This window comes from Stegodyphus dumicola, chromosome X2, assembly GCF_044657685.1.
Source record: "Stegodyphus dumicola isolate Sdum_Otavi_A_Nest chromosome X2, ASM4465768v1".
NCBI classification, from domain to species: Eukaryota; Metazoa; Arthropoda; class Arachnida; order Araneae; family Eresidae; genus Stegodyphus; species Stegodyphus dumicola.
In genome coordinates this window covers 23,373,037-23,445,125 of record NC_140781.1, presented here as the reverse complement: position 1 = coordinate 23,445,125, position 72,089 = coordinate 23,373,037, and the positions used below count along the sequence as shown (strand labels likewise).

Below are 72,089 nucleotides of genomic sequence, written 5' to 3'. Positions count from 1 at the left end.
CCGTCCAAAGTGTTCGGGCCCAGCGTATATTGATCTCCAAGAAAAGTTTACGTGGCCGAACAGAGGCAGTAATACATTCGTTTGATATCATTATGCATAAGTGCCACTAAAAAATGCATAATAATAATAATAATAATTAAATATATATATATATATATATAATAAAAAAAATCAAAAAATTAACATATATTTAAAAAAAAACCTAAATGCATGAATACCTGAGAACTTATTGCGTGTGCATTTGAGTACTGAGTACAACGTTACCTGGATACTGAATACATTAATTTTAGCATACTTTTGTAACATGTTCATTCGTAAACACCGACCTAATTAACCACATAAATACGCACTTAAATACACACATAAATACACTTAAGGACATAATAAATAAATACCTAAATACATAAAAACCTGAGAACTGGTTACGTGTGCACATGAGTGACGTAACAACAACGTAACCTGGAGACTGAATGCATAAATATTTGCATACATTTGCGACATGTTCTTTCGTACAAATCGACCTAATTAAAACACATATATACATAAATTCATATATACATATATACATAAATTCACAAATGCCGGTTAAATACATAATAAATAAACACCTATATGGCTGAGACCAATTACGTGCGCACATGCGTACTAAATGCGATGTTACCTTGAATCTGAACACATAATTAATAGCAATCTAGTAACTTTACATATTATGCATACCCCTGTTGTATATATATCAGCATGTTGCCAATATTTACTTTACCCATTTTTACTTATTGGTACTTATATCTTTGCATAATTATCATTACATAATTTATATATATTGTAACTTGACTAGTTTTAATCGTGCCAAAGCGTGTGTCTCTTCAGGCTGCTTTATGCTACTATCACTAGGCACTTTGACATAAATCAACACCTAATGCCGAGAGTTTTGACATTATGTTGCAGACTTTTCGTACCAAATGTTTTTGTTTTATTAGGTACTTGCAATATGCCTGAGTGTTTGTCGAGGGAATAGTCAGGTGTTGCCCAGCAGTAAGTTGGCAAGTAGTCACATAATGTTCCAGCGTTCCTTGTGAGACGCAAACGCATAATCAGTGTTACTGATTCCAAAGCGTTCGAAGTAAACTGGGAATGGACCATGGCAGCTGATATACCGGATTAGTTGTGGGTTCCCGATGTTCCTTTCCGGGTCGACATATGCAATGTGGTATGCGGTACGTCGCCCGGTGGTGCTTGAGTCCTACTTCTGTTGCCATTTAGAGAGAACTTGCAACCTGATAGATCTTTTGGAGATGTGAGAGTGTCCATGGAAGGTGGATAAACTGGCCTTTGAGTTGGTGGCAGCCTATTTGGCCTGTTGGTCTGCTATTTCATTCCCTGTGTGGCCAACGTGAGCCTTAATCCATTTAAGGTAGATTTCTTTATGTGGGTGTGTCTTTACCACTTGTAGTGTACTTGTAATACCACAAGTGTCTTTACCACTTGTAGATTCGTTAGGTTAATTGGAAGCAAAAAAGATGAAAAATATGCTACCGCCTTCGCCGGGAATCGAACCAAGGACCTCCGGAATACTGGCTCAGCGTGCTATAGTTACACCACTAAGGCACGCTATGGAATGGGAACAAATACCTTATATACTCACCATTTTAAAGGGCGACTAGAGTTTTAGGGGACCTAGTCGCCAAATTATGGTTGCGGAGAATCATCATCCACAACCCTTTTAGTTGGGGCACCACTTGTATACTCGTTACGTATATTGGAAGCGGAAAAGATGAAAAATAAGCAACCGCCTTCGCTGGGAATTGAACCAAGGACCTCTGGAGTACTGCCTCAGCGTGCTACTGTTACAAAAAGAAGGCACGCTAGGTAATTGGGACAAATAACTTATAAACTCACCGTTTTAAAGGGCGACTAGAGTTTAGGGGACCTAGTCGCCAAATCCTGGGTGCGGAGAATCATCATCCACAATCCTTTTAGTTCGGGCCCCACTTGTAGACTCGTTAGGTTAATTGGAAACAGAAAAGATGAAAAATATGCAACCGCCTTCCCCGGAAATCGAACCAAGGACCTCTGGAATACTGGCTCAGCGTGCTACCATTACACCACGAAGGCACGCTATGGAAGTGGGACAAATACCTTATATACTCACCTTTTTAAAGGGCGACTAGTGTTTTAGGGGAACTAGTCGCCAATTCCTGGGTGCGGAGAATCATCATCCACAACCCTTTTAGTTCGATCACCACTTGTAGACACGTTAGGTTAATTGGAAGCAGAAAAGTTGAAAAATATGCAACCGCCTTCCCCGGAAATCAAACCAAGGTCCTCTGGAATACTGGCTCAGCGTGCTACCGTTACACCACGAAAGCACGCTATGGATGTGGGACAAATAATTTATATACTCACGTTTTTAAAGGGGGGACCTAGTCGACAAATCCTGGGTGAGGAGAATCATCATCCACAACAGTTTTAGTTCGGGCACCACTTGTAGACTCGTTAGGTTAATTGGAAGCAGAAAAGATGAAAAATATGCAACCGCCTTCCCAGGGAATCGAACCACGGACCTCTGGAATACAGGCTCAGCGTGCTACCATTACAACAAGAAGGCACGCTAGGTAACTGGAACAAATACCTTATATCCTCACCGTTTTAAAGGGCGACTAGGGTTTTAGAGGACCTAGTCGCCGAAGCCTGGGTGCGGAAAATCATCATCCACAACCTTTTTAGTTCGGGCACTACCTGTAGACTCGTTAGGTTAATTGGAAGCAGAAAAGATGAAAAACATGCAAACGCCATCGCCGGGAATCGAACCACGGACCTCTGGAATACTATCTCAGCGTGCTAACGTTACACCAAGAAGGCACGCTAGGAAAGTGGGACAAATACCTTATATACTTACCTTTTTAAAGGGCGAATATGGTTTTAGCGGACCTAGTCGACCAATCCTAGGTGCGGAAAATCATCATCCACAACCCTTTTAGTTCGGGCACCACTCGTAGACTCTTTAGGTTAATTGGAAGCAGAAAAGATGAAAAATATGCAACCGCCTTTGCCCGGAATCGAACCACCTATCTCTGGAATACTGGCTCAGCGTGCTACCGTTACAGCAAGAAAGCACGCTAGGAAAGTGTGACATATAACTTATATACTCACCTTGCGCAAAATCATCATCCACAACCCTTTCAGTTCGGGCACCACTTGTAGGTTCCTTAGGTTAAATGGAAGGAGAAAAGATGAAAAATATGCAACCGCCTTCGCTGGGAATCGAACCACCTATCTCTGGAATACTGGCTCAGCGTGCTACTTTTACACCAAGAAAGGACGCTAGGAAAGTGAGACAAATAACTTATATACTCACCTTGCGCAAAATCATCATCCACAACCCTTTTAGTTCGGGCACCACTTGTAGGTTCCTTAGGTTAATTGGAAGAAGAAAAGATAAAAATATGCAACCGCCTTCCCAGGGAATCGAACCACGGACCTCTGGAATACAGTCTCAGCGTGCTACCGTTACAACAAGAAGGCACGCTAGGTAACTGGAACAAATACCTTATATACTCACCGTTTTAAAGGGCAACCGCCTTTGCCGGGATTCGAACCACGGACCTCTGGAATACTGGCTCAGCGTGCTACCGTTACACCAAGAAGGCACGCTAGGAAAGTGGGACAAATACCTTATATACTTACCTTTTTAAAGGGCGACTATGGTTTTAACGGACCTAGTCGACCAATCCTAGGTGCGGAAAATCATCATCCACAACCTTTTTAGTTCGGGCACTACCTGTAGACTCGTTAGGTTAATTGGAAGCAGAACAGATGAAAAACATGCAAACGCCTTCGCCGGGAATCGAACCATGGACCTCTGTAATACAGGCTCAGCGTGCTGCCGTTACATCAAGAAGGCACGCTAGGGATGTGGGACAAATGCCTTATATACTCACCTTTTTAAAGAGCGACTAGCGTTTTAGGTGACCTAGTCGTTAAATCCTGGGTGAAGAGAAACATCATCCACAACAGTTTTAGTTCGGGCACCAGTTGTAGACTCGTTAGGTTAATTGGAAGCAGAAAATATGAAAAATATGCAACCGCCTTTGCCCGGAATCGAACCACGGAACTCTGGAATACTAGCTCAGCGTGCTACCGTTACTCCATGAAGGCACGCTAGGGAAGTGCGACAGATACGTTATATACTCACCTTTTTAAAGGGCGACTATGGTTTTAGCGGACCTAGTCGACCAATCCTAGGTGCGGAAAATCATCATCCACAACCTTTTTAGTTCGGGCACTACCTGTAGACTCGTTAGGTTAATTGGAAGCAGAAAAGATGAAAAATATGCAACCGCCTTCCTCGGGAATCGAACCAAGGACATCTGGAATACTGGCTCAGCGTGCTACCGTTACACCAAGAAGGCACGCTATGGAAGTGGGACAAATACCTTATATACTCACCTTTTTAAAGGGCGACTAGGGTTTTAGGGTACCTAGTCGCCAAATCCTGGATGCGGAAAATCATCATCCACAACACTTTTAGTTCCAGCACCACTTGTAGATAAGTGATAAGTGACGGAGGGCCTGGGCACCATCCCTCTACCATGATGGCCAATTGGTATAGCGCCACGTCCTCCCTTATCTAGAGTCCGGCTTGAGGGGCTACGCGCGAGCCTCCCACAGGACGCTCTGTCCCAACGCCCGGACCGTACCATCAGCGGTCATGCCGACCAAATGCCAACGGGGTAGACTCCCGTCCAAAGTGTTCGGGCCCAGCGTATATTGATCTCCAAGAAAAGTTTACGTGGCCGAACAGAGGCAGTAATACATTCGTTTGATATCATTATGCATAAGTGCCACTAAAAAATGCATAATAATAATAATAATAATAATTAAATATATATATATAATAAAAAAATTAAAAAATTAACATATATTTAAAAAAAAACCTAAATGCATGAATACCTGAGAACTTATTGCGTGTGCATTTGAGTACTGAGTACAACGTGTGCACATGAGTGACGTAACAACAACGTAACCTGGAGACTGAATGCATAAATATTTGCATACATTTGCGACATGTTCTTTCGTGCAAATCGACCTAATTAAAAATCATATATACATAAATTCATATATACATATATACATAAATTCACAAATGCCGGTTAAATACATAATAAATAAACACCTATATGGCTGAGACCAATTACGTGCGCACATGCGTACTAAATGCGATGTTACCTTGAATCTGAACACATAATTAATAGCAATCTAGTAACTTTACATATTATGCATACCCCTGTTGTATATATATCAGCATGTTGCCAATATTTACTTTACGCATTTTTACTTATTGGTACTTATATCTTTGCATAGTTATCATTACATAATTTATATATATTGTAACTTGACTAGTTTTAATCGTGCCAAAGCGTGTGTCTCTTCAGGCTGCTTTATGCTACTATCACAAGGCACTTTGACATAAATCAACACCTAATGCCGAGAGTTTTGACATTATGTTGCAGACTTTTCGTACCAAATGTTTTTGTTTTATTAGGTACTTGCAATATGCCTGAGTGTTTGTCGAGGGAATAGTCAGGTGTTGCCCAGCAGTAAGTTGGCAAGTAGTCACATAATGTTCCAGCGTTCCTTGTGAGACGCAAACGCATAATCAGTGTTACTGATTCCAAAGCGTTCGAAGTAAACTGGGAATGGACCATGGCAGCTGATATACCGGATTAGTTGTGGGTTCCCGATGTTCCTTTCCGAGTCGACATATGCAATGTGGTATGCGGTACGTCGCCCGGTGGTGCTTGAGTCCCACTTCTGTTGCCATTTAGAGAGAACTTGCAACCTGATAGATCTTTTGGAGATGTGAGAGTGTCCATGGAAGGTGGATAAACTGGCCTTTGCAGTTGGTGGCAGCCTATTTGGCCTGTTGGTCTGCTATTTCATTCCCTGTGTGGCCAACGTGAGCCTTAATCCATTTAAGGTAGATCTCTTTATGTGGGTGTGTCTTTACCACTTGTAGTGTACTTGTAATACCACAAGTGTCTTTACCACTTGTAGATCCGTTAGGTTAATTGGAAACAAAAAAGATGAAAAATATGCTACCGCCTTCGCCGGGAATCGAACCAAGGACCTCCGGAATATTGGCTCAGCGTGCTATAGTTACACCACTAAGGCACGCTATGGAATGGGAACAAATACCTTATATACTCACCATTTTAAAGGGCGACTAGAGTTTTAGGGGACCTAGTCGCCAAATTATGGGTGCGGAGAATCATAATCCACAACCCTTTAAGTTCGGGCATCACTTGTAGACTCGTTAGGTTAATTGGAAACAGAAAAGATGAAAAATATGCAACCGCCGTCGCCGGGAATCGAACCACGCGCCTCTGGAATACTGGCTCCGCGTGCTACCATTACACCAAGAAGGCATGCTAGGAAAGTGGAACATATACCTTATATACTCACCTTTTTAAAGGGCGACTAGGGTTTCAGGGGATCTAGTCGCCAAATCCTGGGTGCGGAGAATCATCATTCACAACCCTTTTAGTTGGGGCACCACTTGAATACTCGTTACGTTTATTGGAAGCGGAAAAGATGAAAAATAAGCAACCGCCTTCGCTGGGAATCGAACCAAGGACCTCTGGAGTACTGGCTCAGCGTGCTACTGTTACAAAAAGAAGGCACGCTAGGTAAGTGGGACAAATAACTTATAAACTCACCGTTTTAAAGGGCGACTAGGGTTTTAGGGGAACTAGTCGCCAAATCCTGGGTGCGGAGAATCATCATCCACAATCCTTTTAGTTCGGGCCCCACTTGTAGACTCGTTAGGTTAATTGGAAACAGAAAAGATGAAAAATATGCAACCGCCTTCCCCGGAAATCGAACCAAGGACCTCTGGAATACTGGCTCAGCGTGCTACCATTACACCACGAAGGCACGCTATGGAAGTAGGACAAATATTTTATATACTCACCTTTTAAAATGGCGACTAGCGTTTTAGGTGACCTAGTCGCCAAATCCTGGGTGAGGAGAAACATCATCCACAACAGATTTAGTACAGTTTTAGTTCGGGCACCACTTGTAGACTCGTTAGTTTAATTGGAAGCAGAAAAGATGAAAAATATGCAACCGCCTTCGCCCGGAATCGAACCACGGACCTCTGAAATACTGGCTCAGCGTGCTACCGTTACACCATGAAGGCACGCTAGGGAAGTGCGACAAATACGGTATATACTCACCTTTTTAAAGGGCGACTATGTTTTAGGGGGACCTAGTCGACAAATCCTGGGTGCGCAAAATCATCATCCACAACCTTTTTAGTTCGGGCACCACTTGTAGGTTCCTTAGGTTAATTGGAAGCAGAAAAGATGAAAAATATGCAACCGCTTTCGCTGGGAATCGAACCACGGACCTCTGGAATACTGGCTCAGCGTGCTACCGTTACACCACGAAAGCACGCTATGGAAGTAGGACAAATATTTTATATACTCACGTTTTTAAAGGGCGACGAGGGTTTTAGGTGACCTAGTCGCCAAATCCTGGGTGAGGAGAAACATCATCCACAATATTTTTAGTTCGGGGACCACTTGTAGACTCGTCAGGTTAATTGGAAGCAGAAAAGATGAAAAATATGCAACCGTCTTCGCCGGGATTCGAACCACAGACCTCTGGAATACTTTCTCAGCGTGCTACCGTTACACCAAGAAGGCACGCTAGGGAAGTGGGACAAATAACTTATATACTCACCTTTTTAAAGGGCGACTAGGGTTTTAGCGGACCTAGTCGACCAATCCTAGGTGCGGAAAATCATCATCCACAACCTTTTTAGTTGGGGCACTACCTGTAGACTCGTTAGGTTAATTGGAAGCAGAAAAGATGAAAAACATGCAAACGCCTTTGCCGGAAATCGAACCATGGACCTCTGTAATACAGGCTCAGCGTGCTCCCGTTACATCAAGAAGGCACGCTAGGGATGTGGGACAAATACCTTATATACTCACCTTTTTAAAGGGCGACTAGGGTTTTAGGGGACCTAGTCGCCAAATCCTGGATGCGGAAAATCATCATCCACAACCCTTTTAGTTCGAGCACCACTTGTAGATAAGTGATAAGTGACGGAGGGCCTGGGCACCATCCCTCTACCATGATGGCCAATTGGTATAGCGCCACCTCCTCCCTTATCTAGAGTCCGGCTTGAGGGGCCACGCGCGAGCCTCCCACAGGACGCTCTGTCCCAACGCCCGGACCGTACCATCAGCGGTCATGCCGACCAAATGCCAACGGGGTGGACTCCCGTCCAAAGTGTTCGGGCCCAGCGTATATTGATCTCCAAGAAAAGTTTACGTGGCCGAACAGAGGCAGTAATACATTCGTTTGATATCATTATGCATAAGTGCCACTAAAAAATGCATAATAATAATAATAATAATTAAATATATATATATATATATAAAATAAAAAAAAATTAAAAAATTAACATATATTTAAAAAAAAACCTAAATGCATGAATACCTGAGAACTTATTGCGTGTGCATTTGAGTACTGAGTACAACGTTACCTGGATACTGAATGCATTAATTTTAGCATACTTTTGTAACATGTTCATTCGTACACACCGACCTAATTAACGATATAAATACGCACATAAATACACACATAAATACACTTATGGACATAATAAATAAATACCTAAATACATGAAAACCTGAGAACTGGTTACGTGTGCACATGAGTGACGTAACAACAACGTAACCTGGAGACTGAATGCATAAATATTTGCATACATTTGCGACATGTTCTTTCGTGCAAATCGACCTAATTAAAAATCATATATACATAAATTCATATATACATATATACATAAATTCACAAATGCCGGTTAAATACATAATAAATAAACACCTATATGGCTGAGACCAATTACGTGCGCACATGCGTACTAAATGCGATGTTACCTTGAATCTGAACACATAATTAATAGCAATCTAGTAACTTTACATATTATGCATACCCCTGTTGTATATATATCAGCATGTTGCCAATATTTACTTTACGCATTTTTACTTATTGGTACTTATATCTTTGCATAGTTATCATTACATAATTTATATATATTGTAACTTGACTAGTTTTAATCGTGCCAAAGCGTGTGTCTCTTCAGGCTGCTTTATGCTACTATCACAAGGCACTTTGACATAAATCAACACCTAATGCCGAGAGTTTTGACATTATGTTGCAGACTTTTCGTACCAAATGTTTTTGTTTTATTAGGTACTTGCAATATGCCTGAGTGTTTGTCGAGGGAATAGTCAGGTGTTGCCCAGCAGTAAGTTGGCAAGTAGTCACATAATGTTCCAGCGTTCCTTGTGAGACGCAAACGCATAATCAGTGTTACTGATTCCAAAGCGTTCGAAGTAAACTGGGAATGGACCATGGCAGCTGATATACCGGATTAGTTGTGGGTTCCCGATGTTCCTTTCCGAGTCGACATATGCAATGTGGTATGCGGTACGTCGCCCGGTGGTGCTTGAGTCCCACTTCTGTTGCCATTTAGAGAGAACTTGCAACCTGATAGATCTTTTGGAGATGTGAGAGTGTCCATGGAAGGTGGATAAACTGGCCTTTGCAGTTGGTGGCAGCCTATTTGGCCTGTTGGTCTGCTATTTCATTCCCTGTGTGGCCAACGTGAGCCTTAATCCATTTAAGGTAGATCTCTTTATGTGGGTGTGTCTTTACCACTTGTAGTGTACTTGTAATACCACAAGTGTCTTTACCACTTGTAGATCCGTTAGGTTAATTGGAAACAAAAAAGATGAAAAATATGCTACCGCCTTCGCCGGGAATCGAACCAAGGACCTCCGGAATATTGGCTCAGCGTGCTATAGTTACACCACTAAGGCACGCTATGGAATGGGAACAAATACCTTATATACTCACCATTTTAAAGGGCGACTAGAGTTTTAGGGGACCTAGTCGCCAAATTATGGGTGCGGAGAATCATAATCCACAACCCTTTAAGTTCGGGCATCACTTGTAGACTCGTTAGGTTAATTGGAAACAGAAAAGATGAAAAATATGCAACCGCCGTCGCCGGGAATCGAACCACGCGCCTCTGGAATACTGGCTCCGCGTGCTACCATTACACCAAGAAGGCATGCTAGGAAAGTGGAACATATACCTTATATACTCACCTTTTTAAAGGGCGACTAGGGTTTCAGGGGATCTAGTCGCCAAATCCTGGGTGCGGAGAATCATCATTCACAACCCTTTTAGTTGGGGCACCACTTGAATACTCGTTACGTTTATTGGAAGCGGAAAAGATGAAAAATAAGCAACCGCCTTCGCTGGGAATCGAACCAAGGACCTCTGGAGTACTGGCTCAGCGTGCTACTGTTACAAAAAGAAGGCACGCTAGGTAAGTGGGACAAATAACTTATAAACTCACCGTTTTAAAGGGCGACTAGGGTTTTAGGGGAACTAGTCGCCAAATCCTGGGTGCGGAGAATCATCATCCACAATCCTTTTAGTTCGGGCCCCACTTGTAGACTCGTTAGGTTAATTGGAAACAGAAAAGATGAAAAATATGCAACCGCCTTCCCCGGAAATCGAACCAAGGACCTCTGGAATACTGGCTCAGCGTGCTACCATTACACCACGAAGGCACGCTATGGAAGTAGGACAAATATTTTATATACTCACCTTTTAAAATGGCGACTAGCGTTTTAGGTGACCTAGTCGCCAAATCCTGGGTGAGGAGAAACATCATCCACAACAGATTTAGTACAGTTTTAGTTCGGGCACCACTTGTAGACTCGTTAGTTTAATTGGAAGCAGAAAAGATGAAAAATATGCAACCGCCTTCGCCCGGAATCGAACCACGGACCTCTGAAATACTGGCTCAGCGTGCTACCGTTACACCATGAAGGCACGCTAGGGAAGTGCGACAAATACGGTATATACTCACCTTTTTAAAGGGCGACTATGTTTTAGGGGGACCTAGTCGACAAATCCTGGGTGCGCAAAATCATCATCCACAACCTTTTTAGTTCGGGCACCACTTGTAGGTTCCTTAGGTTAATTGGAAGCAGAAAAGATGAAAAATATGCAACCGCTTTCGCTGGGAATCGAACCACGGACCTCTGGAATACTGGCTCAGCGTGCTACCGTTACACCACGAAAGCACGCTATGGAAGTGGGACAAATATTTTATATACTCACGTTTTTAAAGGGCGACGAGGGTTTTAGGTGACCTAGTCGCCAAATCCTGGGTGAGGAGAAACATCATCCACAATATTTTTAGTTCGGGGACCACTTGTAGACTCGTCAGGTTAATTGGAAGCAGAAAAGATGAAAAATATGCAACCGTCTTCGCCGGGATTCGAACCACAGACCTCTGGAATACTTTCTCAGCGTGCTACCGTTACACCAAGAAGGCACGCTAGGGAAGTGGGACAAATAACTTATATACTCACCTTTTTAAAGGGCGACTAGGGTTTTAGCGGACCTAGTCGACCAATCCTAGGTGCGGAAAATCATCATCCACAACCTTTTTAGTTGGGGCACTACCTGTAGACTCGTTAGGTTAATTGGAAGCAGAAAAGATGAAAAACATGCAAACGCCTTTGCCGGAAATCGAACCATGGACCTCTGTAATACAGGCTCAGCGTGCTCCCGTTACATCAAGAAGGCACGCTAGGGATGTGGGACAAATACCTTATATACTCACCTTTTTAAAGGGCGACTAGGGTTTTAGGGGACCTAGTCGCCAAATCCTGGATGCGGAAAATCATCATCCACAACCCTTTTAGTTCGAGCACCACTTGTAGATAAGTGATAAGTGACGGAGGGCCTGGGCACCATCCCTCTACCATGATGGCCAATTGGTATAGCGCCACCTCCTCCCTTATCTAGAGTCCGGCTTGAGGGGCCACGCGCGAGCCTCCCACAGGACGCTCTGTCCCAACGCCCGGACCGTACCATCAGCGGTCATGCCGACCAAATGCCAACGGGGTGGACTCCCGTCCAAAGTGTTCGGGCCCAGCGTATATTGATCTCCAAGAAAAGTTTACGTGGCCGAACAGAGGCAGTAATACATTCGTTTGATATCATTATGCATAAGTGCCACTAAAAAATGCATAATAATAATAATAATAATTAAATATATATATATATATATAAAATAAAAAAAAATTAAAAAATTAACATATATTTAAAAAAAAACCTAAATGCATGAATACCTGAGAACTTATTGCGTGTGCATTTGAGTACTGAGTACAACGTTACCTGGATACTGAATGCATTAATTTTAGCATACTTTTGTAACATGTTCATTCGTACACACCGACCTAATTAACGATATAAATACGCACATAAATACACACATAAATACACTTATGGACATAATAAATAAATACCTAAATACATGAAAACCTGAGAACTGGTTACGTGTGCACATGAGTGACGTAACAACAACGTAACCTGGAGACTGAATGCATAAATATTTGCATACATTTGCGACATGTTCTTTCGTACAAATCGACCTAATTAAAACACATATATACATAAATTCATATATACATATATACATAAATTCACAAATGCCGGTTAAATACATAATAAATAAACACCTATATGGCTGAGACCAATTACGTGCGCACATGCGTACTAAATGCGATGTTACCTTGAATCTGAACACATAATTAATAGCAATCTAGTAACTTTACATATTATGCATACCCCTGTTGTATATATATCAGCATGTTGCCAATATTTACTTTACGCATTTTTACTTATTGGTACTTATATCTTTGCATAATTATCATTACATAATTTATATATATTGTAACTTGACTAGTTTTAATCGTGCCAAAGCGTGTGTCTCTTCAGGCTGCTTTATGCTACTATCACTAGGCACTTTGACATAAATCAACACCTAATGCCGAGAGTTTTGACATTATGTTGCAGACTTTTCGTACCAAATGTTTTTGTTTTATTAGGTACTTGCAATATGCCTGAGTGTTTGTCGAGGGAATAGTCAGGTGTTGCCCAGCAGTAAGTTGGCAAGTAGTCACATAATGTTCCAGCGTTCCTTGTGAGACGCAAACGCATAATCAGTGTTACTGATTCCAAAGCGTTCGAAGTAAACTGGGAATGGACCATGGCAGCTGATATACCGGATTAGTTGTGGGTTCCCGATGTTCCTTTCCGGGTCGACATATGCAATGTGGTATGCGGTACGTCGCCCGGTGGTGCTTGAGTCCCACTTCTGTTGCCATTTAGAGAAAACTTGCAACCTGATAGATCTTTTGGAGATGTGAGAGTGTCCATGGAAGGTGGATAAACTGGCCTTTGCAGTTGGTGGCAGCCTATTTGGCCTGTTGGTCTGCTATTTCATTCCCTGTGTGGCCAACGTGAGCCTTAATCCATTTAAGGTAGATCTCTTTATGCGGGTGTGTCTTTACCACTTGTAGTGTACTTGTAATACCACAAGTGTCTTTACCACTTGTAGATTCGTTAGGTTAATTGGAAGCAAAAAAGATGAAAAATATGCTACCGCCTTCGCCGGGAATCGAACCAAGGACCTCCGGAATACTGGCTCAGCGTGCTATAGTTACACCACTAAGGCACGCTATGGAATGGGAACAAATACCTTATATACTCACTATTTTAAAGGGCGACTAGAGTTTTAGGGGACCTAGTCGCCAAATCCTGGGTGCGGAGAATCATCATTCACAACCCTTTTAGTTGGGGCACCACTTCTATACTCGTTACGTTTATTGGAAGCGGAAAAGATGAAAAATAAGCAACCGCCTTCGCTGGGAATCGAACCAAGGACCTCTGGAGTACTGGCTCAGCGTGCTACCATTACACCACGAAGGCACGCTATGGAAGTGGGACAAATACCTTATATACTCACATTTTTAAAGGGCGACTAGTGTTTTAGGGGAACTAGTCACCAATTCCTGGGTGCGGAGAATCATCATTCACGACCCTTTTAGTTCTGCCACCACTTGTAGACTCGTTAGGTTAATTGGAAACAGAAAAGATGAAAAATATGCAACCGCCTTCCCCGGAAATCGAACCAAGGACCTCTGGAATACTGGCTCAGCGTGCTACCATTACACCACGAAGGCACGCTAGGGAAGTGGGACAAATAACTTATATACTCACCTTTTTAAAGGGCGATTAGTGTTTTAGGGGAACTAGTCACCAATTCCTGGGTGCGGAGAATCATCATTCACGACCCTTTTAGTTCTGCCACCACTTGTAGACTCGTTAGGTTAATTGGAAGCAGAAAAGATGAAAAATATGCAACCGTCTTCGCCGGGATTCGAACCACAGACCTCTGGAATACTTTCTCAGCGTGCTACCGTTACATCAAGAAGGCACGCTAGGGAAGCGGGACAAATAACTTATATACTCACCTTTTTAAAGGGCGACTAGGGTTTTAGCGGACCTAGTCGACCAATCCTAGGTGCGGAAAATCATCATCCACAACCTTTTTAGTTGGGGCACTACCTGTAGACTCGTTAGGTTAATTGGAAGCAGAAAAGATGAAAAACATGCAAACGCCTTTGCCGGAAATCGAACCATGGACCTCTGTAATACAATCTCAGCGTGCTCCCGTTACATCAAGAAGGCACGCTAGGGATGTGGGACAAATACCTTATATACTCACCTTTTAAAAGGGCGACTAGCGTTTTAGGTGACCTAGTCGCCAAATCCTGGGTGAGGAGAAACATCATCCACAACAGATTTAGTACAGTTTTAGTTCGGGCACCACTTGTAGACTCGTTAGTTTAATTGGAAGCAGAAAAGATGAAAAATATGCAACCGCCTTTGCCCGGAATCGAACCACGGACCTCTGAAATACTGGCTCAGCGTGCTACCGTTACACCATGAAGGCACGCTAGGGAAGTGCGACAAATACGTTATATACTCACCTTTTTAAAGTGCGACTATGTTTTAGGGGACCTAGTCGTCAAATCCTGGGTGCGCAAAATCATCATCCACAACCTTTTTAGTTCGGGCACCACTTGTAGGTTCCTTAGGTTAATTGGAAGCAGAAAAGATGAAAAATATGCAACCGCTTTCGCTGGGAATCGAACCACCTACCTCTGGAATACTGGCTCAGCGTGCTCCCGTTACACCAAAAAGCACGCTAGGAAAGTGGGACAAATACCTTATATACTCACCTTTTTAAAGGGCGACTAGGGTTTTAGGGGACCTAGTCGCCAAATCCTGGATGCGGAAAATCATCATCCGCAACCCTTTTAGTTCGAGCACCACTTGTAGATAAGTGATAAGTGAGGGAGGGCCTGGGCACCATCCCTCTACCATGATGGCCAATTGGTATAGCGCCACGTCCTCCCTTATCTAGAGTCCGGCTTGAGGGGCCACGCGCGAGCCTCCCACAGGACGCTCTGTCCCAACGCCCGGACCGTACCATCAGCGGTCATGCCGACCAAAAGCCAACGGGGTGGACTCCCGTCCAAAGTGTTCGGGCCCAGCGTATATTGATCTCCAAGAAAAGTTTACGTGGCCGAACAGAGGCAGTAATACATTCGTTTGATATCATTATGCATAAGTGCCACTAAAAAATGCATAATAATAATAATAATAATTAAATATATATATATATATATATATATAATAAAAAAAATTAAAAAATTAACATATATTTAAAAAAAAACCTAAATAGCTGAGAACTTATTGCGTGTGCATTTGAGTACTGAGTACAACGTTACCTGGATACTGAATACATTAATTTTAGCATACTTTTGTAACATGTTCATTTGTACACACCGACCTAATTAACCACATAAATACGCACATAAATACACACATAAATACACTTAAGGACATAATAAATAAATACCTAAATACATAAAAACCTGAGAACTGGTTACGTGTGCACATGAGTGACGTAACAACAACGTAACCTGGAGACTGAATGCATAAATATTTGCATACATTTGCGACATGTTCTTTCGTACAAATCGACCTAATTAAAACACATATATACATAAATTCATATATACATATATACATAAATTCACAAATGCCGGTTAAATACATAATAAATAAACACCTATATGGCTGAGACCAATTACGTGCGCACATGCGTACTAAATGCGATGTTACCTTGAATCTGAACATATAATTAATAGCAATCTAGTAACTTTACATATTATGCATACCCCTGTTGTATATATATCAGCATGTTGCCAATATTTACTTTACGCATTTTTACTTATTGGTACTTATATCTTTGCATAATTATCATTACATAATTTATATATATTGTAACTTGACTAGTTTTAATTGTGCCAAAGCGTGTGTCTCTTCAGGCTGCTTTATGCTACTATCACTAGGCACTTTGACATAAATCAACACCTAATGCCGAGAGTTTTGACATTATGTTGCAGACTTTTCGTACCAAATGTTTTTGTTTTATTAGGTACTTGCAATATGCCTGAGTGTTTGTCGAGGGAATAGTCAGGTGTTGCCCAGCAGTAAGTTGGCAAGTAGTCACATAATGTTCCAGCGTTCCTTGTGAGACGCAAACGCATAATCAGTGTTACTGATTCCAAAGCGTTCGAAGTAAACTGGGAATGGACCATGGCAGCTGATATACCGGATTAGTTGTGGGTTCCCGATGTTCCTTTCCGGGTCGACATATGCAATGTGGTATGCGGTACGTCGCCCGGTGGTGCTTGAGTCCCACTTCTGTTGCCATTTAGAGAGAACTTGCAACCTGATAGATCTTTTGGAGATGTGAGAGTGTCCATGGAAGGTGGATAAACTGGCCTTTGCAGTTGGTGGCAGCCTATTTGGCCTGTTGGTCTGCTATTTCATTCCCTGTGTGGCCAACGTGAGCCTTAATCCATTTAAGGTAGATCTCTTTATGTGGGTGTGTCTTTACCACTTGTAGTGTACTTGTAATACCACAAGTGTCTTTACCACTTGTAGATTCGTTAGGTTAATTGGAAGCAAAAAAGATGAAAAATATGCTACCGCCTTCGCCGGGAATCGAACCAAGGACCTCCGGAATACTGGCTCAGCGTGCTATAGTTACACCACTAAGGCACGCTATGGAATGGGAACAAATACCTTATATACTCACCATTTTAAAGGGCGACTAGAGTTTTAGGGGACCTAGTCGCCAAATTATGGGTGCGGAGAATCATAATCCACAACCCTTTTAGTTCGGGCATTACTTGTAGACTCGTTAGGTTAATTGGAAACAGAAAAGATGAAAAATATGCAACCGCCGTCGCCGGGAATCGAACCACGGACATCTGGAATACTGGCTCCGCGTGCTACCATTACACCAAGAAGGCATGCTAGGAAAGTAGAACAAATACCTTATATACTCACCTTTTTAAAGGGCGACTAGGGTTTCAGGGGACATAGTCGCCAAATCCTGGGTGCGGAGAATCATCATCCACAATCCTTTTAGTTCAGGCCCCACTTGTAGACTCGTTAGGTTAATTGGAAACAGAAAAGATGAAAAATATGCAACCGCCGACGCCGGAAATCGAACCAAGGACCTCTGGAATACTGGCTCAGCGTGCTACCATTACACCAAGAAGGCATGCTGGGAAAGTAGAACAAATACCTTATATACTCACCTTTTTAAAGGGCGACTAGGGTTTCAGGGGACCTAGTCGCCAAATCCTGGGTGCGGAGTATCATCATCCACAACCCTTTTAGTTCGGGCACCACTTGTAGACGTGTTAGCTTAATTGGAAGCAGAAAAGATGAAAAATATGCAACCGTCTTCGCCGGGATTCGAACCACGGACCTCTGGAATACTTTCTCAGCGTGCTACCGTTACATCAAGAAGGCACGCTAGGGAAGTGGGACAAATAACTTATATACTCACCTTTTTAAAGGGCGACTAGGGTTTTAGCGGACCTAGTCGACCAATCCTAGGTGCGGAAAATCATCATCCACAACCTTTTTAGTTGGGGCACTACCTGTAGACTCGTTAGGTTAATTGGAAGCAGAAAAGATGAAAAACATGCAAACGACTTTGCCGGAAATCGAACCATGGACCTCTGTAATACAGGCTCAGGGTGCTGCCGTTACATCAAGAAGGCACGCTAGGGATGTGGGACAAATACCTTATATACTCACCTTTTTAAAGGGCAACTATGTTTTAGGGGACCTAGTCGTCAAATCCTGGGTGCGCAAAATCATCATCCACAACCCTTTTAGTTCGGGCACCACTTGTAGGTTCCTTAGGTTAATTGGAAGCAGAAAAGATGAAAAATATGCAACCGCCTTCGCTGGGAATCGAACCACGGACCTCTGGAATACTGGCTCAGCGTGCTACCGTTACACCACGAAAGCACGCTATGGAAGTAGGACAAATATTTTATATACTCACGTTTTTAAAGGGCGACTAGGGTTTTAGGTGACCTAGTCGCCAAATCCTGGGTGAGGAGAAACATCATCCACAACATTTTTAGTTCGGGCACCACTTGTAGACTCGTTAGGTTAATTGGAAGCAGAAAAGATGAAAAATATGCAACCGCTTTTGCCCGGAATCGAACCACGGAACTCTGGAATACTGGCTCAGCGTGCTACCGTTACACCACGAAAGCACGCTATGGAAGTAGGACAAATATTTTATATACTCACGTTTTTAAAGGGCGACTAGGGTTTTAGGTGACCTAGTCGCCAAATCCTGGGTGCGGAGAATCATCATCCACAACATTTTTAGTTCGGGCACCACTTGTAGACTCGTTAGGTTAATTGGAAGCAGAAAAGATGAAAAATATGCAACCGCCTTCGCTGGGAATCGAACCACGGACCTCTGGAATACTGGCTCAGCGTGCTACCGTTACACCACGAAAGCACGCTATGGAAGTAGGACAAATATTTTATATACTCACGTTTTTAAAGGGCGACTAGGGTTTTAGGTGACCTAGTCGCCAAATCCTGGGTGAGGAGAAACATCATCCACAACATTTTTAGTTCGGGCACCACTTGTAGACTCGTTAGGTTAATTGGAAGCAGAAAAGATGAAAAATATGCAACCGCTTTTGCCCGGAATCGAACCACGGACCTCTGGAATACTGGCTCAGCGTGCTACCGTTACACCACGAAAGCACGCTATGGAAGTAGGACAAATATTTTATATACTCACGTTTTTAAAGGGCGACTAGGGTTTTAGGTGACCTAGTCGCCAAATCCTGGGTGCGGAGAATCATCATCCACAACCCTTTTAGTTCGTTCACCACTTGTAGACTCGTTAGGTTAATTGGAAGCAGAAAAGATGAAAAATATGCAACCGCCTTTGCCCGGAATTGAACCACCTACCTCTGGAGTACTGGCTCAGCGTGCTACCGTTACACCAAAAAGCACGCTAGGGAAGTGGGACAAATAACTTATATACTCACATTTTTAAAGGGCGACTAGGGTTTTAGCGGACCTAGTCGACCAATCCTAGGTGCGGAAAATCATCATCCACAACCTTTTTAGTTGGGGCACTACCTGTAGACTCGTTAGGTTAATTGGAAGCAGAAAAGATGAAAAACATGCAAACGCCTTTGCCGGAAATCGAACCATGGACCTCTGTAATACAGGCTCAGGTTGCTGCCGTTACATCAAGAAGGCACGCTAGGGATGTGGGACAAATACCTTATATACTCACCTTTTAAAAGGGCGACTAGCGTTTTAGGTGACCTAGTCGCCAAATCCTGGGTGAGGAGAAACATCATCCACAACAGATTTAGTACAGTTTTAGTTCGGGCACCACTTGTAGACGCGTTAGTTTAATTGGAAGCAGAAAAGATGAAAAATATGCAACCGCCTTTGCCCGGAATCGAACCACGGACCTCTGAAATACTGGCTCAGGGTGCTACCGTTACACCATGAAGGCACGCTAGGGCTTAGTGCGACAAATACGTTATATACTCACCTTTTTAAAGGGCGACGATGTTTTAGGGGACCTAGTCGTCAAATCCTGGGTGCGCAAAATCATCATCCACAACCCTTTTAGTTCGGGCACCACTTGTAGGTTCCTTAGGTTAATTGGAAGCAGAAAAGATGAAAAATATGCAACCGCCTTCGCTGGGAATCGAACCACGGACCTCTGGAATACTGGCTCAGCGTGCTACCGTTACACCACGAAAGCACGCTATGGAAGTAGGACAAATATTTTATATACTCACGTTTTTAAAGGGCGACGAGGGTTTTAGGTGACCTAGTCGCCAAATCCTGGGTGAGGAGAAACATCATCCACAACATTTTTAGTTCGGGCACCACTTGTAGGCTCGTTAGGTTAATTGGAAGCAGAAAAGATGAAAAATATGCAACCGCTTTTGCCCGGAATCGAACCACGGAACTCTGGAATACTGGCTCAGCGTGCTACCGTTATAACAAGAAGGCAGGCTAGGTAACTGGGACAAATACCATATATACTCACCGTTTTAAAGTGCGACTAGGGATTTAGGGGACCTAGTCGCCAAATCCTGGGTGCGGAGAATCATCATCCACAACCCTTTTAGTTCGTTCACCACTTGTAGACTCGTTAGGTTAATTGGAAGCAGAAAAGATGAAAAATATGCAACCGCCTTTGCCCGGAATTGAACCACCTACCTCTGGAGTACTGGCTCAGCGTGCTACCGTTACACCAAAAAGCACGCTAGGAAAGTGGGACAAATACCTTATATACTCACCTTTTTAAAGGTCGACTATGTTTTAGGGGACCTTGTCGCCAAATCCTGGGTGCGCAAAATCATCATCCACAACCCTTTAATTCGGGCACCACTTGTAGGTTCCTTAGGTTAATTGGAAGCAGAAAAGATGAAAAATATGCAACCGCCTTCCTCGGGAATCGAACCAAGGACATCTGGAATACAGGCTCAGCGTGCTACCGTTACACCAAGAAGCCACGCTATGGAAGTGGGACAAATACCTTATATACTCACCTTTTTAAAGGGCGACTAGGGTTTTAGGGGACCTAGTCGCCAAATCCTGGGTGCGCAAAATCATCATCCACAACCCTTTAATTCGGGCACCACTTGTAGGTTCCTTAGGTTAATTGGAAGGAGAAAAGATGAAAAATATGCAACCGCCTTCGCTGGGAATCGAACCACGGACATCTGGAATACTTGCTCAGCGTGCTACCGTTACACCAAGAAGGCACGCTATGGAAGTGGGACAAATACCTTATATACTCACCTTTTTAAAGGGCGACTAGGGTTTTAGGGGACCTAGTCGCCAAATCCTGGATGCGGAAAATCATCATCCACAACCCTTTTAGTTCGAGCACCACTTGTAGATAAGTGATAAGTGACGGAGGGCCTGGGCACCATCCCTCTACCATGATGGCCAATTGGTATGGCGCCACGTCCTCCCTTATCTATGTCCGGCTTGAGGGGCCACGCGCGAGCCTCCCACAGGACGCTCTGTCCCAACGCCCGGACCGTACCATCAGCGGTCATGCCGACCAAATGCCAACGGGGTGGACTCCCGTCCAAAGTGTTCGGGCCCAGCGTATATTGATCTCCAAGAAAAGTTTACGTGGCCGAACAGAGGCAGTAATACATTCGTTTGATATCATTATGCATAAGTGCCACTAAAAAATGCATAATAATAATAATAATTATATATATATATATATATATATATATATATATAATAAAAAAAATTAAAAAATTAACATATATTTAAAAAAAACCTAAATGCATGAATACCTGAGAACTTATTGCGTGTGCATTTGAGTACTGAGTACAACGTTACCTGGATACTGAATACATTAATTTTAGCATACTTTTGTAACATGTTCATTCGTACACACCGACCTAATTAACCACATAAATACGCACATAAATACACACATAAATACACTTAAGGACATAATAAATAAATACCTAAATACATAAAAACCTGAGAACTGGTTACGTGTGCACATGAGTGACGTAACAACAACGTAACCTGGAGACTGAATGCATAAATATTTGCATACATTTGCAACATGTTCTTTCGTACAAATCGACCTAATTAAAACACATATATACATAAATTAATATATACATATATACATAAATTCATATATACATATATACATAAATTCACAAATGCCGGTTAAATACATAATAAATAAACACCTATATGGCTGAGACCAATTACCTGCGCACATGCGTACTAAATGCGATGTTACCTTGAATCTGAACACATAATTAATAGCAATCTAGTAACTTTACATATTATGCATACCCCTGTTGTATATATATCAGCATGTTGCCAATATTTACTTTACGCATTTTTACTTATTGGTACTTATATCTTTGCATAATTATCATTACATAATTTATATATATTGTAACTTGACTAGTTTTAATCGTGCGAAAGCGTGTGTCTCTTCAGGCTGCTTTATGCTACTATCACTAGGCACTTTGACATAAATCAACACCTAATGCCGAGAGTTTTGACATTATGTTGCAGACTTTTCGTACCAAATGTTTTTGTTTTATTAGGTACTTGCAATATGCCTGAGTGTTTGTCGAGGGAATAGTCAGGTGTTGCCCAGCAGTAAGTTGGCAAGTAGTCACATAATGTTCCAGCGTTCCTTGTGAGACGCAAACGCATAATCAGTGTTACTGATTCCAAAGCGTTCGAAATAAACTGGGAATGGACCATGGCAGCTGATATACCGGATTAGTTGTGGGTTCCCGATGTTCCTTTCCGGGTCGACATATGCAATGTGGTATGCGGTACGTCGCCCGGTGGTGCTTGAGTCCCACTTCTGTTGCCATTTAGAGAGAACTTGCAACCTGATAGATCTTTTGGAGATGTGAGAGTGTCCATGGAAGGTGGATAAACTGGCCTTTGCAGTTGGTGGCAGCTTGTTTGGCCTGTTGGTCTGCTATTTCATTCCCTGTGTGGCCAACGTGAGCCTTAATCCATTTAAGGTAGATCTGTTTATGTCGGTGTGTCTTTACCACTTGTAGTGTACTTGTAGTACTACAAGTGTCTTTACCACTTGTAGATTCGTTAGGTTAATTGGAAGCAAAAAAGATGAAAAATATGCTACCGCCTTCGCCGGGAATCGAACCAAGGACCTCCGGAATACTGGCTCAGCGTGCTATAGTTACACCACTAAGGCATGCTATGGAAGGGGAACAAATACCTTATATACTCACCTTTTTAAAGGGCGACTAGAGTTTTAGGGGACCTAGTCGCCAAATCGTGGATGCGGAAAATCATCATCCACAACCCTTTTAGTTCGAGCACCACTTGTAGATAAGTGATAAGTGACGGAGGGCCTGGGCACCATCCCTCTACCATGATGGCCAATTGGTATAGCGCCACGTCCTCCCTTATCTATGTCCGGCTTGAGGGGCCACGCGCGAGCCTCCCACAGGACGTTCTGTCCCAACGCCCGGACCGTACCATCAGCGGTCATGCCGACCAAATGCCAACGGGGTGGACTCCCGTCCAAAGTGTTCGGGCCCAGCGTATATTGATCTCCAAGAAAAGTTTACGTGGCCGAACAGAGGCAGTAATACATTCGTTTGATATCATTATGCATAAGTGCCACAAAAAATGCATAATAATAATAATAATAATTAAATATATATATATATATATATAATAAAAAAAAATTAAAAAATTAACATATATTTAAAAAAAAACCTAAATGCATGAATACCTGAGAACTTATTGCGTGTGCATTTGAGTACTGAGTACAACGTTACCTGGATACTGAATGCATTAATTTTAGCATACTTTTGTAACATGTTCATTCGTACACACCGACCTAATTAACCACATAAATACGCACATAAATACACACATAAATACACTTAAGGACATAATAAATAAATACCTAAATACATAAAAACCTGAGAACTGGTTACGTGTGCACATGAGTGACGTAACAACAACGTAACCTGGAGACTGAATGCATAAATATTTGTATACATTTGCGACATGTTCTTTCGTACAAATCGACCTAATTAAAACACATATATACATAAATTCATATATACATATATACATAAATTCACAAATGCCGGTTAAATACATAATAAATAAACACCTATATGGCTGAGACCAATTACGTGCGCACATGCGTACTAAATGCGATGTTACCTTGAATCTGAACACATAATTAATAGCAATCTAGTAACTTTACATATTATGCATACCCCTGTTGTATATATATCAGCATGTTGCCAATATTTACTTTACGCATTTTTACTTATTGGTACTTATATCTTTGCATAATTATCATTACATAATTTATATATATTGTAACTTGACTAGTTTTAATCGTGCCAAAGCGTGTGTCTCTTCAGGCTGCTTTATGCTACTATCACTAGGCACTTTGACATAAATCAACACCTAATGCCGAGAGTTTTGACATTATGTTGCAGACTTTTCGTACCAAATGTTTTTGTTTTATTAGGTACTTGCAATATGCCTGAGTGTTTGTCGAGGGAATAGTCAGGTGTTGCCCAGCAGTAAGTTGGCAAGTAGTCACATAATGTTCCAGCGTTCCTTGTGAGACGCAAACGCATAATCAGTGTTACTGATTCCAAAGCGTTCGAAGTAAACTGGGAATGGACCATGGCAGCTGATATACCGGATTAGTTGTGGGTTCCCGATGTTCCTTTCCGGGTCGACATATGCAATGTGGTATGCGGTACGTCGCCCGGTGGTGCTTGAGTCCCACTTCTGTTGCCATTTAGAGAGAACTTGCAACCTGATAGATCTTTTGGAGATGTGAGAGTGTCCATGGAAGGTGGATAAACTGGCCTTTGCAGTTGGTGGCAGCCTATTTGGCCTGTTGGTCTGCTATTTCATTCCCTGTGTGGCCAACGTGAGCCTTAATCCATTTAAGGTAGATCTCTTTATGTCGGTGTGTCTTTACCACTTGTAGTGTACTTGTAGTACTACAAGTGTCTTTACCACTTGTAGATTCGTTAGGTTAATTGGAAGCAAAAAAGATGAAAAATATGCTACCGCCTTCGCCGGGAATCGAACCAAGGACCTCCGGAATACTGGCTCAGCGTGCTATAGTTACACCACTAAGGCATGCTATGGAAGGGGAACAAATACCTTATATACTCACCATTTTAAAGGGCGACTAGAGTTTTAGGGGACCTAGTCGCCAAATTTTGGGTGCGGAGAATCATCATCCACAACCCTTTTAGTTCGGGCATCACTTGTAGACTCGTTAGGTTAATTGGAAACAGAAAAGATGAAAAATATGCTACCGCCTTCGCCGGGAATCGAACCACGGACCTCTGGAATATTGGCTCCGCGTGCTACCATTACACCAAGAAGGCACGCTAGGAAAGTGGGACAAATACCTTATATACTCACCTTTTTAAAGGGCGACTAGGGTTTCAGGGGACCTAGTCGCCAAATCCTGGGTGCGGAGAATCATCATCCACAATCCTTTTAGTTCGGGCCCCACTTGTAGACTCGTTAGGTTAATTGGAAACAGAAAATATGAAAAATATGCAACCGCCTTCACCGGGAATCGAACCACGGACTTCTGGAATACTGGGTCAGCGTGCTACCGTTACACCATAAGGCACGCTAGGGAAGTGGGACAAATAACTTATATACTCACCTTTTTAAAGGTCTACTAGGGTTTAAGGGACCTAGTCGCCAAATCCTGGGTGCGGAGTATCATCATCCACAACCCTTTTAGTTCGGGCACCACTTGTAGTCGTGTTAGGTTAATTGGAAGCAGAAAAGATGAAAAATATGCAACCGTCTTGGCCGGGATTCGAACCACGGACCTCTGGAATACTTTCTCAGCGTGCTACCGTTACATCAAGAAGGCACGCTAGGGAAGTGGGACAAATAACTTATATACTCACCTTTTTAAAGTGCGACTAGGGTTTTAGGGGACCTAGTCGCCAAATCCTGGGTGCGGAGAATCATCATCCACAACCCTTTTAGTTCGGGGACCAATTTTAGACTCGTTAGGTTAATTGGAAGCAGAAGAGATGAAAAATATGCAACCGCCTTCGCCGGGAATCGAACCACGGACCTCTGGAATACTGGCTCAGCGTTCTATCGTTACATCAAGAAGGCACGCTAGGGAAGTGGGACAAATACCTTATATACTCACCTTTTTAAAGGGGAAATAGGGTTTTAGGGGACCTACTCGCCAAATCCTGGGTGCGGAGAATCATCATCCACAACCCTTTTAGTTCGGGGACCAATTTTAGACTCGTTAGGTTAATTGGAACCAGAAAAGATGAAAAATATGCAACCGCCTTCGCCGCGAATCGAACCACGGACCTCTGGAATACTGCTTCAGCGTGCTACCGTTACACCAAGCAGGCACGCTAGGGAAGTGGGACAAATACCTTATATACTCACCTTTTTAAAGGGGGACTAGGGTTTTAGGGGACCTAGTCGCCAAATCCTGGGTGAGCAAAATCATCATCCACAACAGTTTTAGTTCGGGCACTACTTGTAGGTTCCTTAGGTTAATTGGAAGCAGAAAAGATGAAAAATATGCAACCGCCTTCGCTGGGAATCGAACCAAGGTCCTCTGGAATCCTGGCTTAGCGTGATACCGTTACACCACGAAAGCACGCTATGGAAGTGGAACAAATACTTTATATACTCACGTTTTTAAAGGGCGAAGAGGGTTTTAGTGGACCTAGTCGCCAAATCCTTGGGGTGAGGAGAATCATCATCCACAATAGTTTTAGTTCGGGCACCACTTGTAGACTCGTTAGGTTAATTGGAATCAGAAAATATGAAAAATATGCAACCGCCTTCGCCGGGAATTTACTCGGCCGATTGCCGAAATTCAACTTGCGTTCTTCATAGCTCGAAAGTGCGCCCAACACTCATATAGTAGGTAAGTTAGAATTAAAACTTACTATTTACTTGCTTTAAGTATTTTTTAAAATTTTTTATGTAGTATCTAAGTATTTTCTAAATAGTTTCTAAATAGTTCTAATTAGTTTTCTAATTAGTTCTTTTTGTTTCTTATTGGTTTATATGGATTATGTCTAGTTCTTTTTTAGTTTCATTTTATTGACATGCATATTCGTGTAGGGGAGGTTCCTGTAGACAAGGGTTTCTAAAATACATTGGTTTCTAGATTATTTTTTTATAAAGAATTAATTTTTTTTTTTAAATTTAATTTTAAAAAAAAAAGTTTAATTCTTGACTTTACTTGTTTCTCAAAAGACTTCATTAGTATTTTCCTTTTTGAACTTTAATTCTTAAATGTTAATTTCTAAGGGAACCACTTTATTGGAATTACTTTTGGTTTTGACTTTTACCCTTGCCTGCATGAATGACGAAACACGAATTGAATGATTGGAGAGTTAGATTTGGAGGCAACTTCCCCTTGATAAGTCTGTCTCCTGCCTACTCAACGGTCATTCACATATGCATTTTTTTCAAAAAATGTTTAATTTAATTTTAATTTATTAAATTAGTAAATTTATTTTTATGGATTGATTTTGCACTTGATTTGCTTATGCTTCTGAATTTAAATGATATTGTAGATTAGTTCGAGTATTAAATCTTTTATATGTTTGCACATTTTTTTAAAAATTATTTTGGTTTTTTTCCTTTTTTTAGGATTTAAATTTGCTTTTTTACTTTTATACGTATTTGTTAAAAATTAAATTTAAATTTGTTTAAATATAATTAAATTTATATATATAGTGTTATTCTAGCATATTTATTTTGATATAAAATCGGATTTTTCTGAAATTACATGCCAATTGTTTTCCATATTTCGATTTTACCAGTTATTTTACCAGCAATTTTGGTTACATACCAAATTTTATAAATTTCGGTGAGAAGGAGAAATTCGAGGATTTAGTTTGGCGCACTTTTTTTTATTTTGTGCCAAGAATAATTCACTTGGCGAACCAGTTCATGGAACCTATTTCATTTTCCCTTTCATTCTGAATGTGCGGAAGAAAACGTTTCCTTTCTTTTTTTTAGTCCAAAGGGATATTTTGCCCTCAAGGACTATTGTTTTCGTTTTGGCATTTTCCATTGGTTCACTATAAATGTCCCATTCACTTTTCGAATTGTTAATACCAAATATTATCGCCCTGTATTATATTTAAAGAAATTAAATAATGAAGAATCTGCATAAATGTATGTATGTTTCTCGCATTGTGATAAAACAACGGTACCTAGAGCCATCTAATTTGGAATAACGTACGTTTCCACCCAAATATGCGCATCTGGAAGCCCAAATTTGGAATTAGTTTTATTATTTATTTCATATTTTGTAAAACTTTAACGAATGTTTGATTTACAAACTCAACGATTTAAAAGCGAGCACTGGCAACACTCTACGGGGCGGGGGAAGACTTTTTATCTCCAGCGAGCGAAACTGTGTATCCGAAATTCTAAAGATGTGCTCATTTTAAAATTATTTTCAATATTGCTGTTGAACTTAATTTTATGGTTTAAGTGCGAAGAACATGCTATTTAATAAATTAAAGGTAACACACAAACTGTCAAAAAAACGCCCCTTTGGACGTAATTTAAAATCTGAGACCTATCAGAATTGTTCTTTTTTTTCCTTGGAAATATTTTTATTTTATATAATATTTTTTAGTCACAGTTGTTATCTTTATATTGTCTTTCTTTTTTAGAATTTCATAATGTTTGAGTTGCGTGGTTGAATTACATTTCTACGAATAATTATTTAAATATTTCTATTTATTTACTAGGACTATATATTTTAAGTATATTTATTAATATTTATATAATTTTCATTTATTTGACCTGTTTTTTCTGAAGAATACTGGATAATTCAGAAAGGATATATAATGAGAAAGCTGTATAATCGAAATTTATACAGCTTTCTTATACCATTGCTTTATACAGTTTTATCGTTGTGCCTTGCTTTATACAACATCAATTTTATCATCTTACTTTAAGTTTGTTAAAATGTTATCCATATTTTAGAGTAAGTTTAAATATTTCATTTTTTAAATCACAGAAATCAAATAGTATACCATAAAAAAGCTAAATTGTTTGGTAAAAAATTGTTTTTATCTTTTTAAAACCTTGTCGATTTTCTTGAGGTATTCTGCAAACATATCCGCAATCATTCACATGCTTTTATTCGCTATACATCATAAACACTTTTGTTACATTCTTATGAGAAGAGGTATCGCCTTCCGTTTGTCAATATTTGTTCAACATATAGTAGTGAAGCGATTTTGACCACATGATAACGGAAAGCCTCCAGAGGCTAAGTATTTTGACGAAAGGAGATGAAATAAATGACTGATTTTATCAACACTGAAAGGGCCCACCAGCGGCCCAGCGGTAAAGTCGCTGAACACTGATATTTCGGTCCGAGGTTCGAATCCCGCGAACGGGCTGGCTGCATGGGCGTTTTCGTGGTTTTCCCCATGTTTAGCGTGTATACGAGCCAGTTTCCCTTAGAAAGTCCTCCACGAAGGCATCCCTCCCCTTAGGCAGATAGCCCTAGTGTGCTGTGCCATAATTAAATACACCGCCATCAACACTGAAAACACTCTTAGCGTATATCAATATACTTTCTTCTCGAATCTTCAACAAATTCGGCTGCGACATCTTTGGATTTTTTGTTTCTGATATGATTTAACATTCTCTGACGTAATTTAAACTTATACTAGCCTTCATTTAAAAAAATAGTCATCTTTCGAATTCACCCGACATGTTTTTTCTTATGTCTTTTCATAATATAGGCCAATTCGCTGCAATACCGCACAGAATGAAAAACTTTAGCAAAATGTGGTTTGAACGTCTAGAGATTTTTTGCATTAAACCTTGAAATGGGTTTTCCGCAAACCGCTGTTCTTTCTTTTTATTTTTTTCCTTCAACAATATTTGTTCTCAGTGTCGACACAAAAATATTCAGTTTTTCTCGATAGTTATACTCCATAACTTTTGTATTCTTGTCAAATCTTTTTAAAATTTCAGTTGTATCTTTCAGGGAGACCGCCTTTCGTTTTCTAGACTTTTTAGTTGTAAATTAACTTCAAAGTAAAGATCAGTGGACAAACTGCTGAATTAAAACATATGTATCAAATGATTAGAGGCATTTCCCAATCAATGATAGAAGCATCTCCCAAATTTTTCTGTCGACAGAATTCAGTGTTTACTGTATCCCACTGCCCCAATCTTAAAACCAGGGACAAATAATCTAAATAATGATTCATAGGTTCGTGTATGTGATAATTAAAAGTGAAGTGAGTTTTCTTAATTAGTTTCATCCTTAACACTTGCTGTGGGTTCTAATTCCTTAGGTAGGTCAATTGCAATATCAATAAGGTGCTGCCTATGCTCCGTGAGGTGAATTATCACCACAGGAATACTTAAAAGACACAGAATTGAAACACTTTATTTAACTTACCACATGTGAGTCATTAAATTGAAATAAACTAACACAAGTTCAGCAGCTAAACTGGACGTGCTTTAAAATTTAAAGCTTCATATCACAATGGCTATAATTTCAAAAGTTTAAATATAATTTGACTAGGGACTACAAATCTTGCCTAGACACCAACAGTAATTCAAACACACACTTACCTATACAGGCTATAACTTCAATCTAAAGTATTCACAACGAGACAAGCATTGTCCCGGACAGACTTGTTTTAATCGGAACGGCAGCAGACCGCAGGTCAGATTCTCACACATCTCTTTTTCTCTATCTCTTTACATTAAAATTGCTGGCTACTCAAATCTACATAAACTCTACGATAAGCAAACCTCATCGTGGCGAAAAGAGGAAACGGAAAGACGTAAATTAAATAACTTTCGTTACGTGAAATTACTCGAAATTTCGTTAGTGAAACTTAAACATAAATGCCGCAATCCAAACTTGTAGTTTTTTTTTTTTTTTTTTTTTTTAAGGAGTCGCAGCAAAAATAGTCTATTTTCATGCTCACAAATATGTGCTTTTCCACTTTTGTATTCTGACACAACACAAATCCAAATATTAAACAAATAATAATGTCAGAAACATAGATGACAGAATTTAATTTATTATATTATTACTAGAGGCATATTTGAGACAAATATTCAAATAAAAATGACAGCAATAATATTAGCAAATGTACTAAAACAGTTCTAATATAAAATCCTACACAGAGTGTTAATCAAACTATTTAATATTGCACTTATGTATGCAATTAGATAAGTATCATATGCTGCCTTTTGCCAGGAAATATCAAAATAACTTTCCATGTTTAAAACATAGGAAAGTTTTATTCCAAGAAAATATTAAAATATTTTTCAACAAATTATCACTGGCCATTATCACTATATTCACTATATTTCATTAATAATATAATTCATTAATAATATCATATAATATTTCATAATATAATTTTTCCTTTGGTCATCAGTAAAAATTGAATAACAGAAGTATCCAATACACAGCCAGGAGCTAACCGTAAAAATGGGTTCCCCCTTCTCACTCTGATATTTTTCAGTGCCCAATCCAAATAATTTCTGAAAATTTGTTGGATTTTTTTTTCGTGTGTTTTTTCAGTTTATTACATTGCATATTGACGTATTATAATGTTTTAAAAATTTTAACTGTGATAATAGTGCAATATTAGATAAAGAGAAAATCTTAGACTGGCGTAGATTTTTCAGAAAAAGAAGAAAAAGCTATCGGTTTCGAGCGAATCTGATGCAGGGCTCACTTTGCAAGCAAACAAAGGAAAAAATGTGCAAAACTTTCATAGAGAAGCTTTTTAGAGTCGAGACTTTTATTTAAATTTCTGAAAATCGAATTTTTTTTTTTTTTTTTTTTTTTTTTTTTTTTGTTTCTCTCAAATATTTTCTTAAAAAATATTATCATTTGCAGTCCAGGGCTTAATTTCTAAAATTAGAAGTGCCGGAGCCCTACAGAAAACCATCAGCAGAGAGGAACAAAAGTAAATAAATAAATAAAAGGACTATTAAAATAATTATAATAATTAAAAATTATCAGATTAATTTATGATTACTTAATTAAAATTTGTCAATTATTATTTAATTAAATAAAAATTAATTATTTTTATTTAATTAAATAATTAAAGATTAAGGCAATTAAATAATTAAAATAAAAAGTAAAGAGATAAAACTGAAATTTAATAAGCTATTTTTTAATAGAATTTTATTGTGAAAAAGAAAATTTTCGAGATCAAATTTCTACTAAAATTCTTATTCAGTTACATAAAAGAAGTGCAGGAGCCTTCATATTTAGGGCTCCCGTGCGCTCCGCCTAGAATTATGATTTATCTTAAAAACTAAGAAGTATCGGAGTCGGGCTCCGGTGGGCACCGGCGCAATTTAAGCTCTGCAAAATTAAGACTGGCTTGTAACGAAAAAAGCTTTTTCAAGAGTTTAGTTGATCTCAGTATCATTGAACTAACAAATGGTATTAAAAAACACATGTCGTGAACCATTGTTTAAATTTAACTTTTCAGCACGTACTAGAACATTAATATGACTTGCTTATTGTAATAAAAAAACGGTTTAATTATTAAGAAAGTTTGATGAATAAAATTTATTGCACAGCATTCTCAATGCATTAAGAATTTATTCCTAATTTTATAATATATTTTGAACTTTTAAATTTAAACGTTTCCTTAAAACACTTCTTTTGCAAAATAAGCATAAATATACTTACACAGGGTGAAGAAGAGATAGTTCATTTCTTTTACTTAGGGGTGACTAGGTCACATTGTTCAGGGTCCTGGACGTAAGCCTCCTCCTGTGCTGAAGGATTGTATAGTATATTCATTCATTCATTCATTCATTACAAATTATGCCGAAATATTGCATGTGATGCAACGTGTCCGGCTCATGACAAGTACGCCCAAAGGGCACATGACATAAAAAGTGTCTGGACCGAGTGATAGGAGGCAATACGAAATGAAAAAAAAAAAAAAGAGGGGGTGACTACATGACGACACAAGCAGAGAATCGAACTTAAAGCCCAAGACCAGGAGAGGCAGCAATGTGTGGAGTGTCAGGGTTAAAGTTGTTCCTGATAGGTATGTTACGATAAATCATGATATATTAGCAAAAAACAATTTTTATTACATACGATAAATACAATAAGTGAGCAAATACAATACAAAATACAATAGAATACGAGTTATAATACGACAATTTATGTACAATATATACAAAAAATGAAGTTGCATGAAAGATAGTTTAAGTAGGAAAATTAGTGTCCCTGGTAAGGAAGGCCGCTAATGGTCTGATTTTAATATCTTCTGGAAACACGGTGTAGTCGAAAACCTTAAAATGATTCATGTACGAGCAATTTCTCGCCTTATCAAAAAATTTCCGATTTGCATTATGGAGAAAATTCTCGATAATCTCTATTTTTAAGTCTCTGTGCAGAGTTTCATTGGAAACATAAAAATGAGCATTCGTGATTTGCCTTAAAAATTTGTTTCGAGTGATCTGTAACTTCTTGATTTCATTTTTCGAATAAGTCGCCCAGGCTGGAGACGCGTAAGAAAAGATAGGCCGAATAATGGCAGTATAAACATGTCTTTTTCTTCGTAGGTCAAGTTTTGAATTTTTTCCGATTAATGGAATAAGATCTTTGATAGCCGCAACTGTTTTGCCTCTTACTTTTTGGATGTGGTCTTTCCATGTGAATTTATTGTTTAAAATAACTCCAAGATATGTAGCTTTGTTCGCAAGCGGAACTTCAACATTAAAGATTTTAATTTTGTTTACAAATGGACTTCTAGAGTGCCTTTTTCCAATAATTATAAGCTGGGATTTTTGTGCATTGATGGCTATGCGCCATTTCGTGCACCATTGCTCAATTTCTGGAATTTTATCCTGAAATTTAGAAATGACAAGTTCTTGATTGTGAGACTTGTATGCAAGCGCCGTATCATCGGCGTAACATCCTAAATAAAAATTAGAGTCAGTGCATATTTTAGGGAAATCAGCAACATAGAATATAAAAAGAATTGGTCCCAAAATTGATCCTTGAGCTACACCAGCATTGAGTCTTCTGGGATCAGAGTTGTCGTTACCAATATTGACGAAGAATTTTCTGTGTTTAATAAAAGAATAAATGAGTAATATCAGGTCTCTGTCAAAATCCAAGGATATAAGCTTGAGAATAAGCCCCTCATGCTAGACGCGGTCGAAAGCTTTCGTCACGTTTAGCATGAGTAAGGCGACACTCTGATGTTTGAAAAGTGCAGAACCGATGTATTCACATAGTCGGACAAGCTGCTTGGTCGTAGACAATTTCTTACGGAAGCCAAACTGTTCAGGAGGTATCTTATCCATGTAAGGCTCGATTCTCTTATAGATAACTCGTTCGTAGATTTTGCCCAGACCGGGCAGTAAGCTGATTGGTCTGTAACCCTCCGGGGAGGTAGCATTTTTACCAGGCTTGGGTAATAAAATTACTTTAGCAGTTTTCCATTTATCTGGGAAATAATTATTTTCAAGACAGACATTTAAAATGCTGACATATTTCGTGATAACATTAATAGGCAAGTTTTTGATGGCGACGTTGGTGATGTTATCAAAACCGGGAGCTTTTCTATTTTTCATTCTTTTGATAATCTCCTTAACTTCATTAGGTGAAGTATAATTAGTCTTGTTTTTGGGTCCCGGGCCATTAATCCAGTCTTGAATAAAATATCTAGTGTCATATGAAAATAAAGGGTCGCTTGGATCTTGGTTAGGAACAAATTGTTTTTCTGAAAAGTCAGCCATTACATTGGCTTTGTCTTTATTAGTGACAGCTATAATATTATCACCGTAAATTGGTTTATTGTTCGGTTTTTTGCCTCGAAGATTCCTTGCAAAAGACCAGAATGCATTATTTGGCACATTGAATGTTTCAATTTTTGCATTCCAAGACTCATCTCTGTGTTTATAAATACTTTTCTTTATTTCTCTGTTCAGTTTATTTAACTCTTTTTTGATCCTAGGATCCCAGGCAATATGCCATCTTTTGCGCAGTTTGTTTCTTTGTGAAATCAGGTTTCTAATGTTACTAGGCAATCTAGCACTGTACTTATCAGCAGGAATTTTCTTAGTAGCCCTGTTATATGCACTAAGTATGCTATTATTGAGAACATCAATTGCATAGTCAATATCAAATTTTGTTTTAAGTTGCTTAATAGCCGGAGGGTTTCCAATGAGGAAATTATAATATTTATTCCAGTCCGTAGTGATTTTAAATCTTTCGTCAGTGTTTTTATTTGTACCAAGCGTAGCTAAAACCGGCACATGATCTGAAGTTAATTCAACTTTCACATCAAGATAAATCGGGATTGAAGTGGTGGTAAGAAGAACATCCAGGATGTCTCCTTTTCGAGGGTCATCAGGAAGATAGGAATATTCAGTAGGAGCATAAAAATAAATAGGATAATTATTAATAAATTCTAGTAAAAGTTCTCCATTTCTGTTGGTGCGTCTGCAACCCCACTCTACATTCTTCGCGTTGAGATCGCCAGCTAAGATGATATGTTCTGAATTAGGCAGCAATTGAGCGAGTTTATGCTCATCAATAGGAATGTGTGGAGGGTTATACAATGCAATGAAATAAATTATGCCATAATTTGGTAATAAAACAGAAGCTGTAACAGCTTCGTAGCCGTTTCCTCTATCTTCGCTAATCAGGCATGATTGCAAGGAGTGCTTAACGTAAATAGCGGCCCCCCCACCACGGTGACTCAGTCTGTCACACCTGTAACAGTTGTAATTCTTAATATTCACACATGGTGTCGCAAACGTTTCGGTGACAAGAGCAACATCAATATCATAGGTTAGTAAGAAATTATGAAATTCCTGGATTCTATTTAAGATGCTATGAGCATTCCAAATCATGATTTGGATAGGAGCTCTATTAATTCTGTACGGGCCCATTATCAGTATTGTTGGGTTGATTGCTTTCATGATGATTTCTGTTCAAGTCCTTAACTTGTTGTGTGAGCTGGAAAAAACCAGCGGATTTTATTGCTGAAACCAGTTCAGCGAGATCAGTGAAAATTTTTTGGCCTCAGTATTTGTATCTGTGTAGATACCAGTCGAAAGAGCAGCTGCGAAAGATTTACCTTCAACTATTCTGTTAGAAAAAGTTTTAGGCTTTTCAGTTTTATTTTTTGGAAATTTTTCACATCCTTTGAAACTAGATGTGTGGGTGACACCGCAATTTACACAAACTAAAGGAACATCTTTCTTATTTTTGTCCGGACAGTCTTTTACATAATGATTTTTACTACACCTGACACATTTCGGTTCATAAATGTTCGGTTCCGCCTGAGTGTGGCCAAAACCCTGGCATCGAAAACATTGCAATGGTCCCTATCGGCCTCTGTATTCAACAATTTTGACTCTGAGGTCGCATAAATAGCGTTCATGATATATTTGTTTAGAGTTTTCATTTTTAGGTAGGGTAACAAGGAAAAGTGGAAGTTTCTGAACTTCACCGCCTCTACGTCGTGACATTTGCTTTATTTCAATTATTTGATAATTTAATTCAGTTAAATTTTCCTTAATTTCCTCAATTTCAGTCGTGAGAAGTAGTCCATTAATTACTACCTTGAGATTTTTATCCTCTGGTAAAATGTACGAATGATGCTCCACTTTCATCTCTTTTAAGATCCTAACAATTCCCTTATAACTGTCAGGATCAGAAGTAATAATTTAACACCATCCTTAATATTCTGTCCGATGAATTTATATTTGTGTTGATGGAATAATCCTGTTAACGCTTTATATTTGAATTTGGTTTCTTTGAGAATTATCGGAGGGAGTTTGTTCTTTTTAGGTGTTTTGACCTGTGTGTTGTTATCATTTGTGGAATTTTGCTGATCATCAGCATTAGTAGTGTCCATTTCAATGTTATCAGAGATAGTGTGTTGTTCAGGAATGACTGATTCTTGACTAGTATTCTTTGAATTTTCCTGCGGTACGATCGTACCATTGTTATCATTCTGAGTAATAACTGGTGAAATGATTTGCGTGAAATTATCTAATTTAATCTTTTTAAAACCCTGTCTGGGATTCCTTGTTCGGACTGTTTTGTCTCCAAAACGTTGTGGATAGTCTTCGTCAGAGCTAGAATCTTTATCTAATGTTTTTTCATCATCAGTAACAATTGTGTTATCATGAATACTAATTGGGCTACGTGCCCTCTCATTTTCCTCGTAATTTTTACTTGTGGTTGGAATTTGAGGTTGTGTCTTATCTTGATTTAAAACTGAGTCAGTTTTACTTTGAGTAAGTAGTGCATTGACAATTTCAAGTGAGCTTAACAAAAAATTTAAGAATTTTGTTTCAATTTCTGTGAGTTCACCTTTATCCAATTTGAGTTGTTCCAACTCATGTATTTGTAATTTGTAACTTTCTACGAGCCTCTCCATGGTCGCGCTAAGCCAAAGCAAAACGCAGAGAAATCCAGAAATCCAGGGCCCATAAGGCAGTAGTCCTACACCCCGGAATGGAGCCCTGGCTCGACAGCCTTCTCCACAGACGGATGTGTAGGCGGAAAACACACGAGGCCCCTGACAGTCACCTGAAGTGAAAGCTTGGGGGTAACTACGTGCGTTATAAAATGCAAAAAATTCGCGCAGAACAGAGAAAATTTATCTGATTAATTTAAATCGCGCAGGAAAGCGAAATTTATCGTAATATGGCAAAAAACAAGTAACCAGCAATTAGGCTATTTGGCAAGACACGCGGTATTAAATTTCATAATTAAAACTCAAAAGGCCAAAAATAATCAAAAATAATAAATTAGTGAAAGCGTATCAGCATTTCACAAATCATACAAACCATAAATAGCATTAAAAAATGCTGATGCAGTCAGATAAGCAATGCACGTGTTCGCACAGGCAAACCACGTTGAACGGACGTACTCCAGAGACAGATCGGAAGCAGGCACAATATCAAACGGTGAACCTTCACCCACCAAGTCCCCGCTCAGAATGATATACTGAACAGTCTAGTCTAGTCTAGTCTGAACGGTTATTGCCGAAGTGTCGCGCAGCTGCGCAACTTATCCGGCTCTTGAAAATTAAGCCCGGAGGGCGCAAGACTTTGAAATTTTCATGACAAGTTTCAAGGAGGTCAAAAGTGGCAACAGGGGGCGACCATGAGTCGCAAGGCCAAAGAGTGGCGCGCGCATCAGGAAATTGCAAAGCAGGAGCCGTGAGGGTCCGTATGGAATGTTTGCGTTGTATCATAAAAGAGATCACAGACATAATCCAGTAGATTCAATCATGATATCTGAATTAATATATATCATAACAATTAAACATAATCATGCATTATTATATAAAAACTAGTGAAAAGAACATACAACAAAGCATACAATATAATAAATGAGAAATAAAATAAAATAAAATACACTATACACTAAATACAATATGTACAGGCACTGTGCATTCCCATCATGATAATTTTATGTGGGAAAATTTAAGTCCCGGGCGAGGTGGGCCGCGAGCGGTCTAAGTGCATACTGAACAGTATATACCGTATCTCGTCTTATACAATACTCGTCTGCTATGCTATGCAGCCATTCATCCAATCACGGCCCGTTTCCACTGCTGCGTATGCGTTTCTCCAATCAGCGAGCGAATTCATTTTGATTGACATCTGCAATCCGGTCGGTGTTCGGTGACGGATTACATACGGATGGAGTTCAACAATGTTCAACTTCTATCCGTATGTCTGCGGATGCGTTGGGGTCACGTGGTAAAAAAGGAGCAATCGGGTGCAGTCACTAAAAATTAATGGCTGCAGAAGTAGCGATGAACGCTCGCTAATAGGGAAAGAATGTTTTGCTAAAAAATACTTATTTCTGAATTAACATTATAGCGAGAAATCTGCGTGCTGAAAATGACAGCAATCAGCTGAATTTAGTTTAAAATGATAAGAAAAACAAGATAACTGTAACTACAGTACTTGTTCGTTCAAGAAAATCAGCGGCAAAAATTATAATTCCAAGTCCATGAAATAGCAAAATTTGTTCTGATAATCATTTTTTAGTTCTGCATACTCATTTAGCTTTAATGAAAATGAATGTCTGACTATATCAAACTGCTATAGCAAATTAGATATGACTAAAAGATTTGTTATTTTTTTCTTTTGAAATAGGTAAAAACTAAAAAGTTAATTATAAATTAAATTTGATAGCCTTTTAAATATTCCACTGCATTAAAGAGTACGTTAAATGTGTATTTCCCTTATAAATATATCTTTTTGGCTAACATATATTTGTAAGCACATGAAATATATTTTTAACAGCCCGTTTAACTTCAATCGGAACGTCACTTTAAAAGATAATGTTTTTTGTAAAAAATGTACTAGAAGCTGAAGAACAAACTCTGGTGAATTTTTCAGACGATATCACACTAAAATAGGACTAAAAAATTTAGTTTTAAGAATTGATTTACTTGATGATATATATAAGCCAAAATATGCATGCAACTCCTGTGTGCTATCTTAGTGGTAAAGCTGACAGTAATAATGTTTACTTTTGGAGGGTCGTGAGTTCGAATCCCATACGCTTTTTGCACCCTGTCTGCAACTTTCTCAGCTTTTTGTTCCAATTTGATCTATATTCGTGTTTTATAATTTATTTATATTATTATATACGTTAAATATATTGTTTTATTTATGCTCTTATTTATTTAAATTTCCCCCCAGCAAAAAAGTTTGAAAATTATATAATACTAATTTAAAGTACACCTTGTATATATATATATTTGAATTTAACAAACATTCTCTATTCGCAAAAAGCAAATTTAAAGTTAATTAAATATAGACGAAATAAATGATTAATTATTGCTGCGAACTAATCTACAATATCATTTAAATTCTGAGAGCATATGTAAATTAAGTGCAAGTATCAAAATCCATGAATAAATATATAATTCCAAAAATTTATTAATCCTAAAAATTTATAAAAATGCATAAATGAATAATAGGATAGATTTAATCCTAAATAAAAATGCATAAGTGAATAATAAGATAAATAAATTTTTGGAATTATATATTTATTTATGGATTTTGATACTTGCACTTGATTTACATATGCTCTCAGAATTTAAATGATATTGTATATTAGTTCGCAGCAATAATTAATCCTTTATTTGTTTGCATTAAATTTCATTTAAATTTAATTAACTTTTAATTTGCTTTTTACGAATAGAAAATGTTTGTTAAATTCAAATTTCATTCCTTGCAGCAATGGCGCAAGAGAATTATTTAAATTTAATTTATTTTGAAACCCTGCAGATATATATATATATTTTCGTTTCACTTTTATGTGAATGTATATACATGTGCTCAGACTTTGGGATGTTTACAACTAAACTTTCAACTAAATTTACAACTAAACTTTACAACTAAACTTTACAACTAAACTTACTAAACTTTCATTCCAATTAACATGAGACAGTATTAATGCCCTAAACATTTTTTTAACAAAAAATTACTATAATAATTATTTTTAAATTCAGTCCTCTCCAGCAGAAGCGCAGGAATTAATTAATTAAATATTTCCATTTTCTTTACCTAATGTGTGTATATATAAAGAGAAAAATCTTATTTTTATAACTTCTATAAAAAAAGATATGAATTAAAAATGTTTAAATTAAAAATAATATTTTATGGATTATGCATAAAATATAACTGCCCATAGTGCATTTTAAAACAAACGAGATTTCTAATAAATTATCCAGCTATGACCCTGAAGTCAGCGGTATACAAGCATAGCAAATTTTGCGTAAATATTGTGAACCTTTCTTTACAGTTGCTCTTTTAGTTTTAATAACATATATATTATTTCATAATATTTAAGGCTTCTACAAACACATTTTTTTTTTTTTTTAATTTACTTAAGCTTCTATGGAATTAGTGATGTTCATAATATGCATTATAACCTTACTTATGTAAAAATTGCTAGAGTACTTTACTTTCGCAGTTCATAAGCAGAAATAAAAATTTCCAATAACATGGAATTTAGTAAACAAAACTTTTCTGCGTTTTACGTCAGGATCCATATCAAATCCAAAACAAACAATACTCGCTTAAGCGGGAAAAATTCAGATGTTCAGCGTCGTAACTCGCGAACTGCTTGTTTGGCGCCAAAATATTACAGTGACACCTAGCGGCGGAAAATGAAAATATTTTACAGATACGCAGCAGTGGAAACGCTTGTACGGATGCCGTAGGCGTGCTTCAATTGACGCAACGCGTTCGTAGTAGTGGAAACGAGTTCAGGGAGTCCTAACAAAGCTAGGTGGCTCCATCTGTAGAACGAATAATTAATTATTCTTTCTCCGTAAAGCGGATGAGAATATCTATTGCTTGCAGATTTGCAGCGAATTTTTCTAGTGGTGACTTAATATTTTTAGTGGCAACTGTAAGAGTGATGTTATTACCGTTCTGGATGCTTAAAATTAGGAATGCGTGCGAATGTGGAGCTTTTTTTCCCTTTTCTCTTTTTTTGCTTTTACTTATTCATGTATTTTTATTATAAAAATTTCAGTACTTACATATCTAAATTTTATCCCCTCCCAACCAAGGATGATTGTTTGCTCTGCAATAATTAGAATCGTTTCTGAAGCTTCCCTTTTGCATTCATGATTTATTGCCAGGAATTTTGAATTTTGTTTATATTTTTGCTGTATGATTGCTGAAGGCATACGTAAAAGTGTTTCAACTGGTTTTTCTTGATGATATCGTGCTATTTTTTTAACTGTAACTCCCATGATTCTTCCTGTCTACAGAGATTCCTATATTTAGGATTATGTGATTATTTCGTAATGCTTGTGGTTTGTTCCAAACATTTAAAACTTTTATCTACAGCTTCACTGTGCGTTCTCATTGCTTTTTACTTTCGCAACTGTGTATGGACGGTTTTTCTTTGTTTTCTTGCTCTAGGTTAAACTTAACTTCCTAACCAGATTTTGAATTGTTATCAAACTGGACCCCCTCCCTTGTTTTTCATTTTTTCTGCGCGTTCAACTAACTCAGGCACTCTCAAACAGTTTTCAAAGCGCCACACCACTCAAATAGTTTCAAAGCGATCAGAGATTTTTTAGCTTTTCCTTCTCTGAAATGAAAGAAATGTTTAGAAGTGCTCAGTTACTGAAATGAAGCATCTCGTTTCTTATTTTTTTTTGTCATTTACATTAAGTTAGCATTTCCAACGCATCACTCAGCATATTACACTTTTACAACACAACATAAGAGACATTATCATTAGATGATCGGTTTCATGAAGTTCTTCATTTTTCGCACATTGCTCAGAGCACATTAAAATACGTCTATGGTTAGGTTATTTCGAGCTTTTTTTTTTCATCCTTTCTATCTTAGTTAGGCCCTTAATTATTATTCTTTAATATAGTCTGAGCCCTATTTTTTAACCCACTTTTTTATCTGGCCTTAAAAAATTCGTATCAAGTGTTACGGATTATTTTTTTTTCTCAAATTAAAATTGCCTCTTTTCTATTTGCCTTTCCTTCGCATGTAACACTGATTTTTCTCCCTGCGAACAGAAAAACATAGCTAGTGCAAAACAAGACATCTGTCTCCTTTGCGAGTTTTCGTTGAGGCTATGTAAATATTTTGTGCTTTTAAATTGAAAGGTATTTTTAAATGTAAAAAAGGAACGGAATTCTGAAGAGTAGAAAGAGTTATAAACCATAATGCACTCATAAAAGACATAAGAAGATTAATATTTTACTTAAGGAAACGCATATGGTTAAAGTTGTGAAAATTAGCCATTTAAATCATTTGGGTAAAACACTTGATTCATTTCATGTCAGAAAGATCACATGGGAAACATTCAAACACGGGCTGGTAAATGAGTCAGTACTCCATGAGAGGGATCACAACTTTTCAACTTTCAGTGGGGGTTTCATGCTCAGCTTCGTCCTGAGCAGGATATTTGAAAGTTATTCTGCTACTGTTCAGCAGCATATATTAACAGCATAAAACCTGAAACAATAAAAACTTCCTTATTCTTATCCACGCAGTTGTTCTAATGATCACCAGATGGGTAATATCACTTATGATGTGTATAAGTCCAATGCTATCATTGACAGATGATTTTTTGTGAAGTCACATGATGGAAAATTGTGGATGACATACACAGGCGGTTGGGATCGAAGAGCAGCAGCATTACTATTCCCTCAGCCAGCTTGCACTGAAGATAGTGGATAAATCCTTACTTTAGATTATTTGATTGCTGCACAACATCTCTGTGATGTCCTCCAGAGGGCAAAGCACAATATTCATTCATTACTTTTACTTTTATGTTCACACATCTGACTTGTCTCTACCCTCATTATTTGTGCTATCGTAACTGATGATGATTCCCCATCAACAATTTGAAGACCTTGCAATATTTAGATTTCCTAAGACGAAATGCAGCTTGATTATTTTGTAGGACCAATAGTCCTTGCCATATAACAGGGTAACTTCGTAAAATAAAAGCATTTGCATGAGCAGATATTTATCCTGCATGTGGTGATGTCTGTGATATCCTAGGAATACTTGCTGATTGACACATTGCATGAGTAGGCGGTGTGCATGACTTGGAGCATCTGATGCTATTTGGGATGTTGAATGAGAATTTATTCGTTTATTTGGCGATTCAGCAGACGGCATCATAACATGAGTAAAGTGAGCAAGCTGATGCTCTGTTGAATGCCTCTTTCAGTCGCAGTGAGATTTCTCTTCGCTTTTTCACTGTACAAAGATGAGTTCGGTTTCTTTGCTATCTTTTCATCTATGATTTTATCGCTAATCCCAGGAAAGTCTTCCTTTGAGTACATAAATTGTAAATCTTTAATCCCTAGGTCGTTCGCTGTTTTGTTTTATTTTGGAAGAATACCCCTATCCGAAACGACCCTCGTAGGGGGACTTAACAGGAACTAGTCAAAAGTCATTATTTTGCATCAGCTCTGATTTCGCAGTTTTAAAACTGCAATCCCATTCTGTTACAAAGAGTTATTCTAGCACAGGGATCCGAATATAATGTAATCATGTACATTTTAATGACGTATATTTGTTTTCTAATGTAAATAACTTTAAAATATTGTACGTATAATTTTAATTAGGTTTCCTTATAAAATTTTGCGTAGTAAAACATCGATCTGTCAAAAAGAGCACTGGGGGAAAAATTCATTGAAATATTGTTAAGGGCTAAATTAAAAAAATTACAGCATAAATGTATTTTCCAAAAATTATACGCTACTATATTTCATTGAAATACTTTTATTGTACAATGATTACATTACTAAATTTTTTTAAGAGTCACTGCAAGTAAAATTATTAAATACTGCTGAATAGCAGTAGCAAAAATGTGTTGTATTATTCACTTAATAGTGAATCAGACTGTAAGAGTAATGAGGTATGATCGCTTAGCAATGAATCGTAGCTGGTTTATATGATGTCAGTAGTACCGACAGCTGTTGTCATATGAGCTAATGTAAAACACAAGCAATATGTTTATCAATCAAATATATTCATCAATTAAACAGGGAATGAAATTTTACCTGATTCATATATGCATACTACGCAATTGACATCGTACAAAACAAGTTCTGAATCATTTGTATAATTGACATCATACAGAAAAGCTTCTCAGTTATTTGATACACTTACTTTTGTAGATATTGCATGCGATCGTCATCAGCATATGTATTCTAAATCATCTTTATTATCAAAAATGGTTCAGATATTTCTCATTGGAAATCATATATCATCGGAAATTCCAACATCTACATTAGTACTCTAAACTTTACTAAACTGTCATAGGCATAACTTGAGAGTGCGGTCTACAAAGCATTCTCCATTTCCTGTTAAACTATTCATAGTACTATCACTTCCGAATGCAAGAATTCTATTTTTCTGGCCATCATAATTTTTTAAAAAAAATTTCAGCGGATTTTTTAATAATATCTTCAAAGTTATTTGGAAATGAAAGAAAGCCAAGGGACTTATAGGGTATTTCTCCCGCCTTTTCAGCGTGCCTTCGTTGTGTAGTGGTCTGCACGCTGGGCGCGTATTCCAGAGGTATGCAGTTTGATTCCCGGCGAAGACGTTGATGATTTTTCATGACTCCTGCTTCAAAAATATACCTAAGAGTCTCTACAGACTTATGGCGATTACACATTGATGATTCTGTTAATACAAAGTTTGGTACATTAGTAATAAAATCTAAATCTTTTTTCTAAATCATGTGCAAAGGTTTCCGCATATATCGTCGGAATGCCTGTTAATTTTCCCCGAGCTCTTCTAAAACAACTAAATATTTTGTATTTCAGTTTCCGATTCATTTCTTGTACATGCATGACTTTTCTGATCTCTTCTATACTTATTAAAATACGTCTATTGCAAATGTTGATTGGAAAATCCATTGCTTGTTTGTACTTTCCAACCCATGTTTCAATCTAAATAACCTACCATCATAATCTAGGGCTTTTTGGTCCATCTGAGTTTGAGTATATTCCATTTTTCTAAAAGACCTTGTTAACAGAACTCTTAACTAACCAGTTCAGTATAATGCGACAAGCTGACAAAATAGAGAGAAAAAAAACAGCTTCTAGAAATGGGTTTTTAAGAAAGATCAAGTGTGACGAGTGAGCCACACGTGACTGATTTGGTATAACAAACGGAAAGTGAAATGTCATAAATTCATCCTTTTTTACGCTTATGCGAAGAGAAGGCCAAATACGGGAATCAGGATTAAAAACTATTTCCGATAAATCAGGAATAAAATCCTCAAAACTGTTTTCGGATAAGGATATTTCAAACTATCACCGAGAAAAATCTCAGATTACCGATACCATTCACAAAGTAATCTCTAAAGCACACGATTCACGGAATTAACTCTTAAAAATATCCAAAGCAACTCATTCGCACTTATTCTTGAAGCCGTAGTTATATAGAGTTTACTGGTCATCTGGAAGCTTCGGTAAAAATCGCTGCTGGAACTTTAAAAATGCTTTTACAGAAACTTTTAGAAGGCCATCGATTTGGTGAGAAATTACCAAATGTCGCTATTTTTGTCGCAAAATTTTTTCAACGCCCATCGTTAGAGTTTTCGGCTATCTCAGCTTCTAGATTTCAAACATTTATAGATTCACAACAACAAGATCTGGATTCCTACATACGAAATAAAGACTCACGCAAATACGTGCTACAAATGCGATTACGCAAAATGGAATAAAACCAATTCATGGCATTATACCAATTCACAAAAACAGAAAGATAATCAAGTAGATTCAGATATTTACAGAAAGTTACAGCTCAATAATTACTACTTCTAGCAATGGCAACAGACTGTGCATAATCCAATACTTGATGCTGTTACATAGCTATTGCATTTAAAAAATATAATTGTGTATGGAGGATTATTGTTTAATAATGAACAAAATAACTTGCTTGCAGCATTGTTCTTACGTGCATTACTACGGATAATGTAAATGATTGATGTAGGGAAATTAAGACTAAAGCTAAAATCGCGTTGTCGTTAACTTTCTTTTTTATTCCCTGAACATCAGTTTTGGGGAAATAGTGGAGTCTGTGTCTGCCGAATTCGTGGGGATTATTTCACAAAATCATTAACAGTTTATCTGTATTAAAACTTTTGTACGTGATGTAAGATAATAAGTCACATTATGCGTCATACTGCCTTAAACAAGAGTTGTAAGGATTAAGATTATAATTTTTAATTAAAGGTTTTGTGTGTATTACTTACAACTTATAAATTGTAAAAATATTGTATGCAGAATTACTTACATCTTATAAAATGTAACTTAACTTATAAATTGTAATTTATAAATATAGATACTTATAAATTGTAACACTTTTATAAATTGTAAGAAATGAATATAGAATTACTTACAACTTATAAACTGTAATTTAATTTCTCATTTTCGTGATTTCTTATAAATTTTTAGATTCTGGCGAATTTGTTAAGAATTCTTTCAGAAATGTGATAACGTAAGAAAAGCAATTTCATCTCAAAAAAGAGAGACGGGGGGGGGCACGAGGGCTAGATCTGATTCTATCCGACGTGGAAATAGGCAAGCTGTGGAATTTTCTCTTATCTAAAACTGGGTCCTGTTCTGTAAGATTCGCCATTTAGAATTCTGTTCACAACATACGTTATGTCGCAGCACGGTTTTTCCGTCGCAGCTGAGGGTAATTAAAATCATCTGCAACCATGTCGCAGAAAAGGCTTTATCTTTTTGGCCGAAGATACCTTTCTTCTGACGACTGAGATATATTTTACGTCTTTTCCCTTGAAAGAGATATAATTTACGTTACGTTCTTTCTTAAAAACATTAATTCCATCAGTATCTTCTGGTACTAACTTTATCAATGCCTTGAATCTAATACCGAACTACTATCTATGAACACCTGTGATCTAAGCCAGTGGTCTCAAACTAGCGGCCCCCGAAACAATTTTATGCTGCTCGACAAGACATTTCCATTATGTATTTGTTGCAAAGCCTTCAAGATTTAGTTATTTGAAGTCCGAGTTTGTATTATTTTCATTTTGTATTATTTTCATTTCTATTGAAAAAAGAACACGAATAACACTCCATATAATCTATAAATGTAGCTAATTAATTTACAATAGTATATAAAGCTTATTCAAAGACTTGAAAATACAGATTTTATTAATTTTTATTCGTATTGTCAAAAAATATATAACGTCAGTTATGAATTTTTGCACGAAGTAAAATCGCTTTGTTTGGGAATACGCTTAAATGTGAAAATTCTTTTCGCGGCTGAAAATTAATAGCAAAAGACATCGATTGACCGATAAGCATCTATAATATATGATGAAGCTATAGTTCTAGTAATTTCTCTCCAAGACTACAACTTTTATCAGTATCGAAACGTCATTAAGTCTCAAGCTGTAGTAAGAAGTAAAATGTTTATAATATATTTACATACAAACATATTTTTTATTTATGCATCGAAGAAAAATTTTATAAATAAGAAAAAGAGACAAGGCTGTCATTATTTATTCTCAAATTTTGTTCCACTTGATAAATTATCACTCTATAATAAGAATTTTTTAATAATTTTTTTGTTTTTAGTTTAAATTAAAATAAGTGATTTAATGATTAATTAAACATGTTAGAATTGTATGACAGAAATATTAGTCTAAGAATTTAATATTTGGCTATCGATATATTTGAATAACAAAGTGTAATCAACAAAAATATCTTTAGCAAAATTTATAGTTCAGATCAGAAAAAATTAAAATTTTGAATTTTTTTCCTTTGCGGCATTATCACTATTGTTCATGTACGTTTTGATAAATATTTAGCGAGAGAAATTTAAAGTATCTTTTATTTTTGATGACAAAACTTTTGATTTTGATGAAAAAAAAATATTCTGTCCTGTCAGCTGCTTTTATTTCGTGAATTCGGCCCTCATGCAGTTTGAGGTTGAGATCACATAGCTAAGCGATGGCAGAATATAAAACCGCCTCATTGAATGCAGCAGCAACAATGACCACACAAAAGGAATTCGCCTTTCAAGGCTCTGATAGCATGGTACAATGGAAATAAAGAGCATAACTAAATGCCTGCGTAATTTAGCTCTTCGCGAAAGTATTTCCTTCTTGTAGCTCTTCCAGTACAGTCAAACAGTATCTTCATGGGTGATTATAACAAGAAATTAAACTTCGAAAGGTGTTGTGGAAATTCTGACGGAATCACTAGTTATATTTTAAACGTTGTTAAATAAAACTATTGGACTAGTTTAGCCGTTCACTGCACAAATCAATTAACTCCACTTTTTGAAATATCTTAAATTTAAGTATCAAAGCACTTGGTTCAGTCAAAGCTTTTCTAATTTATAATAAATTTTCCAAATAATAAAAATTTGCACCATTAAATAACAATTTTTGTTTGGCTGTTAAACAATAAATAATTTGTTTAGAAGCCATATAAATCAACTTCGTACTCAAAGTCGTCGCAACACTTCAACTCAAATTCAGTAGCACATGCTGAATGATAACGATAAATTAAAGCAAAATAAATTAGTCAGTCGCAGTCTAGTAGCCACAGTATCAAGTGTTGTGTTTGAATTATTATAAATAACAACTTCAATTTGATAGTAAGTTTTAAAAAAATAAATATTATAACCAATATTATCAAGATGAATGAGATTAATAACATTCTGAATAAGGAAAACAGTGAATCACCTGATGGTTCTTCAATATGGTTTGTTAACAGTAAGTATGGCCCTAGAAAACAGCTATGTTTTTCTTCGTAGTCTTCTAATTGAAACAATAAAAATATTGAAAGAAACGCATTGATTGGGAGGAAGTTGCAATCCTGATAATTGGGTCCGAAATTAACAAAAAGATTGCAATACAGGAATAGAGGAGGAAATTGAATACCTTAAAAACATCTGCCGATTTAATATGCAAATGTCTTCAGAAGTGCAATCAAAAAAATTATTTCGGATGAGAAAGAGGCTTCCATGAAGATATTTTATAGTTGACATAGTCAACTTCAGCAAAATATTTTCTTAAGAAGTTACATTGAAGTTAAAGAAATAAAAAGAAGGTGCCCTACAAATAACACTTAAGAACCAAGATAACATTCCTTTACTTATTATTTTCGAAAAGACCGACAAGATATTCCTATTTGCAAAAAATATTTTAGGGACATTTATCAGGTGAATGACGAGCAGATATATACAAATGTTCTTCTAAAGAACAAGTTACGTATTTGGTTGATCAGCGTAATGGTCGTGTTGTAAGCAATAAAGTAAGAGGACACTATATTGATCTAGCTAAATTAAATTTACTTGATTGCTAGAACCTACTGGAACTGATAAGTGACTATTCGCTGAGTTCTACTGGGTCAGTAACAACAACAGAATCAGTTAAAATAAAAGTTACAACAACAACGGTTAAAATAAAAGTTAAAATACCCTTTTATTTGAACTCAAATATTCACAAATGGACCCACTTGGGCATAAGAAAGCCAGCACTTATGGCTTTAAAGTAGAAAACATAAAAATCACTAATTTTCAGTTGAATAATCATCCGAAGCTGCACAGAGCTATTTAACGCGTAATTGGCTCTTTTGGCTAATATCACCAACGTAGATTAATAGGCTATTAACATGCACAGCCGTAAAATAGCAAGATTTAACTAGTAGCAACAACGTGGCAGAAAGGCAGAACACGCTGCGTCTGAAGTAGCTTAAATCTCATCTGAAACAATAGTTTCTACCCTACTTTGCATAAAGCAGGAAGCTGAGAACTCATTCTGAAAGGAAAGCCTAGGTAGAAAAATGAAAATGTTAAGGAAAGGCTGTTTCCAAAATCAAAATTAACCGTTAAAAAATAAAATGCAACCCCCACAACACACCATAGCTCAAATCCAAGACTGTAATATTTGGATTCTTACTTAAGAAAATGTTTTAGCTATACGCCGCACAATGTAAAAAGGAAAATGTAGTACCAATGAAAGAAAAATATACTATAAGGCCTTCTCTTCAAAATTTAATGAATGTGCGATGAAAGTGAAAACATCGTTTTTTGAACAAAATAAAACTATCGAACCATTTATCAATTCCATAAACACACAATAATATTTTCAACTAAGATAAACTGGAGAGTTATTAAGTTTGTGGGAGAAACATGAAAAATGTGCGATGCCTTCCCTGGGACTCGAACTCTGGGCCTCCTGATTGCTAGCCGGACATGCTTCCAGTTACACCATGAAAGTATGCGGAAAGAGGAAGAAAATATCTCGCATTCTCTCCCCACTTAAAATGCACGTCGCGAGGGCAGGAACCCACTCACCAAATCCTTGTAGTGACGAATAATCTTCACCATATTTTTTAGTTCGGGTGCCACTGTAGAGTCATAAAGTTTATTTCGGGGCAGGAAACATGAAAAATCAGCAATTTCCTCGCAGGGATTCGAAATCCGCTCCTGGGGTTTGTCACCTGACGCGCTTTCTCACGAAGGCTCGCAATAAGGAAGAAGAATAATAGAATTACAAAATAATAGAATTAATTTTTAATTTCCTAATCCTTAAAACGAAACGAACGATCTTGTTTTACTTGAACTGTATAAAGAATTTTTGAATTTTTAAAAATGGTATTTATTTCTCTGTTAGAGGGCCTTATTAATTCATACTTTTCATTTCTCTACCCTAACAATAACCAACATTAAATGTTTTGTTTTCATGTCAGATCGCAAATGTCTTATACTATTCATATTTATTATACGCAAATGCAGCTCTAAGCTTTTACGTCCATAATATATTAGAATATTTCATTAACAAAGTATATGTGCTTATTTCATCAACTGAATTTCTGATGTTAGCATATCTTCGCACATTAAAATATTCTACTGACCAGAAGCCCACACCTGCATAAGGAATTATTTATATTTGAGTAAAAACGCAAAGCCTAATCTGTTTTTATTTAAACTAATATATTTTAGTGATACAAACTAATTAAGAAAACAAATTAACAGTATAATACGTATTATTAAAGCAATTACAATCCAGCAAGAGTGGAGTTAAAACTCAATTATTAATCTATCATCTCTCCAAAAAGGCTATAATTAAACAGAAAAAATTACTTAAAAGACGCAGTCGTTTTACCCATAGTTTTATATGTTACATGTTTGCTAAACAATGTAGGCTAGTCCACATGTTGTACAAATCCATTGAAATTAATTTAACAGTTTTTTAAAGAAAATACGTATCACAATAACATGCTAATCAGATAATTTTTGTATGTTATTTAAATTGATAGAAAAATTTATTATCTCGTAAATGAATTATCAAGAAACTTAATTTTACTTGGGCTATGAAAAAAAAATGAGAGCAATAGATAATTACTACCATAAAATACATACTATACTATATAGTATGCATACCATAAATATTTTTTTATGAAAAGACACAGTTATTCTAAAGTAATCATATTTTGTAAATCTAAATCTATATATTTATATGAGAAAATTCTACAAATAAGTATATAAGACAGAAGAGGTAAAAAGGAACTATTGTTAATCACGAAAAGTTTCAGGCAGCATATTTCAACGAAAATATCCATTTTGACCACTTGTTTTTGCGTAGTATCTGTACGTAAGGACAGAATAAAAGACTCGTTTCCTCCAAAAAAATTATAAAACTGCTTTAAAATTAATTCTGAAGAGAAATTTTCGTGGCGTCTGTACGAACGTACGAGTATGTACGTACGTATCTCGCATAACTCAAAAACGAGTAGCCTCAGAATGTTGAAATTTTGTATATAGGAACATGTAAATGTGCACCTCGTATTTTGGTTGCAATCGGCCGCACCAAACGTATATAAATATATTTATATATATATCCACTCTGTTACCCGGCTCAGTGATCTCAGTTTCTTTACTCTTCTAGGTTTGTAAATTGTACATTTTTTGCTTTAAAAATGATTGAATTATGTTGTTTTTATCTTCCGGTTAAGGTTTTTATGCCTTTAGTAAATCTGTACGCAATATGTTTAGAATTATCAACAATTTTAAAGTTGTTTAAGTGCCGCTAAGCCTTTTTTTGATGGAGGCCATTGATTGTTTACACTTGAAACAGCAGACTAGTGGATTTGTTGCCAGAGAAACTTAGCTTCGCAACAACAAAGATAATGCCTTCATTTATTATTGCCAATTAAATCATGCTTAATCCTTTCTGGAAATTTTTCGAGGAAATAAGTGTTTAAGATTTACTTCGCAATTTTTAATATAGATATTTTGAGTTTTTATGTATTTTTGCCTTTTCGCGAAGTGAGAACTGAATTAATTGAATGAGAAATACTCAATCGTCTGTGAACAACTGTTTCTTTTTTGCTTTGTTTGCTTAATTTCTTTTATACATCATTCGAGCTTTATTATAGTATTTGAATAGAACATGTGGCAACGATTAGATAATTCTATTCTTTAAATCATATAAATTTTGTGCATTATGAGTTATAATATGAACGAAATATAATACTGTTAAGTGAATCTAGTGCCAGAGAGTCGCTATGATAAACAAATACTAGAGTGAATGTTAAAGAATGCATTTATTCTATAGTGGTTTATGCGCTATCGGCGAAGTAGATTTAATTCAATCCAATAAGTTTAAATGAAATGCAAGAAAAAATGCGTATAATTTAATATTCCGTACAAAGAAGTCCTGTGGTGTACACATCAGATTTTTTTTTAAATTAGCTTATTCAAGAAAACATTAACAATTCGAATCTGAGAATTAATTCTCCTATTCAAAGGTACATAGAGTAACCAAATTAGCTTTACGAATTACACTCTAACCGTACAATCATAAACTTTTCCTAGTTTCATTCTTTACTAAAGAGCCCACCAGCAGCTGAATGGAAAAGTTGCTAAACAGATATAATTCGGTCCAAGGCGTTTTCGAAGTTTTCCCCATGTGTAACGTGTATATATAAACCTGTTTCTCTTAGAAAATCTTCCTCGCAGGCGTCCCTTCCTTTAGGTAGATAGCCCTCGAGTTCTTTATCATAATCAAATAAATCAATCTTCATTGAGGAAAAATATTGCGCTAATCAAATATAAGTTGCTTTACATTTTTAGATTCATGCTGTAAGATGAGTAAATAAAATTATGTGATTAAGCGGATTATAAAGCAAAAAATGGAGAAAAATCTGGCACTAAGATCCAATGTCTTAAACAGTAACTTAACTTACTTAAATTTGCATTAAAAGAATTTTCAAACGTTTGATTCGTATATGTTAAATTTCATACAAACACGCAAAGGGACACAAAAGGGAAATAATTTGGAAAAGATTGTCGTCATCATCGTCTCTCATCTTTATCGCTACCATAATTTTCACCTTGACTTCCTCAGATAAATGAAACTAAACAATAGCGAACTATTAAACTAAAAAAAATTGCTGAAAGACGGTCAGAAATTTGTTTACTTTAGTTAGATCTTTCGTCACTTTTTTTTGACTATCATCAGATTCCGCACGTATGTGCCGAAAGATTTATGTGTCGAAGGGACTGTAACGAAAAATGTAACTAAGGTAAACAAATATTTGGAATGCTTTTCGTACTATTTTTTTTTCATTTGTTTCAATGTTCAGTTTAAACTTCTGCTAACGACCAGAAATTATAAATTTTCTTTCGGCAAATACTAGAATTTCATTTCAGGAGCCTTCCTCTTGTTATTTATGATTAGGCAGAAACAAATTAATGATACATTTGTTATTTTGGCCTTGGCTGCGTTTCATTAAATTAGATCGCAATACTTGCATGGTTCTTTGTTAATTACTAGATGGGAAACACAACTGAGGATACTGCAAGCATTTTATGTTCATTAACCAATTATTATCATTTGAAATTTCATCTTTCCATAGTCATCACCAAAATGCCAACTGGTTACGTGAATATTTAAACCGAGAATTTGAACATTTTAGAGTTAGAGTTTTCGGGAACCTAGCTTGTAGTTTACGTCCTCGCCAGCTATGCCAGAGTTTATTCCAGCTTTAGCCATTTTTCAAGACAAACGTTAAAAATGCTTCGTATTTGAGCCAGCTTATGTAGTCTCCGACTATGATACTTGAATTTTAAACTTCACCATCTGTTATTTTAAACACTCGCCAGTGACGGAATTTTGTTTTATGTGCACAAGTGGGGTCTCCTGTTAAATTTAAAGAATTAATTAACATGTTATTTTAATCTTCGTAAAACTGTCATCTTAGTTCAGGCTGGAGTGATAACTCGCTTAGTCTGAAAAGACATTGATTTAAGCCTTCTGTTCATGTCAAATTTAAAAATAAAATTAATTTTGGACAAATAGCAAAATCTAAAATATTTGGGAAAGCATTGTGAAGCAATAAAATTATAAGAAGTTTGACTCCCATACCACAAAAATTAACCAGGATATTTAATTTCAAAATTTGCAGTTCGTGATTTCCTTTTCAACTTGTCTTCAGGAATAGATTAACTCATAATAATCCGAGAAAATGAATGTTTAAATTAAGTTTAAATGAAGTGGGGCTAAAATAGTTGTAATTTAATACGCCGTGCAAGGAAGTCATGTGATGTCCACTAGCCGCATTTTTAACTTATTTCTTGAAATTATTACCATAATTAAGGGACCGCTGATACTAAATTAACGGACGTTGTGTTTCTTTTTAATCAAATTAGGGTTTAATTTTATGAGACAAATTGTTCCCTCTTTTTTTGGCTGGCTTATTGCAAAAGGCAAGTGATGGGCTTCTCTGGACCTTCTTAAAACGCTCTCTCCGTGGCATATACTCGTATGTGATCACAAAGCTGATACCTGAAAGAAATAAGTGTATAAGCATCAACATCTCATGCTATTAAATATATGAATTTTTTATGAAGTTCACATAAATGAAATTCAAAGAGAACGACAGAAAGCTATTTTAAGAAAAATGAAAATAATTAAAAAAATATTTAAACTTCTCGCATTTCTGTTTCATATAAAGAGTATGATTGTTTACACCTGACATGTCAAACTCTGCACCTCAAATGAACTAAATAGTCATCAACATACAATAAGGCAGGGCGCAAATGAAAAATGCTATTTTCCTAGTCAATGGTGCATTGAAAAAGTGATTATCACATAAAATCTCTTCTAATACTGTATTTCTTTAAACAAAAATATGTAGAAGGAACATAAAGAAAACATTTACCAAAACAGGATCTAACCGCAGTTTAAAGTTTTCCCAGCAAGACCAGTATTAGTCGCCAACAGACTTTACTTTAATCGACAATGGGGCGGATTGCAGGATAAACTCTCGCACTTCTATTAGGAGCCAAAGTTTTATAGCATTATATGTGATTGCATGTAATATCGTATATTTTTATACCTCATATAAATAAAACGATTACTAATGAAAATTATAGAGAAAAAGATAACGGGTCTGAAACAGTAATAATATCGATAGTTAAAATAGTTTAACTTAGTAACAATATAACTTAACAACAATGTAACTTAAATAACAATAGCAATCTTATTTGCCTTTAAGGAGTAATTCCAAGTATGCTCAGGGAAAGTTATTCCAAATGGCACGACCTGAGTTTGTCTGGAAGGATACAAACAAATTTAGCAACTTTTGAGTCTTAATGGTGGTTTTGATTCTGACTTGAGTATGTAATTACTAATACTGAAAAATAAACTTATCAAAGCTCGTAGTGTTTACATTCCATATTTTTTTACCTACTCTTAGTAGCTTAGCAAGCAGAACATGAGAGTGCAAACAGAAACAAGCATGAGGTTATTCGGAATGTTAAATCCACCCAACCGGCTATTTGTCTCATCTTGAAAGCGAGTTTTTTGCAGGTAAACATTTAGTAGGGAATAGCAGGAAAGTTCTGTTTGATTTCTATACTTTTTTTTTTGTTACCTAATGACCGGTTTTGTTACCTAATGACCCAGGGCATAAAATAAAACCTCAGAGAAGAAATTTCAAGGCTTTCGGAAAAAACTCTCAAACGGCATTTTTTTGGAAGCATTTTAAAAGAAAGCTTCTCTTGCGATCTTTAGAGAAGGATTAACATTTGTAGACTACTAAATTGCGGGCTGTCATCCCAGAAGGACAAAAGTTGTTCATGAATTTAATGCTACTACATTAGCCACGTACACGACTTAAGTGCAACATACATAAAAGATGCACGATTTCCATTTTGTTTTACAGCAGGGAAAACTAAACACACTTGTTATCTCTCTCTTACAGATTCCTTTTATCATTCAGTTGTATACGTGCAAGAGAAAGGTAATGTGAGTGTTATACGTATGTTATTTCTAACGGAGCTAAGAATTTATTTGATGTTTCTTAAGGGCTTTTCTTTTAATCTTTAGTCAGTTGCATTTTCCTGCATTGACTCAGGTCATTAATTCAGTTTCTTAATTAAATTCATCTCTACTAAAGTGTTTTTCTTATTTAATCATTCGCAGAACGTAAGTCGCCATTTGGCTTATCAAAGCATCAGAATCTATAATTTAATGGGAGAAAGCAAGTATTTTGCAACCTGTTACTTTACTGCGTTTTCTAAACTGCCGAAGGTCGTAAATGCAATTTCTGATAACAGTTTACTTAGAACTTGTTTTTCTTCCACGAATCTTATTTTATCTTTTACAGAGCATTAAAAATCGGAATGTGTCTTATTGGAATATCACATCCTACGTTTTAATCAGAAAAAATAATCATTAGTTAATTACAGAACTGATCCCAGAATGATGCCTATCCTTCGAGCTGTTGAAAACGTACATTTAACTTCTGATCTGTCGAAACACTTAACCACTAAGAGCCTATTGTTAAAGAGAAAACATACTTATAACATAACTGCCAATTAAAATCAATGAATAATTTTGTATCTTAAGTGTATTATATATATCTTTTACAATAAATTTCTTTGATTAAAAGGAAATGTTACTGAAAAAAATCATAAGAAAGAGAAAATGCATTTTCGATACCACTGGGTGTATTTATTTATACGTTCTATATTTATACATACGGAGAAGGAGATTGAGTAGTGCTATATGAGATAACATTAATGTAGATAGTCACTAATATTATTTGATAGCCACAACTACAAATGAAACAATCTTGATATAAGTAGTGAGAAAGGGATGATCCATTCCGTAAATACAAAATTACGTCCTGCATTTGCGACTATTTACTTAAATATTATATTAGATTTTGCAGTACATGGTAAAAGTATAGTTTAGGGTACCCCTTGGCGAAACTTGGCGAATTTTGGCGGTACATGGATATCGATTTTGTGCAATTCTTTGATTCGTTATTTTGGCTTCACATAGTGACTATCTGAGCCTTTCTTCCTACAAACCCATTCAAATCCAACTAAACGTTTTTAACACACACCACAAAAACGCTTACAAAACATCCCATTATTCAAAATTTCCCAGAATCATGCACCCAATTACGTCACAATAGAGTTTCCATAACATTCAAATACTCAGGCTACCATAAATGAAACAACAACTTGGCGATAAATCAAACAACTTCACCATAATACAAGGGGTACCTTAAACTCTACTCTACCCCAGTACATTTTTACGGCATTAAATAATTAAAAACGCATTTCTATATATTTTAAGCATTCAGTATCACCCTCAAAATCTATTTTCACTATTTCTAAGGCAAGGGTTTCTGCAAGTTAAATGTGTAGTCAATGTAATTTTATTTATATATTCGGTTATCGTATTTTATTACAATGATAATTATATTACTAAATTAAAAAGAAGTGTCAGGGCATTGGACCCTCTGATCACTAGGCGAACGAGAAGAGCAGATTTAGCGTTAACCAAAGTGTACCAGGAAGAGGACTGCTACTTTACCCCCCGCGTACAATCATCCATGCCTTTACCGCGATTCTAACCCGGGTTCATCCTTACAGCAGTCAGCGTCACTAACCACTGTACGAGATGTGCGATCAGGCTGCTAAATAAAAACAAAATGATTTTTCTTTCCTTAGTATACAAAATGCAAAATACCCTGACTTCAAATGACTTCGACAGAATCAAACACTTGAATTAATTTTCATTTGCCTAAAACACATTGCCATAATCCAAATAACCTAACCTAGCCATAACCTAACATAAAAATATAACTCATAAAGTACACATTTATTTAAATTAGTTGAACAATTTTAAAATTATTGTACTCTTATTTCTATATTTTTTAAATTAAGAGAAATATTTAAAAGTATATTAATAAATTTAAAATGCGTTAAATTATATTAAGCTTAATCTTATATGGCCTAGAAAGAGAAAGCAAAGTAGATAACTGAAAATCTAGATATCTAAAATCCTCATAATTAATTTTCTCTTATACTAGATTTGAAAGTATCACAAAATATCTTACTAAAAGAAATGTTCTAATGGTAGAATTCTACTCGTAAAATATTTTGTGACTGCGTGATTATATGCAGCTGACTGTAATACCATGGGATAAACCAGAACTTGAATCTGAGATCTCTAAATTCTTCGGTGTTCTCAAGTGATTTTCTAACTGTGCGGCGTCCTAGCGTAATTTATTTTAACTTAGTAAGGCACTTAGCAATATACCAGATTACGCTTTTGTTCGCAATTTATCGCCCTTACATATACGCTAACAGAAATAATACAAATCCATGTGAAGCCAAACTGATATATTTAAGAGATTTTACAGTTCAGAGAGTAGCACAAAACGGAACTTTAACTGAAGATCTACCGAAGCGTTCAAGCATTAAAACAGTAACTTGAGTGGCAATAACGTAAGCCTAAATGCCTTGGGATTTCAATTAAAGAAGAAACTACTTAAACTAAAGTTCTTACCTATTTCGTCTTCTGATGGTAAGTAAAGTTAAAATAACTTACTGCTGCAGGTGCATTGCCAACTGTACTGTTTGATTATTTATTGAATCTACAGCCAGACGAGCGCAAGGACGGAAGAAGTGGTCACAGACAATTCCACAACAGAAGGCATCAACAAAGAATCATACTTCTATATTTCTCTGTTTCAACACCAGTTTTAACTTCTTAAATAATCAATCAATATGTTTACTTCTGGACAGGGTTAAGTTGGAAATCAAATTAAAAAAAAGAGGCACAAAATTTAAAATAAATAAATGCTGCTTAGTTAAACTTATAAGCTTATGGTTAATCTGCTAAAAGAGACGTCACTTTTAGATTCTCAATTTATTTATCTTTCTAGTGATGCTTCTGCAAAAGTCAAAGCAAAAATAATTACCATTAAAGTCAATAACCTTGCAATAAAATCAATAATAGTAACAGCATTATAAAGCGTTACGATTCGATCTTTAAATTCGGATTCCTAATTACGACTGCCTTTAATCTATAGGGCAACACTTGATTTAAAAATTATGAATCAAGTGCTCATCATTAAGGTCATTAAAAATTAATAAACTTCATATGAAGCTTTTAATGATTCTACAATCCACAGACAGCTAGACATGTATAACGTACACAATTTAAGATAACATTGCTACCTACTTTTCTTTTCTTTTTTTCTTTTTTTTTTTTTTTTTTTTTTTTTTTTTTGTCATTTGTTGTTTTGTAGCACAGAGTATAAGTTTTCAATCATTATTTGAATATTAAAACTTTGCTGGGTAACTGGGTTACATGATGCCAAACATTTGAACCTAGAAGTGGTAACCTCTTTTGCACTTTATGATTTGTTATTTCAGCTACAAATAATCGATTCTTGGAACAATATTCTAAATGAATGAAATGTTTCTCATTTGCATGGTTTTAATATTAAAGTATTAACTTTGATTTGAAAAGCCCCTAATAACAGCTTCTAAGAAGCATTTTATATCTCATATATACAAAGATAATAACTCTTAATTACATTAGCTTTTTGTCTCAAATTTAGTCTAAAAAATTTCGAAAGAATCTTTCGCTGCGATTTATTTATTAGGGAACCAGAAAATGATTTAATAAAGATATGCCAATAAAGATAAAAATTTAAAAGATAAATCTTTAATAAAGGTAATGTTTGCATTAAGCAAACATTTTTGTTAAATAAACCATCTTCAGTGGGACGGTAATTAAGTAAAACCTTTTCCTCCCGACATAATATTTCTTTCAAACAATATTATTTATTTATTCTAAACGTTTTCCCTAAATATATTTCTTTTACAGGCATAGTACAAATGAATAAATTTTCTTGCTAAATAAACACATTTTGCTGTGTATTTTTACTAGAATTTTTTTGCCCTATTTTATCTGAATTAATATATATTTTTCAAAAAACTTTCTTATGTCTTTTACACAGATTGTTTCCCAAACTGGGATAAAACTGTAGAGTCATTAGGTTAATTAGAAGCAGAAAAGATGAAAAATATGCAACCGCCTTCGCAAGGAATCGAACCACGGACCTCTGGAATACCGGCCCAGCGTGCTACCGTTACACTACGAAGGCAAGCTAGGGAAGTGGGAGAAATACCTTATAAAACATTCTGAAAATTTTATTGAAAAAGGCGTGACAGCTATATAAAGGAGTTATCGCCTTTCCATATGCGGCTGTCGTGGTATAATTGTTAGCATGCCTAATTAGCAATCGGAATACACGTGGATTGAATCCTAGTAAGGACGCAGCTGATTTTTTATGTCTATTACTCTGATTAACATATTAGTTCTTTAATGAACCATAAGAACACATATATCTGTGGACTTCAAGAAATGTTCCTTTTTCATATAGCTCACAATAAGGCTATGAATATGGCTTTATTCAAGGCTATGAAATTTTTACAGTAAATTTAGATTGGAAGATAAAATTGAGACATTTTATTTAGATCAGTTGGATGAGTCTTCAAAACGAGTCATTTTTTAAAAAATGCATTACGAAGGAGAAATCATCTAAGGGTCAAAAGAGGTTAATTAATGGTTAGGCTTCAGTAATATTAACAACTGTATGCTTTATTTGAAATTCAGAATTAAAATTGAAGTATTTTATTTACAACTGGGACAAAATCTAGAATATCTTACCTACTATTGCGCAGTCATCTAGCAGCAACACTAAAAAGTGGAATAATAGGCTTAGTGAAGCACATTAAAATGTAACTGTTATGACTGCTATAGAAGAATGTCTGAAACTATCTTAAAATTATGCAAAATATTCACTTTAAACTCATGTTCTGAAGGCTGGACTTCGAAGGAGGAGACTAAGGAGCTTCTTATTGGAAGACTGGGCAAAATAAAGAAGATAAAAACCTGAATAGCGCCTCCGCTCTATTTTTGTTTTTTACTCGATTGCGAAACACTTACTCGCTAATATTAAAAAGCAGAAGGTATGTAATTTTATAAACATGCCCTTCTCTTTGATTACGAAATATTTAAAATAGGCAAAGAAGCGAGTTAAAGCAAAAAAATAAATCTGAGGTTTTAAAACTATTTTTGTTTAAACTTTCGGAAGTTATGTAAATTAGGAATCGCTATAATGCCATGTTGTTAAAAGAGATTATCTGCAGCAATTCTAAAAAAATATTCAGAAAACCCTCATTCGGGAAAAATAAACATTTGAAGAAATTAATACTTGAGATATCAGTTATCAGTTATTTTTCAAAATCGTATAAAGTTCTTAATTTGAACTTGGACCTCAGATAAACTGCTTTATTGATATATGACGCTGTAAACAATTGTTGTTTTCAATAGCTGGATAAATAATGGCTTATAATCGTAAGTAAATACCATTGTTATACTGACAATGGCAATAACAATATTTAATGAAAGAAACCGAGTAATAGTTTTACAGATTATCGTTGTTGTACTTAACAATGGCAATAAAAGTATTTTTGTTGAGTAAATGGTAGTTTCGTGTAATATCGCTTTTGTATTGACTACAGTAATGAAAGGTGAAATCTGAAGGCAATTTGTTGAATATTTTACCTTTCCAAATTCTGCATTTAAAAGAAACACGCACACAGAGACATAGACGAACACAATCGTTTCTTCCAACATAAAATTAATGATCTTGTTCTAAAACCTTTCTTATGAATACCGCATATATAATATGTATATAAAGGCAATAAAAATGTATTTACAGGCAACGAAGCCTTGTTTAGTTTTTGACAGATATGCAACGGGGAGAAATCTGAACGGGGAAAATGCTACCGAAAACAGTGCGAGTTTGTCTGCGAAATCATAAGCTAAGACAAGGCCCATATTCCGTAAAAACTGTGCGTGATTTGGTAAAAATATGTGAATTTGGTAAAAAGACGTGTGATCGCTAAATGGGCACATGTGATATACCGCGATCCGCACGACTATATGTTCGTTTTGAAGTTGATACGGAAGTGCATAATACGAATACTGCAGGCTCATTGCATACTGCGAAAAGTATTGCCCGCAGTTTTTGTATGTGCTGAAAACCACAGTCCTCAAGATTCTGCGCTGCGTTCTGCGTATGTTTGCTTATCGATTCCAGTGCGTCCAGATGTTGAAACAAGGAGACGAGCAACAGTGTGTCGACTTTATGAATTTTTCCCTTGTCACACATAATGAAAATAGCAGGCGGTCGCTGAGGATACTGCTGCGTTTTTATACGGGTTCGTAGATTTGGAGTGATTGGTGACAACGCTTGATGAAGAATCAGACGCAATTTACTTAGCCAATATTACTTAAGACAGCTCCAAAAACAAGTTTACAGTTGTAGAAAACTACGACAAGCACGCTGACACGATCCGCGACACAGCCTTCAGGCTATCAGGCTATAACGGTGAAGACAGCTTCACGGCAAAGCACCTGATTACAGCTCCCGACTCGGTTCAGTCGTTCTCGGAACTCTACGTACTCTCGAGACTCTCCACGCTACAACTCGCAATGCACTCGGCGATATACTACAGTACAGCTCCCGACTCGGTTCAGTCGTTCTCGGAGCTCAAGGCACTCTAGGATAAAACTCGACGATGCAGTAACTCGCGATAAACTAAGAGACTCTCTCGGCACTAGACTGACGATCAACTCGTTAGACGAGACACTGACTGACTCACCCACTCACTCCGCGTGCAGGCAGGGTTTATATAGCTTTTGGGCTGCCTTCGAGAACATTCTGGTCCAAACCGGTAACTATTCTAAAAGGTAACCAACAGTTCTAGAAGGTTTTCCATCCGTCTATGGCATCGCCAATTTTGTCTCCATATATCGCTAAATGGGCGATTTCTCGCCAAATATAGCAACAATGCTGCAGAATTACAGCAGCGAAATATCGTTAATGACATTGTATGGATGCAAGATTAGACTCTTCCGCACGTCGTCACATGTGTTCGGCAAGTGTTGTTGCAGCACTTGCCGAAGGCAGAGTTACGGGAAAAAAAAATCATCTCCCGTAACCTTCTAGTTTCATGGGCACCGCGATCCCTCGACCTCACACCGACTGATTCTGGTTCTGGTGATATCTGAAATTTAAGGTATATATACCAAATTCACGAGATCTGTCAGAATAAAAGATGCTGTAAACATGAAGTTATACAGATTCCTCCTACGATTCATCTGTGTTGTCAAGAATCTCCTGCATGCAGTGCGTTGTCGTCTGTGAAGGTGGGCACGTTGAAAACTTGTAATCCCAATAAAAGATTTTTTCCCCTCTCCTCTCTTGTGTTGTCAGTGGTCCTTAACAATGCTCTTCTTTGCAAATGTTTTTCGTCATTCATAAACTATCATTCATAGTTTTTCAAACTGCGGATCAATTTGCGCAGGAAAAAAGGGGATGTTACCATTCGAAAATTTCGAAATGTTTTCACTGTAACCGGAGGAACTTTACGAGCTCTACTGTTTTAAACCTCCCAATCTCGAGCAGATACCTTCAAATAACAATATCTGAAATTTCATTTCGATTAATTGAGCGGATATAGGCCACTAGGAGTTCATATATCGAGGAAGCTTTTTTATGATCACCCTGTACTTTAAGGAACTTTACAAATTCAGTTAGTCTTCCTTTTCTATAGAGTTTCACCAAATTGAGAAAGACACAGGACTGTAGTGTCCACTCTTTCGTTCTAAATTACAGTGGAGATAAATAATAAAGGTATGAAATGCAATGTAGTGAAATCGTAATTAATTACTGAAACTAATATCCCGGACACTGAGCTGGAAAAATTTCATGAAAAAGATTGGCGATTTCTTTGTGGCCGCTAACTAATAAAAAGAATGTTAGGAAAAAGTTGTTAAAATTATACTCTAGCTCTTAAATATATGTCATATGTTTTTCATTTTTATTAAATGTATAGGAAATATAGCAATAAATGCATGAAATAAAAAAATATGGAGGAATATAAGCAAAAACTTTGTTAAAGAAGGACTGTAACGAGATAGTCCTGACACCCTGACGAAAGACTTCATTTGGAGACATTCGACATTCTGACCAAGTAAAGCTTAAAATATGAATGTAGACTTTTAGGCAAGAAAATCCCATATTCTAAATTAGATCCAGTTTTGAATTTTTTTGTGTTACAAGATTCAAAATGAGATTTAAAAGTAATAATTTTCAAACACTCGGTAATATTCCTTCGTATTACAGTGACCAGACGATCCGCAAATGTCCTATATCCATCCTGGACACTTAATTGACAGCTGTTAGGAAACATACTGTTTTAGCCGACACATCCATTTAGCCGACAGCAGGTTTAGCCAGCAAAGAAAGTAGTACGTTTAGCCGAGCAAATGCATATTTAGGCGTGTTACTTATCCGATCAAAGGCAGTTTATCCAGCAAAGAAAGTAGTACGTTTAGCCGGGCAAATGCATATTTAGGCGTGTTACTTATCCGATCAAAGGCAGTTTCCAGTGTATACAACGAAGAGGTTTATGGAAAAATACCACATCTCTACCTTTATTTAATGCTACATACAATCAGGACTTAAATTCCGCCAGCGCCCACCGTAGTCCGGCACTTTTCATTGTTGGCATCATATTTCAAATCGAAGTCTCAGATAAGATGAAATACGGTATTTTTTAAAATTATTTTAGTATTTGCTATGAATTAATTTTTGTCTCTTTATAATAGATTTAATTTTAATTATTCGTTATTTATTACCAATTATTCATTTATATTTATTTACCTTTCCTGACGGCCTTCCATGTGCCTTAGTCACCTTCAATTTTAGAAATTAAGCCGTGAACATCGTAGTATGGTTTTACATTCAATACAACAACTTAAAAAAGGTATGCGAAGCATGATAAGACATATAAATAATAAAACACGTTGAAGAGGATTTTTTATGTGTCAAAGATAGACGTAAAGATAAGTGTTGTGCGACTTAATCAATATGTTCCCACAGGTGCACCATAGGTTGCGCATAGGGACTGTCTTCCAATTCCTGCCACGTACGTTGCTCATGGTCGTTTGTGACATAATCGAAGGCTGCAGTTATGCGTGCTTGGACTTATAAACATACACGACCTTTATATTATAGACTTTCTCCTCGATATAGCCCCATAGAAGAAAATGAATTTTTCGGTTAACTAAAACCATGTTGGATTGAAATCATTTCTGTTCATTAGACCTTCTAGTGTCGTTATTTGAAACTGCGATATTGTTACTAAAGCTTCAAAGATGCAATTTTCTTTCTCGCAAAAAGAAGCAAAAATGTGTTGTATTTTTTAATGTAATGCATGAAGAAGTTGAACACAGCATTTATGGACATTCGGCATATGTAATGCTTTCCTTTTACACACTTTCTCTAGGAAACGTCTTTCCGAAGACAACCAACTCAAAAAAAAAAAAAAAAAAAAAAAAAAAAAAAAAAAACAGTACTTTGAATAACACAAAAAAATATCATTAATAGTAATAACAACACTCTCTAGAATTATTGCTTTCCAAGTCCACCGTAGCCAACAAATATATAGGGCCTTATAATGCCTAATTTCGCTTCAAATTAAAATAACACTTTACATTCTATATAAATCAAAGAGTTACATTTTTAGTTCTTATTGTAGCGGCAAAATTATTTTAATGAAATGAAGCAGTCGATTATTAATTCAATGTAATTTATTTGCTTGTTCGCTCAATTAAATACGCAGAGCTCACAAGCGCTAACTTTCCAGCGTCGTGTATATATGACATACGTTTTCTTCGAAATATGAACGGTTTTCTTTATATGATTCTAAAATTATTTATATTAACTTTTCCAGTTATACTGCTACATTAGCTAATAAATCACTATATCTTTCTATTTATGCTATTAACATTTCTATTCTGAGCAGAAGGTATTGTGAAATACGAGTAAATTAGTGCTGGAACGACGTCAAAAGAAGTTAATTTTTATTACTGCAAGATGTTACTGCAAGTGGTCTTGTCGATTTCGAAATCTCCAGTCCCATGTATCTATTCGCATCTTTAAAAAAAATTTTGAACTATTAACATTTGATTAAAATGTTTGAGAGTTTAGGAAAAAAAATTTAAAATATAGAAATTAAGTTTAGAGTTTAGACTTACATTTTCCCGGCAGTCTCTCTTAAAAGAAATTCTCTGGCACTAATAAATAATATTTAATAAGCAGTGAATATTTCTGAAATCACTAAGCAATATTTATAACATAAGGTTTTATTTAACTTTAAATTAACTTTTCCACATTTGTTTTATTTAACTTTGAGTTAACTTTCCACGTTTGTAAATATTATTTACTTAAAGTATATTAGGAAAGTGGGTAAAATTAGTTATGCTATATATTTATCTAATTATTCCTTTCTACCATTCGCTACTTATCTAATTAATTAGATAATTAGCTCATCTAATTAATTATGTAATTAATTCGTTCTTTTATTACTATAATGATCTTAATAAACCGGCATACAAAATTTCCGCTTCATTATTTTTCTTATTTTCAGATCGATCACCGCCATCACTGATTGTCGATGTCTGTCAGATAACCGCCTCTACAGTATAGGGTTTTGCGTGTACAGTATTTTAAATCAATGTCTTTTAAACCCTGCTATACTGACAAGCGAGTTATCGGTCCAATTTGAAGCAAAATGAGAGTCTTATGAAGGTTAAAATAACCATTTCATTAACTCTTTAAATTTAACGGAAGGCACCACTTGTGCTACAAAACAAAACTCCGCCACTTGCAGGTATTTATGCTAACATAAATTGAAATTCAAATTTAAGTAACGTAGCCAGAGGCAGCATAAAAGGATCATCTTAAGCAGGCTTAAATAATTAACTTCGCGTATTCAACGTCTGCTAGCAAAATGGCTAAACCCGCAGTAAATTTTGGCAGAGTTGGCGATAGGAGTAAAGTGTAAGCAAGAAAGATTACTAGCATCTCTATCTCTAAAGCATTCAAACTTTCGACTTAAATACTCAACGAACTGATATGTATTTAGGGAAGGACTACGGAAAGAAGAACTCACAGTAATGTTTCAAAGTATAATAGGTGGTTAATTAACATAAAATCTTACAACCCAAATTGTTCAGAGCCGTAGGGGGTCGTCTAACAGAAGGCTCACTCTATGTTATTAATAACCATGCTTTGCTTGAAACTGATGGGCTGAATAAAAACGAAAATACACTCTGAGATTCCTACAGATGTTACATTATGTTCAAACAAATTTATCAAGCACTGTAAATAGACAACATAAATTGATTATACATATTTCTAGGCCGACCAGCGGTCGAGCGGTTAAGTCGCTGAACACTGGTAGTTCCGACCTGAGGAGACCTCGATTCCAGGCGAACGGGCTGGCTGCACATGTGGGCTTTCGTAATTCCCCCCCCCATGTGTAACGTGTATACTGGTCAGTTTATTTTAAAAGTCTTCCACGAAGGCATTTCCTCTCCTTAGGCACAGGCCCTAGTGTGCTTTGCAGCAACCAAATAAATCAAATCAAATCAAAATTATATTTCAGGCGTAAAAGAATAACCATTGCGTAATTATTGAGAAAACGAACTCTGATATAATTTGCTGCTGAATTTAAAATTAGGTTTTGGTTAATGTATTCCGTTTCTGAAAGTTTTATACGTAAGAAATACAAAGACTTAGCTGTGGCAAAAATATGAAGGAATTTATCATGCATTTCTATCAATAGACCAAAGAATTAATCTTTTAATGGCCTAACTGATAGTCATGAATCTAAATATCGGTACAAAAATATTTGTTCTTGCTGTGAAAGCTTAAAACTTCCTTTTTGCCAATGAATACTTAAAATGTATTATTAATGTTTGGGAAATGTAGCCTTACGCTTATCATGTTTCACGGATTAAATGCGAATAAGGACTTTTTATTGCATTATAATCAACATTATATGCATGTGAAAGTTTAATTAATAAAAATAATATTATTACTGCATTTCTTTGTCTGTTGCTGTTGTTACTAGTAATTTCTCTATTGTTACTAATGATATATACTTGCAGAGTTTAGCCTTTTAATTTCTTTCTATCAGCATGGGGGAGAAATTTGTTTTAATTTAAATTATAGTAAGCTAAAACTGAATCAATGATTGTCAATTTCATCTTTAAAAAGTAATAAATTTCTCTGAGTTTTTTTGACTCAGAGTTGAATTCTTTTCTGAGTGAAAGAAATGTTTTACTTGCTCATTATAATACGAATGCTCCTTTAACAAAAGAAGAACTTAGTGTTGGAATATCGAACTTTATATAGAAGACAGAAAAATCACAAGAAGTAAAAGTTTAGTGAATAAGCAATACCTTGCAAATTTTTAAGCTGTTTAAAATTAGGCAAAACAGCAGACTTATTAGGGCTTAAATTTTGAATAAGGTTCCTGTTCTTCCTAATTTTAAATTTTACATTTGCGTGTTTTCTTCCAATTCTAAACTGTTATTTACAAAGTTCTTAACAAAAGCTCTAAAATTCTTAATAATCTAAATTAACATCAGTTACAAAAAGCGGATTATTATCATTTGGAAACGGCAAAAGCAAAGCAGGATTTGACTATTAAAATTTTCTCCTAACAAAATATTAAAATACATATCAATAATGGCAAACTGTACGGGCCGTTGGCTAAGTTTGTTTTGAGAGTGTAAAGTGAGCTCTTTTTGTTACAAGCAAAGCCAGAAATGTTTTAAAATTTGTCTTTTAGACGATTAACGTCTGAAAATAACAAGCATCGCAAGTAATTTTATAAATTTGAATCTTTTCTTAAACAAGTTTATCATATTGAATAATTAAACTACATTATTTGATTGAGAGTATAAAAGACATTTTAGTTATAAGTGGTACTTTCGATTTACATGTGATATTTCAACAACAGATAAAACAAGTAAATAACAAATAAACTAATAAAAACAATAAACTAAACTAATAAAAACAAATAAACTAAAATAAATAACTAATAAAAACAAATAAACTAAAAATAAATAACTAATAAAAACAAATAAACTAAAAATAAATAACTAATAAAAACAATAAAACTTTTGAGTATCTGAAATTACATCTATATTTCTATTGTAATATAACATTTGTTTCTTTTATGGTCTCAATGTTAAAAGTTTTATTGGTTACTCCGTTTTTCGAATGGAAACTCTTTATGAATTTAACAAATGGTCATTTTTAAAAATATAAATAAATATAGTATAGCTGTGATTAGTTTCGAATACTAAAACTTCATACATTTAATCAGTTTAATATATGTAGAAATATTAAAAACACATAGCTTATCAATCCAGTGTAAATAATAATGTTCCGTGCGTACGGGTTTGTAATGGATTCAATGTACACAGAACCGATGATAGGTAGATAACATTTATTTTGCCGAAAGACACGTACAGCTTCGTATAGTTTCGTACAGCTCTTCGCAAAGTACAATTAGTTATTACGCTTCAAGCTACTAAGGACTTTGAACACAACCAATGCAAAGCACATCTAAAAAGGGAAGCTCACACGAAGATATCTCAGTACTCCCAAGTGGAATCTAAACTAAAAAAAAAGAAAATGTAAAAGTGATGCTCTCTCTGGTCTTCTACAGTTTTTCCCCAGGTTGCCGAGAAATCTCTAGTATCTTTCACTTCTCAAAATTACTGAAAGGCTTATAAGGGCAAGATACGGTTACAGTTGCATATAAAGATCAATTGCAGTTATTCAATTGCAATACCATTTACAGTTATACAGGGACCTGACCAAAATGTCGCCAAATGTTAACCAAGTTTGACGACAAAATGGCAAACTCATCCCCAGCTTGGCGATATCTCGCCAGTTTAGGGAGACAGCCATTTATCTCAATGTTAAAAACGTCATAGACTAAATAGACTCACCTAGGTAATCTTATTTTCCGGCAGAGTTTCTTCTCTTTCAAGCATTTCATGTTACTTCACATATAATTTCACTAAAATTATTTACATATATACAAATTTCATAACAATCAGACGTATGAAGACAGTGGCAGATTTCTAGAAGACAGTGGCAGATTTCAGTAAGCACATAGCCAATTCAGACATGATTTGCATAAATTAAAAATCAAGAAAATTTCTAGTCTAATGATTTTTCCCTTATATAACTATTAGATTATGAACCTAAAGTAATAAAACTGAATCTGATCATTATTAGAGCATTTTTTAAAAACTTATAAATTCTTAAATGAAGAAGCCGAAAAAAACTAGGGCAAAATTAAAAAAATTTTAAATTAAATATGTCAGTCAATTTTTGTCATACAGATTCAATATTTTTGTGTTTTATTTCATATAATGAATAATAAACTTTTGCTAAATGCAATTATAAGAACCGAGTCATCGTATAAAAAGGTACATTTTTGTAGTTTTTTCAAACATTTTAATTAAATAATTTAAAAATCCTTAAATATGCAGTTTTACTTTATTTAGAGATTTTTGATACTGGAAGTGTGTGCCTATGACCACCGGTTGCGAAAATAAAGGCTACTTAAGAACTCTTCTGAGCGCTGTATAGAACGGCATGGAGAACACTGCACAAAGCACTGATTATTATCTTACACTAATTTAGCAGGTTTCAGAAGAGGAGAATAAGAGACCCTCTTCTGAAAACGGATTCGCATTCTTATTGGAATACACAGAGACGGAAATTTCTATTAAAAAATGAAGTACATTTCTATGGCTATAAAAGCGTAAACGCGCAGATGTTCAATATATAAGTTATCGAATATACTTTTCATGCAAGAACTGCCCTTTCAATTATTGAAAATATTATATTTAGTTTTGTAATTATGACAAAGCCTTCGAGAGCTATTTGCCTAAGGAGAGAGTAGCCTTCCTGGAATAACGTAGACGGCTGGTATTTACGTTAAACAAGGGGCAATGGTTATAGCCAACCCTTCCATCCGCCGAAAGTGAATCCGGAATAAACTGGCCTTGCGAACGGCTTTTATCTCCTGAATAGTGTTAGATATACTGAAATTTTCAATATGTTTCCTGGCTCCATGGAAATTGATTAGACTGGCAAAACTAAGCATATGTTTTAAGAATAACTTCACCAAAATAGTTTGGGGATGAAAAATGAAGTTCTATAAAATAAAATGTCATTGCATTGAATATTAATCAAAGTGAAATCAAAACGCATTTCTTGCATAAGAAACTTTAAGGGATTAAACTCATTCGGGAGGAGGAAGCAAAAAACTTCTAAGGATCTTTATTTAAACTTGACGGT

General features: G+C 36.3%; 1 long non-coding RNA gene across 1 annotated transcript; it reads right to left on the bottom strand.

The window, feature by feature from the left end:
• Positions 1–41,200: 41,200 nt before the first annotated feature.
• Positions 41,201–61,674, bottom strand: LOC118203221 (uncharacterized). Its single transcript, XR_004760530.2, has 2 exons — positions 61,508–61,674; positions 41,201–55,309 (listed from the first exon to the last, which is right to left on the bottom strand). It is a non-coding gene; the product is annotated as an uncharacterized LOC118203221 (long non-coding RNA).
• Positions 61,675–72,089: the final 10,415 nt, after the last annotated feature.